The sequence below is a fragment of the Prunus persica genome, chromosome G4 (assembly GCF_000346465.2).
Source record: "Prunus persica cultivar Lovell chromosome G4, Prunus_persica_NCBIv2, whole genome shotgun sequence".
NCBI lineage: Eukaryota > Viridiplantae > Streptophyta > Magnoliopsida > Rosales > Rosaceae > Prunus > Prunus persica.
In genome coordinates this window covers 25,024,680-25,082,938 of record NC_034012.1, presented here as the reverse complement: position 1 = coordinate 25,082,938, position 58,259 = coordinate 25,024,680, and the positions used below count along the sequence as shown (strand labels likewise).

The following is a 58,259-nucleotide window of genomic DNA, read 5'->3' as shown; positions in this document are numbered from 1 at the left end:
GCATTGAGTCATAAACGGCCTGCATTGAGTCAATTATGTGTTAGGAATAGAAAGAAGAAAAAAAAAAACAACTAGATAAAGAAAACAACAAATTTTTTTTTTTTGGTTTTTTTTTTTGTTTTGAAAATAAAAGAAGTAAAGAGTTTAGAAAAATTGGGTTGCCTCCCAATAAGCGCGCTATTTTAAGTCTGTAGCTAGACTTTGCAGAAGCCTGGTGGTCAATTCACTGGTTCCTTCAGAGTCAAAGACTCGGCTGCAATGTCAAAGGGTGTCTCCACGTAGGGTTTCAGCCTATGACCATTCACCTTGAACGTGTTGCCTTTATCTTCATTAGTGATTTGAACTGCTCCATGAGGAAAAACTTGAGTCACTAGGTAGGGTCCAGTCCAGCGAGATTTTAATTTCCCTGGAAACAACTTGAGCCTTGAACTAAATAACAGAACCTTTTGCCCTGGCTGAAATTCCTTTCGTAAAATTTGACTGTCATGAAATGCCTTAGTTCTTTCCTTGTAGATGCGAGAACTATCATAAGCACCTTGACGAATTTCCTCTAGCTCATTTAACTGCAATTTCCGCTTTTTCCCAGCTGAGTCATATGCAAAATTTAACTCTTTAATGGCCCAGTAAGCTTTATGCTCCAGCTCCATAGGTAGATGACAGGCTTTCCCATAAACAAGTCGGAATGGTGACATCCCAATAGGAGTTTTATAAGCTGTCCTGTATGCCCACAAAGCATCATTTAGTTTGAAACTCCAATCCTTACTTGTAGAGCTCACTGTTTTCTCCAAAATACGCTTTATTTCTCTGTTTGAAACTTCAACTTGACCAGATGTCTGTGGGTGGTATGGTGTAGCCACGCGATGATTAATCTCGTATTTTGCCAGTAGGTTAGCAAATGGTTTATTAATAAAATGCTTCCCCCCATCACTAAGAATAACACGCGGTATTCCATAACGTGGAAATATAACCCCCTGGAGGAACTTCAGGACCACTGATCCTTGATTAGTTGGTGCTGCAATGGCCTCGACCCATTTTGAAACATATTCCACAGCCACTAAAATATATTGGTGCCCATTAGAAGATGGGAATGGTCCCATGAAATCAATACCCCAAACATCAAATAGTTCAACAATTAGGATACTTTGCTGGGGCATCTCATTCCTTCTGGATTGATTGCCGACCCTTTGACACCTATCACATGCCTTGCACCAATTCTGTGAATCTCTAAAAAGTGTTGGCCAAAATAACCCACTCTGTAGGATTTTCTCTGCTGTCCTTTTCTGCCCAAAATGTCCTCCACAAGCGTAGTGATGAGCAAACTTTAAAACACTTTCCTGTTCAACCTCCGGAATACACCTGCGAATAATCTGGTCTGCACAATACTTGTATAAGTACGGTTCATCCCAGAAATAGTGCTTTACATCAGATAAAAACTTCTTTTTCTGCTGGTAGGAAAAATCTGGATGCACCACACCCTTAGCCAAATAATTGACAATATCTGCAAACCAAGGTGTGTCAATTATGACAGCAAATAGCTGTTCATCTGGGAAACTTTCACTCAACAGTAGAGAATCTGCCTCTGTAGCTGCTGGAATAATTAATCTAGATAAATGATCAGCCACAACATTCTCACTGCCCTTCTTGTCTTTAATCTCTAAGTCAACTGCCAACAATTCCTTCTCTGTAGTTGCATAGTTAAGCTGTGCATCATTTAGAGTACGACTTGCATAATAGATGACATGGGGAAGCTTATCTTTTCGCTGCCCTAAAACTGCCCCGACAGCATAATCTGACGCATCACACATTAGTTCAAATGGTAAATCCCAATTTGGTGCAGCAATGATGGGTGCCGAAGTTAGGAGTGCTTTCAACTTGTTGAATGCTTCTAAACAGGCCTTATCAAAATTAAATGGTGCATCCTTAGCCAATAAAGTGCATAAGGGTCGACTAATCTTGGAGAAATCCTTGATGAACCGACGATAAAAACCTGCGTGTCCTAAGAAGGATCTCACACCTTTTACTGATGTAGGAGGTGGCAGCTTTGCAATAACTTCAATCTTTGCTTTGTCAACCTCGATGCCTTTGATAGAAATTGAATGACCCAAGACAATTCCCTGTTCAACCATGAAATGACACTTTTCCCAGTTTAGCACTAAATTCGTCGCTTGACATCTCTGAAGAACTAATGATAAATTCTGTAAGCACTGATCATATGAATCCCCAAAAACAGAAAAATCATCCATAAAAACTTCCACAATATTTTCAACCAAGCCAGAAAAAATACTCATCATACAACGTTGAAACGTAGCAGGTGCATTGCATAATCCGAATGGCATCCTCCGATAAGCATAAGTACCGAATGGACAAGTGAAAGTAGTCTTCTCTTGATCCTCTGGTGCGATTGGAATCTGATTATACCCAGAATACCCATCAAGAAAACAGTAAAAAGCCCGCCCAACCAACCTTTCTAACATCCGGTCAATAAAAGGCAATGGAAAATGGTCTTTTCTTGTCCCTGTGTTAAGCTTCCGGTAATCTACACACATTCTCCAACCCGTAGTCAATCGTGTAGGAACTAACTCATTATTATCATTTTTCACCACTGTAATACCGGTTCGTTTAGGCACAACTTGAGTCGGGCTAACCCATTTACTGTCAGAAATAGGATAAATCATACCTGCATCAAGTAATTTCATAACCTCTGTTCTGACCACCTCTTTCATAATTGGGTTAAGGCGGCGTTGAGCATCAACTGTTGGCTTTACGTCGTCTTCCATTAATATTCTGTGCATACATAGTGCTGGGTTGATTCCCTTGATGTCCGCAATTGTCCATCCCAATGCATCTTGATATTTTCTCAACACACGAAGCAATTTATCCTCCTTTGTCGGTGTTAAATCTGCTGCAATTATAACTGGCAGCATCTCTGCAGTTCCTAAATATGCATATTTAAGATGTTGTGGTAAAGGCTTCAGCTCCAATTTTGGCCGCTGTTGTCTGGATGGTTTAAGGGGCTGTTTGGGCTCCCCTAAACTCTCATACACATTCCTAAATTTTGGCAACACTGTGGGCAGACTGTTCAATGCGTGTATGTACTCATGAACACCTTCATCTTCAGAATCTGTCTCAAATGCCCCCTGTAAAACATGCAGCAACTGATCTGTTTTTGAATTAGCATAAAATCTGTCCTGCACCATACTGTCTACCATGTCAATACGCATACAATCTAGCTGTTCAGCAGGACGTTTTGCTGCCTCAAACAAATTAAACACCATAGATTGGTCCTGAACCCGTAAAGTCAATGTTCCAGCTTCCACATCAATTAAGGTCCTAGCTGTTGCCATAAACGGCCTCCCCAAAATAATAGGTGTTTGAAGGTCTTCATCCATGTCTAAAACCACAAAATCTGCCGGTAGATAAAGATTATCAACCTTAATAATTAGATCTTCAATAACACCTCTTGGATAAGTGATTGAACGGTCAGCTAGTTGAAGTATAATTGATGTAGGCTTTAAATCTCCTTGCCCCAATCGCTGAAAAACAAAAAAAGGCATCAAATTAATACTTGCACCCAAATCAATTAAAGCACTTTTAAAATTAGAATTTCCAATAGTGCAAGAAATATTAAAACTCCCTGGATCTTTTTTCTTAGGTGGTAGTTTGTGTAGCAAAACTGCGCTGCATTGTTCTGTCAAAATAACTTTGTCCAAATCTGAAAGCTTCTTTTTGCTGCTGCAAACTTCCTTCAAAAATTTGGCATATGATGGAATTTTCTTAATTGCATCCAGTAAGGGAATGTTGATTTGAACCTTGGATAATGTCTGCATAAAGTCCTTGAGTTGCTGATCTTTTGCTTTAGGCTTCAAACGTTCTGGATATGGAATTGGGGCCTCATAAACACGCTCAGGAACTTGTTTTGGAACAGTTTCTAGATCTGCCAAATTATGTTTTTCTGCAGGTTTGGCAGGTTCTGCTGCTGCAAAATTTTCTGTATTATCTTCCACTATTTGCTGCTCCTTTTCAATGCTATTTTCACGATTGTCATAGCTTTTTCCACATCGTAAAGTCCGAACAACTTTGCAATCTTCACGTCCATTTGGATTAGGAATTGTTTGACTAGGAAATTTGCCCTTTTCTCTGTCTGAAATCCGTGTAGCTAGCTGTCCAAATTGTTGCTCCAAACTTTTAATTGATGCTTCAACATTTTGAAATCTTTGATTGTTGCCCTCGATGAATGATTGAGTTGTTGCTGCCAGTTTAGCAAGTTGATCTTCCAGAGATGGTTTGGAGGGAACAAAAGGTTCTTGTGCATGCTGGAATGGTTTGGCATTAGTCTGATTGTCACCCCATTTGAAATTAGGGTGATCCCTCCATCCAGGATTGTAATGAGTTGCATATGCATCATTCCTAGGCCTTTGATAGCTGTTCATCATATTGACATGTTGATCAACAAGCTCTGGGTAAGAGTCTCTATGTGGGCAGCCCATTATGTCATGTGTAGCCATACTGCATATAGTGCAAACTGTTGATGTAGGTGGCTGCTGTGTAGAACTTGCTATATGTTGTAGAAGCATATCAAACTTTGCATCAATTTTCTTATCCATTTTTTCCATTTGTGCAGACATGTTGGGAGAACCTACTGATAACTCAAAAATGCCCCTTTTCTGTGAATGTTCTGCTGCCCATTGCTGAGATTCTGTAGCCATCATATCAAACAGTTCAAATGCCTCTCTTGCAGATTTATTTGATAATGATCCTCCAGCTGATGCATTCACATGGCTCTTAGATGTAGGATTAAGCCCATCAAAGAAAATATTCATTTGTGTATCTGAATCAATTTTAACATGTGGACACTTTATGTACATCTCTGTATATCTCTCCCACGCTTCATGAAACTCTTCATTGGGCTTCTGTGTGAATGTCAAAATCTCCCTCTTGTAATTCAATGTCTTGGATGCTAGATAATATTTGTTCAGGAATTTTGTGTGTAACTGCTGCCAAGTAGTAATGCTATTAGCTGGTAGAGTGAATAACCAAGTTTCTGCCTTGTCCTTCAAAGTGAAAGGGAAAAGACGTAACTTAATAGCCTCAGCAGAAAAACCCCTAATCAAAATATTCTTGCAACCCACAATAAATTTTGCAATATGTATGTTTGCATCTTCATTAGGCAACCCCTGAAAAGTAGGTAGAATTTCAAGCATATGGTGCCTGATCTCGAACGAATCACCCTCTTCTTGTTCAGGATACACAATGCAATTGGGAACATCAGTGGCACGGGCTTCCAATGACTCCCTGAGTGGTCTACCTGCCGCAGGTAATTCTAACGCCATGTTACTCTCGTTTGCAAACAGATTCTGCAGCAAAGTGCCCTGCAGTGAACAGTCCCAAGCCCAAGTAACTTTTCTCCGCTGTCTATGCAGTGTGCGCTCTAGTTCTGGATCAAATTGTACAATCTGTGCAGTTCCTGATCTGGTCTGGACCATGCAGTCTGCAAAATCTGCAACAGAAACAAAATTGTTCAATTTCAAATTTTTTTTTTGGACGAAAATTAAAAATAAAATAAAATGAAATAAATCAGAAAAAGGTTAAACAAAAATTGTCTAAAATAGTCCCCGGCAACGGCGCCAATTTCTTGATAGGATTTTTAGTACTTGTGCAAACAGTGTTAAAATCACATAAAATACTTGCAAGAATACAAGGCTATTGTAGTATAGATGCTCATGCAAGGTCGTTTTCCTCAAGGACTAATTAGCAATTTATGTAAAAACAAATTCCAATTACTACTTAAAATAAAAAGTCAAGAAAGATGATTATAAATTTGGTTGATTCTAAAAAACAAATATTAAACAAAAACAAATACGATTGAAAGAAAGAGTTTTGAATATCAATTTATAAAAACACTAGGGTTTCACCATCACCTAGCAATCCTATGAACTTTTACCAATTACTTATGATTTGCACATGCCAATTTGAAGGTTAGGTTTTCCTAATGTATATTCTACTTGGAACCTCCAACACAGAACGTATATCTAACATGCAACCCGTCCGGACGTTCGGATCAAATCTGAACATGAAAGACTCATTAAGTTTTGTGAAAACCCTTTGAAAAACCATGCAACCCTTAAGACGTGGTGTTCATCTTAAGTGAAATTACAATTATTAATCACAAGAAGCTAGCATCAATTTCAGGGAACCTTCCGACCAAAATTGCATCCAATTACTTTTCTAAAGATCCTAATGGTGATCAGGCATTAAGACAATTAGATAGTTTAAAACAGTGATTAACAATTCAAGTAGGCATGCACTCATCATAAGCAAATAAATAAAAATCACATATTCATGCTAAGGTTCAAGGCTTCACCCTAGCAAAAGAAATTTAGTTACGCATACTCATAATTGAAATCCAAGAAAATATCATTAAGAAGAAAAGAACGAAAACACCTGAAAGTTGTGAAAACCCAAAACCCTAGCAATTGCTCTCCACAATACCAAGTTCAAAAGTGAAAAAGGGAGTCCTCAATTCCCTGTGAGAAAGAGCTTAAATATCCCTTAAAACCTAGCTGCCAATGTACAGCTTTTCTATCCCCACAAGGAAACTAATTAAAATAAAATAATACTAGGAAATAAAGTCCAAATTGGAATAGGAGAATCTGCCCAAAATCTGCCCAGCCACGTTTTGGCTCCAAACCTCCTCCAAATCTGGCCCAAGATAGCTTGTTTTAAAGATAAAAATGTTTCGAACACTTCTCTAGAAGGTCACGAACCCATCCGAGGTCATCTTGGACTCCAAAAACGCAATAAAAGCCCAACACGTCACTATTCCAGCACCGCGCACTGCTCCTTTATTTTGTTGCCAGAAAATAACCGCTTGGAAGAAAAATCTGAAATTTTGGTACGATCAAGCTAAGTGACTCAAGAACGTCCTCCAACTGGAATTACTCCAAAATTCCTCAATTTGATTATGTTTTGCTCTAGAGAGAATCGAAAGTCCTATATTGGAAATATAATTCAAAGTATCAAAATTCTTCCAAAATATTAACCAAATTATACTAAGAATGAGGTTAAATATATAATATAAAATATGTCCATCACTACTCTAGCATGTAATGATGATCAAGATTCAAGACATCTAAGCCAAAACTAACTATAAAAGATTATATACAACGACCATCTGTAACATATATGCTTTGAATTGTTGTGACTTCATAATGTGTCTTCATCTGTATATGAGAAAACACGAAAATCGGCCCAGTTAAAAAAATTAATAAAAAATTGTTCATACAATCATAATGTACAATACATAAATAATGTCGTTTATAATCAAGTTTAATAACAAATCTATGTAGAAAAAAAAAAACAACAAATTAATCTGCTCAATCAGGATGGACATGCAGATGCATATTGGTGCTTTAGTGTTGGCCACAATGAGATCACAAATGGACAAGCAAGTCTCCCAAAACACTTACTGCCCTCATATGATGCGAATGTAACATTCTTGAAGGTTTTAGTACGAATGTTGTACCTGAATAAGTGTTGACACAATTCTATATACAAGACATCCTCCTTATTTGGATCAAAACCTTGCACGCTAATATTACGTTTCCAATAGCTCTCCCAATCAGTGATCACCCGATTTTTCTCGATTCCATTTGGTCAGTGTAAAATCTGTCTACCAAACACCGTTCACCGTCAACCTCATGATCGTTATCTTTGTACTCCCAGGTACTAACACCATAGTAGGTTTGACCATTCGGAACTGGATAGGGGAACAGTTGGCATATCTGCAGGCACCCTTGGCACTTACCTAGATAATCAATTCTCCGATTCACTTCAGCCGGTTTATTGATGAAACGACAACTGTATATATTATCGTTGGAGGAGTAGGGATTCAAGCCAATAATAAAGTCAACCCCACGCCAATACAACATCCCATTGTGAACAACACCAGCATCATTACACAAATTCAAAGCAAAGCTTCGTGGGCTTGATGCAACTGCCTGTTCATTTACCACTCTCAGAACAGAACATCTGCAAGCAAAATTGTAAGGTATTAGCCCCTGGAATATCATCAGGGATTATTATTTGCACAATCTTGTACTTATTCTTCTTTCATCATCTTCCTTGAGACTGCATAAGAATCTCACTAGTACTTCCTTGTGACATTTGGGGGTGGGAGGAAGAGCAACCCACTGCTTGATGTAGGGATTGCAGATGTAGTAGTGACGTTGATTGAAGCAAGTGGTAGATCCTTATTGAAGAAACTGATTTTCCATTATATTATTCATATGATCATTATACAATATATATAAAGTCTGTAGAGAATAATCTACAGTTACAACAAGTCATTATCACAAACATAAATATGGAGTTATGGCCTAATAACAACGTAACTGACAACTGACCATTTCCTATCATTAGTAGGATTAACTATTGTAACTGAAATACTATTGTAACTCCATAACACTCCCCCGCAAATCGAGCGCGCACAGCATAGCAAGATTTGAATGAAGAAACTGTATGGTGATGGACATGGCAGTAGCAGTTATCTGTAGTAGTCTAGTAAGGGAAACAAAAAAGAAGAACTCCAATCTCCAGAGTTGCAACATCGGCATGAGAGAAACAAAGTAAACATAATGCCCATTGAAAGGCAGCAAGTGAAGGAGAGCATGGGCTCATGGAAGGAAGGAATAAAATGACGGGCCGACATACAAATCAAATGTACCTAGGAAACAACTCTAGGCACCTGAGAAACATAATGCTACCTAGGAATCACCCTCTAGGTAGGATAAAGAGAAATAGACAATGTTGTAAAGAGGAATGAGAAAGAAAAATAATTCAGACAAGTGCATTTTTTTATTTATAAAAATAATAAAGATGAGGAATGGAAACAAAAGAAAATTCATCACATGGAAAGCAGAAAGGGATGCGTGCAGAGAGAAAAGAAGGACTATTTGAAGGGAATAAAGGGGTTAAGAGAGGATGTAGCACAATAGTAGAGGATAGGAGGTGAAACCAACCTGGGACATAGAGAAAAGAAAACGAGAGCATGAGTAAGTTTGAATTTCAAGGCACCATAGAAACAATAAGGTATGGGGAAGAAAACTACGGGGGTACAGAGAAGTAATAAAGAAAATATTATCACAAGAGGATAGAGGCCCATATAGATTAAAATATAGAAGGATGATTGACCCAAAATATATACAATATATATAAAGTCTGTAGAGAATAATCTACAGTTACAACAAGTCATTATCATAAACATAAATATGGAGTTATGGCTTAATAACAACGTAACTGACAACTGACCATTTCCTATCATTAGTAGGATTAACTATTGTAAATGAAATACTATTGTAACTCCATAAGAGGTCCCAACCATAAGTGGTTCTGTTCTTGTGGAACCATAACAAGGGAGGAAACTCAAAGAGAACCTTCTTCTGCTGTGTAGTTTGGATAACGGGTGCTTGTTTATAGAAAAATATTCTCTCTTCCGCTCAATATTATTTGAGAATATCATGGTACGGGTAATGCGTTTTTCGTCCTCAAATTGAATACATAGAAAACGGCGAACAAAATATGGATTAGAGATGAGAATATACCAACTTTTCGACACACGCTTGCATTGAAACGTGGATTTTCATGGGACAAGGGTAAGTAGCCCATTTAACTCCTAGCCCTCTATAAATTAACTATAGCTAAATTCATCGACATGTGTAAACTTTTGAAAATTGGTGAGTATACACCTTGGATTAAAGCGGTGATTCCCACCGGAAAAAAAAAACAAAACCTAAGAGACCGTTCAGGTTTCAAGACTTATTTTTTAGGGATAAGATTTTGTTTAGTATTGTTAGGTTGCAGTTAGAATTATATTGTTAGTGTGTTACTGCTTGGTTAATAAATCCCTATTGTTTAGGGAGTATCTATTTGTTTTGACTTAGTCTGTTACCACGTAATAGGTTTGTTAAACGTGGTCTGTTTTTCATTCTTAGGTTACTCTTTGTAAGGCTATTTAAACAGCCGCCACTGTTATTATCTATCTATCACTTTTTCTTCTAAATACTTGTCATCAGAAAAGCTCTTATTTCCAACAATTGGTATCAGAGCTTCCTTCCAGGGAGCCTGATTTGAAATCAGAAGAAGCAGCAGTCTTCTAGGTGTGAATATGACATCAGAAAATAGATATGTGCAGCCAGCAATTCCGAAGTTTGATGGAAACTACGATCACTGGTCTATGTTCATGGAAAACTTCTTGCGATCAAAGGAATATTGGGGTCTGGTGGAGAATGGGATCCCTTCAGCAGCAGGAGAAGCAGATCTCACAGAAGGACAGAGGAAAGCCGTTGAAGATCAGAAGCTGAAGGATCTGAAAGCCAAGAACTATCTGTTGGAATAAAAAAAATAAATAAAAATCACAAAAATCACAAAAAATATTGGAACGTGGGATTGGATTGGTGGGGGGGAAGTTTGGAAAAAGGTGGGGGTCTAAACCAATGAAAACGTTTAAGAGAGTTTAGTGGCTCCTATTTTTGGGGGAGCTGATTATTCAGTTTTTAGTATAAGTATTCTGTAAAAAAAAAGGAAAGGGACAGAAGAAGAAAACTGCTGCAGGAGAAAAATTGGAGGAGCACAAATACAAGAGAAGACATTTTCACAGGTATATGGATTCTGTCAATTAATTCTTGTTGGGTGGCAACCCTCAAATCATTTTTCTTGGATGATGACTCCATATTGGGTGGCAACCCTCAAATAAAACTCCTGGATGATAAATACATAATGGGTGGCAACCCTTAAATCATGAACAACAAATCCATGAGATGATTCCTGTTTAACAAAGCTCTGCCGAGCAAAAGGAAATCCTTTGAAATGGAAATGGTGTTTGAAGGGTTAATTCCAAAAATGCACAGAAAAAAGAGAGCGTGAATTACCTCTTGGGCTCTCTCACCACTCCTCTCCATCTCTGCTTAAGAAGGCCTTTATTTTTTTCTCTCTGAGCAAACTACATCAAAAAAAAATGTAAAGGATGTTAGTCATGAAGAAAAGAATAGGCAGAGGAAAAAAATGGAGATCTGTAAAAAAAAAAAAGGGGAAAGAAAATAGAGGCCATGTTTTTCTGTCACAGCCCCTCTCCCTCTCTCTCTTAGATGATCCTCTTGTTGGGCACACAGTCACAACAGACAGGAAAAAATTAAAGCAGGAAAACAGCCCCGTTTCGGGAGGAGGGCTTGGTGTTGTATATAGCAATAACAAACAAAACAAGACAGCCACTGAAAAAAAAAGAAAAAGACATCAAATTCCTGAATGGTATATCCATTTTTGGGCATCAAACTCATTCAGTGAGTTCTCAAGAGCACAAATCCAATTTGGGTACAAAACCCACAAACAAAATCACTGAGGGTTTAATCTCACAGCAAATAAAAAATAAACTGTGCTTGAAAAGGAAGACAACCATGTTGGCTGTGGCTCGGCCCGATGCTGCAGATAGCAGCATCAAATAACAAAGAAGAAGGAAGACTCCTGTCGAAAGAAAAAAGGGGAGAAAGCTTCGGGGGTACTGTTGGCCACAACAAACAAAACTTAAAACTAGTTGGGCTCTGTGTGTGTGAAAGAAATTTTAAAAAAAAAAGAGTGGCCATGTTTTTGTTGGCAGTTCCATATGGCAGCTTTGAAAAAAAAAAAAAAAAAGGAAAGAAGGTGGTTGTACCCCACTTCGCTGGGTTAAAAGGAGCAGAACTTGGGAAGGGCTACGTTGGGGCAGCCCATCATTGAATCCCCCATCTGTTGGTTTCTTAGCAAACAACCAAAATACATATTATGATGTATGACAATAAAAAAAGAGGTTTGCTACAGTCATAAAAAAGAAGGAGAAAAGTCAAAGCAAAAAAAAGAAGAAGAAGGAGGTGGCTGACGCCACTTTGTTGGAGATTGGAAGAAAAGAAAAAAACAAGGACACAAGAAACTTGGTGTTGCAGAGAAAAAAAGAGGAAAAACACAAAAAAAGTCTGAAACCTCTTGATGTGTTGCAGCAGTTTTTTTTTTCTTCTTCTGGTTTTCTCTCGTTGTTTGCAATACCGATTGGGACTTCGTGAACTTTTATTTAAAGACTGAACAGTAACAATGTTTGCTTTTAATTCGGGCTGATCACAAGTATTCCAGATAAAGATGGGACTGCAAGGTCTGATTTTACTTAGAAACAAACTCTATAAAGAGTTGGATAGCTATCAGGTTGTTTTAATCGCCTGCTGGATCAAAGTTTTCTGGGCTCTTTGCTCATGGGCTGTCAGGGAATAATTATCCATTGACTCTCAGAAGCCCATACAATTAATGGGTAACCCAAATAATTACCCATTAAATTTCCTAAGGCCCAAATTTCCTATCATATGGTTAATGGATTAGTTATAAAAAAATCCTTGTAGCCATATTTGGGTCCAAGTGCAAATGTCAACTTTAGAAAATTAGTGGGTTAATCAAAATTGCTCATTAATTTTCTGGGACATTGACAAAAAGAAAAAGTGGTACAAAACCATCCAAATTTTTCCCATGGGTCATCTACCCTTGAAAATTCCAATGAGATTAAATTCAAATATCTCAAACACAAATTCTCAATTAATGGGCCACACTTACCCATTAATTTCAAAATTTTCCCATAGGTCACATGCCTATGAAAATCCCCAAATTATCTCAAAGATACAAATTCTAAATTATTGGGTCATACATACCCATTAATTTCCAATTCTTCCCATAGGTCATTTACCTATGAAAATCTTCAAATCGTCTCAAAGACACCAACTCTAAATTATTGGGCCACACTTACCCATTAATTTCTGAATTTTCGAACTACGTTGGTTTGATCCCTTTAAAAGGGTACGTAGGCAATCTAGAGATTCAATCTAGATGCAACTATCCCAAACACATTTCCATATCGAATCCCTGGTTTATTCAGCTGAATTCACTCAAACTCCCCTCAATCAAACTTATTCAAATTCTTCGTTTTACGATGAGTCATTTATTCATCATGAATCTTTGAACTACGAGTGGCTTGATTCCCGCAAGGGGTACGTAGGCATCCTGAGGTTGGACTTGGGAGCAGCTGCAAAATCGAACACACACGTTCTGTTTCTTTATGATAGAATCAATGGGTTTTCCCTTGAAGCAAGGGATTGTAATTAAGAGACTTGCGTCTCGAATGGGTCGAACCTAAAATAATAAAACCCCAGTATTTAATTAGTGGTGGTGAAATTATAATAGGAAGATCACAATTTTCCTTCAACATAATTTTTGGCACGCCCAGTGGGACCCATTTACCTTTTCATCTCCAATCATAAAGTGACTAATGTTTGTTTTATTTATTTGACATTTTCACAGGTTAACAAAACCAAATACGATGGCTCCACAAGTAACGATTTTCTTCCACAAAATTGAAACTACCAAGAATGCGTGCACCAAACGAGTAGGGTTCAAAAAGACTTTCATTGTTGGTGAGAGCCTCATCAAGTGCACTGTGCCAAAGCCCATTCAGAGGGCCAGACCTCAGGTCACTCCTAAGGTCGTCAAGACTCAATTGAAGAAAACTCTGTCCAAGAACGCTCTCCGAAATGGAAGAAAGAGGGCTGCGCGTGCTTTAAGAAAGAAAGAAGCAAAAAAGGAGTCTATTGAGGCAATCTTATCCCAGCTTTCTGGGACAAGCCCAATAATGACTGAGGGCAAGAACACCTTAACCACCCTAGCTGTGCCGACTCCCAAGAGAACAAATACTTCCCGATTTGTCCAAATCATGATTGGATCAATTCCAGTCAATCTATATCCTACAGATTCTGTTCTGATGACTTCCACCAACGAAGCTAGAGGTGAAGGTCAAAAGGACGACTTCGTGAAAAATGTCGAGGTCCAAGGGGCCGAACCTCCATCAAGCCTTAGAGCCCATGTGGTGGAATCCACATTACAAGAGGTTTACCCATGTTCTCCTAAGGGTAAAAGCAGAGCCATCGTCATGAAAAAGAAGGTGGTGAACATACCTCATCCACAAAGGAAACGCGTGAAAAAGGTGAAGATAATTGATGTTTCAAGGGATCAAATTCCCGTATCACAAGGGGGAGTCCCAAAACCTCAAGATCAGTCGAGGACCTACGTGGGTCCATTGACTGGTTCTAAATCCCGAAACATGGTTGGGACGATTATTCCCGAGTTATCCAGTCTAAGCTCAACCTTGGATGATTATTTGCAATGGAATCCTCTATATGATGATCCTGTATCTCAAACTCAAGAGAATGATTGTATATCATCCCAAGGGGCCAAACTTCATGAGGGAGTGGAAAGCATGCAAGTCATGATGACTGGTACTTCTAATACTGAGGACCAGTTACCTTTAATCCAAGAAATGATGCAAGACCTGCGAAGGGAAATGCAGCAGAAGTTGGCAGAAAAAGACGCGGAAATAGCGTTACTATCCGCTTGGCTGAAAGGAAAAAACATCATAGGTGAGCAAGACATGAGCAAAACAAATGAATCGACCGCCCAAGAACAACAAACAAAAGAGGAAAAAGTAGAAAGCTCTACGAGCACAATTTCCCCAAATGACATAAAGGTGTTAATTGATGAAGGAATTCGTGAGTTCCAATTGTCTATAGCACCTCCTGTTCAAGGGTATCGAAAACCTTTCCCTTCTCACTATGACGCCATACCATTCCCGAAGGGTTATCAACGGCCTATATTTGATAAATTTGATGGCATAAGTAGCTCACCCCATGAACATTTGGCACATTTTTTACTCAGCATGTGGCGAGACATCTCAGTCAGACGCTCTTCTAGTGCGTCAATTTGTCCAATCCCTAAAAGGGTCAGCTTTCACTTGGTATACACAACTGCCGCCAGGTTCCATCCTGACATGGGATGACATGCAAAAAGCATTTTTGGCACAGTTTGTCAGTTCAAAGAAGAAGGTCTCGATCATGGACCTAGCTCAAACTACCCAAAAGCCAGGGGAAAGTGCTAATGACTTCATAATGAGATGGAGGAGCCTCAATCTTCAATGCCCGGAGAAAATTACCGAGCAATCAGCCGTGCAAATGTGCTACAACAACCTCATACCAGATATTGCGACTTTTGTTGCCACTGCTGAACCCCAATCATTTGATGCCTTGGTGTCAAAGGCGAGCAATGTTGAAAGACAAATTGCTCGTCAAAAGTCCGCGACCCAAAAAATTCCATTTGGGGAGAAGAAAAATGACAAGAAGTCTGCAAAAGGAGAGTCATTGGCCACTTTTGTCAAAACAGAAAAGAGAAATGACAAAGGCCAAAGCAAAGACCCACCCAAAAGGCTCACTCTCAAAGAGCGCAAATAGGTTAAATATTCTTTCGACGATGAGGATGTAGAAGAAATCTTTGACCAACTCTTGGCCTCCAATGGTATTGCTTTGCCAGAATCAAAGCGTCCTGCTGAGGCTAACAAGACAAATGACCCTAGGTATTGTCGGTATCATCGCCTCATCAGTCATACGCTCAAGGATTGTTATATCCTGAAAGACAAAATTCAAGAGCTCCTCAACAATGGTGGCTTGGTGATAGACTCTTCTCCCCAACATCATTCAGCTGCGGCAAATATGATAGAGGAAAAGCTCACACCTACCACTACACCACTAGACGGAGTGAAACTTGCAGGTATTAATACTGACAATGGGGGTACAATTGTACATGCCTATCCAAATGCACCGTGGTCTAGTGATCTTCAAATTTCCGCTCTTCATGAGCTTATGACTGCACCCAGTCTAGAGGTATGGGAAGATTCTTCGGCCGACGAATCTGCTGAGGGGTGGAAGACATTTGTTAAAAGAGCCAAGCACATGGCCAAACATTTCCCACCCAATCACAAATCTGTTTCTCGTCCTGGTGTCAAGATTCGAGGAATGCCAGCCTTGAAAAATAAAAGGAAAAAGAAGAAGGTGCAAAAGAAGGTTCATATCCCTCAAGAGGATGAATATGAGCAACCCACAAGTGTCCCTGTCACACTCATTGAATTCTTTCCAGTTGAGTTCTTCTCGAGTGAATCCGAGGTTGAGGAAGAAATTATCCAATGCAATATGGTTTCTGAGGGAGAATATGAGGTTGATGCAGAGGTTGATGAGATTAACCTTCGCTCCGGTCGGAGCATCCCATCTGCCAATAAACAACAAGAAAATGAGCAAGTTGATCCCTTTAAAATAGAGAAGAAGTCAAAGGCGAAAGAGATTAAGGTCTCCTTGCCGGAAAAAGCTTTTGCAAGGGAAGTTCCACCGTCCTCTTCAAAAGCAAAAGACCTTGAGCCCGACACTAGTAAAACAAAAGAGCCTTCACAATCACATGCACTTAAGTATGATATCTTGGCTCATCTTAAGCGCATCCCCGCTCCTTTAAGTGTTTATGACGCTTTACAAATATCGAGAGAGCTTAGAGAAGCACTTGTAATGGCTTTAAAGAGCCCGGATTTGTACAAATCATGTTTCAAATCAGTAGATGTCCACACAACTGAAACCTCGAAGTTTTGTGCATCGTGTCTGGCAGCAATTACCTTCGGTGAAGATGACTTCTTACTTGGATCCAAATTCCATAATCGACCTCTTTATGTCACTGGCGAAGTTGGAGGCACGATCATCAATCGAATCTTGTTAGATTGTGATTCGGCTGTGAATCTTATCCTTGTAAAGACACTCCATGCTATAGGGATGAGTGCCCGACAATTATCTCCATCTATGCTGACTATTCAAGGGTTCAATCAACTTGGGCAAAAAGCCATGGGTTCTATCGCACTGCAAATGGAAATAGGGGAACTATATTCAGATGCCCTATTCCATGTGATCGATGCTGACACTTCATACAATGTTCTCCTAGGACGCCCATGGCTCCATACATATGGAGTAGTCCCTTCCACACTTCACCAGTGCTTCAAATACTCGATGGATGGGGAAGTCAAGAGCGTTTCAGCTGACATGGACCCGTTCAGAGGCGAAGAGGTAAATTACTCAGATGTGAAATTTTACAGTCCACCAGGTATCTCATTCACACAGCCATCAAAGGTTGATAAAGAGGAAAGAGTGACTGTTGAAACAGGAAAGGCACAAAAGGTAGAAGTACCCAAACCTTCAAACGTAATTCGAGTGAAGCTAAAACCTCGTGGTACGTCATTCTCAAAAGTGGAAGAAATCCCGACTGCAAAGGCTCCCAAGCCAAAGATAATTGTCAAGACTTCAAAAAAGAAGCCTAGTGAAAAGGAAACAAGCTCCTCGAAACAAACAATGGAGTCACTGATGACGGCAAGCTACATTCGTCCTCTTCGTAAGATCAATCAATCTATCCCAGGGGGCGATTTGGTCATTTCGACTACTTTTGGCAAAAACAAGGGCCTGAGTAAACGTATAGTTCTTCACAAAAAAGAATCATTGCCAGAAACAACATTTACTCCATTAAAGATAAAACTTACAGGCCGTAAAACAAAGAAAAGCAATGCTGGCCTCACAGTTCAAAACGAGAGTGGTGTGCTCAAAGTGTTTCTTCGAAGGCCACAGCTGGAAGTTTCCGAGTCTAAGATACTCACTAATATGGAACAAGCTATGTTTAGAGAAGATGAGGTGAATATAAGGCCGCTCCGCGTCTCTGTGTTCAAACGCTTAGGGAGCAGACAGCCATCCCGCATCTCAGTCTTTCACCGCTTGGAAAACCCTTCCAATTCTCAACAAGGGAAAGTCCATAATAAAAGGAAATGGAAGGTTAGGAGTCAAGAGAAAGCCGTGATCGAGAAGGTCAAAAGGGTGAAAATAAAGGATGACCTTGTCCAAGTCAATTGCACCTCTTTCAAAGAAGCAGTGGGCCAAGATGATGATCCTCAAGATATCGAGGGATTCATTGACATAGTCCAACCAGCTCCACCCCAAATGGAGGAGGGTGGTCAAGCCACAATTGATGATCTGCAAGAAATTAATCTTGGTACAGTTGACGACCCAAAACCTATCTTTGTCAGCGCTTCGTTAACGCCGCAAGAGTTAGAAGAATTCACACAACTGTTGCAAGAGTACCGAGACGTATTTGCATGGAGTTATCTAGACATTCCAGGGTTAGACCCAAACGTTGCAGTTCACAAACTTGGGATAACTAACGAGGTTCGATGGGTGAAGCAAGCGCCACGCCGTTTTCGGCCAGAGTTAACAATCCAAATAGAAATTGAGATTGACAAGCTTATTGCTGCCGGTTTTATTCGAGAAGTCCACTATCCCACTTGGTTGTCCAATATTGTTCCAGTCCTTAAAAAAAAAAAACTGGGGCACTGCGTATATGCGTGGACTATAGAGATGTCAATGACGCATGCCCAAAAGATGAGTTTCCGCTCCCAATCACAAAATTATTGGTAGATGCAACAACCGGTTTTGGTGCTCTATCGTTCATGGATGGATTCTCAGGTTACAACCAAATAAAAATGGCTCCGGAGGATCAAGAAAAAACTGCCTTCCGCACTCCAAAAGGAATATATTGCTACACTGTGATGCCTTTTGGGTTGAAAAATGCTGGGGCAACTTACCAAAGAGCTATGACAACAATTTTCAATGACATGCTTCACAATACTATTGAGTGTTACATTGATGATTTGGTGGTTAAAACCAGGAAAAGGGAACATCATTTGAGTGACTTAAAACGAGTTTTTGATAGACTCCGAAAGCACCAGTTGAAAATGAACCCCTTGAAGTGTGCATTTGGGGTAACTTCAGGCAAATTCCTTGGCTTCGTTGTCCGACATCGAGGAATTGAAATTGATCCCTCAAAAATCAAGGCAATCCGTGAAATGCCTCCCCCTCAAAATTTAAGGGAGTTGCGAGGGTTGCAAGGGAGACTAGCCTATATACGACGGTTCATCTCAAATCTCTCTGGAAGGTGCCAACCATTCTCGAAGCTCATGAAGAAGGATGTTCCATTTGTATGGGATCAAGCATGTCAAAATGCCTTAGAAAGCATTAAACAATACCTATTAAATCCGCCAGTTCTTATGGCGCCAATTAAAGGGAAGCCCTTAATCTTGTATATTGCAGCGCTAGAACGCTCGTTGGGGGCATTGCTCGCTCAACACAATGATGATGGAAAGGAAAATGCACTCTACTACTTGAGTAGAACACTCGTAGGGGCAGAACAAAATTACACCCCTATCGAAAAGGTCTGCCTTGCATTAGTGTTTGCTGTCCAGAAACTACGACACTACATCCTCTCTCATAGAGTCATCTTGATTTCCAAGGCAGATCCGCTCCGATATTTAATGTCCAAGCCTGTGCTCTCTGGGCGAATAGCCAAGTGGTCACTCCTCCTCTCTGAGTTTGAGATAAAATTTATGCCACAAAAGGCGATCAAAGGGCAAGCTCTTGCCGATTTCTTGGCTGCTCATCCTACTCCCGACAACATGGAGTTACTTGCTGATTTGCTTGATGAGGAGGTGTTCACAATAGAAGCACTTACATGGCAACTATATTTTGATGGGGCAGCAAGAAGAAACGGAGCTGGGGCAGGATTAGTATTCATCATGCCGTCTGGGGGCTTAATCCCATACTCATTCTCCTTACTAACTTTATGTTCAAATAATGTGGCAGAATACGAGGCACTCATCATTGGCCTTGAAATTGCCCTCGAGATGCATATTGATTGTTTGCAAGCATATGGTGATTCATAGTTGGCCGTCAGACAGTTGAATGGTCAATATGCAGTCAGAAATGCTACTCTCGTCCCATACCATGAAAGGGCGAAGTATCTCATGTCACAGTTTCAAGACATTCATGTTAGTCACATCCCGAGGTCGAAAAATGATAAAGCTGATGCACTAGCTAATTTGGCTGCATCGTTAACACTACCTAGCGAAAAGGATATCCAAGTCACCGTTGGGGAACGTTATTTACTACCCCCAGCTATAGAGAGAATTGAAGAAGTTGTGGATTCAAATGTTATTACGTCCTCCGAATATGAGGAGGAACCGGATGATCTTGATTGGCGCCATCCCATAATCGAGTATCTACTACTTGGCAAGTTGCCAAATGACTCAAGGAAAAAGGCTGAAGTCCGACGCAGAGCCACTCGATTTCTGCACTTAAATGATACCTTGTACAAAAGATCATTTGATGGTATGTTGTTAAGGTGTCTGTCGAAACAAGATGCAACTATGGCCCTTCATGATACTCATGCTGGCACTTGTGGTGCTCATCAAGCTGGTCCAAAACTTTCGAACCAACTGAAGAGATTGGGTTATTACTGGCCAACAATGGTCCGAGACTCAATAAAATTTGCAACCACATGTAAAGATTGCCAATTACATGGAGATTTTATTCACCAACCTCCCCAACAATTGCATCCGACAACTTTGTCTTGGCCATTTGAAGCTTGGGGTTTAGATGTTATTGGTATGATAAAGCCTAAGTCATCACGTCAACATCAATACATCTTGGCCGCGACTAATTACTTCTCTAAATGGGCTGAAGCAATTCCTTTAAAGGAGGTACGAGCAGACGATGTTACAAACTTCATAAGGAACCACATCATCTACCGTTATGGGGTTCCATCGAAGATTATATCTGACAATGCATTGTATTTCAAATGCAAGTCCATGACCAAGTTGTGCGAGAAGTATAAGTTTCAACACTCGTTCTCCGCGAGTTACAATCTGTCGTCAAATGGTCAAGCTGAAGCTTTCAATAAAGTATTGTGCAATATCCTAAAGAAGGTGGTCTTAGGAAACAAAAGAGATTGGCATGAACGCCTCCCTGAAGCATTATGGGCTTACAGGATGACCATACGCAACTCAACAGGATGTACACCGTACAATTTGGTGTTTGGTTCTGAGGCGGTTCTACCGTTAGAAGTCCAATTGCCATCGTTAAGGGTAGCATTACAGCTAACAAACCCCGACGAGAATGCAAATGTGAGACTGGCAGAATTGGAAGCTCTCGATGAGAAAAGATTGGCGGCTCAACAAAGGCTCGAAATATATCAGGCTCAGGTGGCAGGGGCATTCAACAGAAAAGTTAAGTTCAGATCTTTCTCAATTGGAGACTTGGTTTTAACTGTCCGAAGACCCTTCGTCATTACTAGGAAAATGCATGGTAAGTTTGAACCCAAGTGGGAGGGGCCCTACGTCGTTACTAAGGTCTTCTCCAAGGGTGCCTACGAGTTGTCAAACTCCGAAGGCAAGTGCATATATCCTTGTGTGAACGAGAAATTCGTCAAGAAGTTTTACGCTTGATGTTTGGAAAAAAATTATATAAAAAAAAAAAAAACAAAGACCCGTTGGACTGAAAACCCAAAAGGGCTGTTCAAGCAAAAGTTAGGGTAAATTAAAAAATGCTCGTTGGGCTGAAAACCCGAAAGGGCGGCCCAAGCAAAAATTAGAGCACCAAAAAAAAAATATATATTTGGCTTTGTGGGTTGAAAACCTGAAAGGGCAGCCCAAGCAAAGAACTACGGTTGACTTGATCCCTAAAAAAGGGGTACGTAGGCAGTCTAGTCTCTAAAAAGCTAGATTCAGTCACAAGACCCAAAATCCCCCTTCATTACCTCAATTCAAGGAGGGTGAACTGCGTTCGGCTTGATCCTTTCACAAGGTACGTAGGCAAGCTAGCCCAAAAGCTAGATGCAGCCGTAAACTATCATGAATTCATTCTTGTCCACCGATGGTGTTAGCACGTGGTTAAACTGTTGTATACTACGCAAAAACTCCAACTTCGCACGAGTATAAACTGTGAAATAGAAAAGCAAAATCCGACAAAATCTTTATTCTGAAAATTGTTCTTGGTGGAAAAACTACATTACAAGAGCAAAAGAATACTGAAGCAAAGGCCTACCTACAAATTCTTGGTGGATAAACCATACCACAAGAATATTTATTGAAGGGAAAAATCATGCTAAACAAAAAAAAAAAATAATGATAGTAGGGTCATCACTTAGAGCTCACTACAAGAAGAAAACAGGGCATTGATTAGGCGGTGGATCTCTTGCTCTTGAGCCTTCATTGACAGTCGAGTGCTCCCGATATGGGGAAGTAGATCTTCTTTAGCATCAATTCTGGATTGTTGAAGCTGTATTGCTTGTTCATTCTGATGCTCCAAAGAAATCTCCAAGTTCATCTTTTGCATATTAAGGGAAGTTTTCTTAGCTTCATGCTCTTCCCGCATCTGGCGAACTCTCTCTTCTGCTTCCCTGATGGTAACTTCCTTGACATCCAAGTCTTCAATCTCTTTAGCAACCTCTGTAAGTTCTCCCTCAAGAGCCAGCTTGGTGTTTAAACATTCCTCGTGTTGGCGGATCAAATCATGAATCACATCAATATTCACATCTCCTAGGGCTTCAATATAGGCACTGCTCTTGGAATGTCGCCTGGCAAGCTCAAAAATCCAATCCACAAGCTGGGCAAACTGCTTAAATGCAGTTTCACCACACCCAAGAATGTCTACGGTTGACCCCAAAAGCCGAAGGGCCTTGATGATCTCATAATGGTGCATATGAAGTTGAGCAGGTGTCTCTGAGGAGTAAAGTATGCTAAAGATACCTTCAATTTCTCTACTGATAAACTCCCGCCTATTCTGGTTTACCCCATTCCCAAAAATCTGATGAACAAAGTTCTCGACTGATACCAAATTTTGGAGGGGTCGCACAACTGCTATAGGCCCAACACTTTCAGGAAACTGATCATCAGCTGGGCTATTCTGAACTTGTTGAAATTCAGACACTTCAGCCAGGAAGTCTGACCCACTACCACCCATGCTGGAGTTAGCACTCTCATGATGAATATTTTCCTCTTCACCTGAAGAAATGACTTCAAAGGTTGGGTTATCCACGTCAATAGGCTCCATTTCGCGAGGAAAAAGGATGTCGTCAAATCTCATTTCCCCCTGCACCGGATTAGAACTCTCTTCGTCAAGAACATGGCTAGAGCTTCCATCCTCAACCTTGTTGTGATCTGCATGTCGCGCCCGTTTGTGGTGTGAGTCTCGATTAATCCTTTGGGATTGGTACATCACGTGATTAACCCCTGAGAAATGTTCCCCTTTAGCATTGGGAATTCTCTTCTTGTGTCCTCTGCTCGAAGAAGCACCACGAGGAAGTGAAGATGAATTAAAGCCGCTTTTGCTCATGCCGGTCGAAATACTTTTCAAATTATCAGTCACAAAGACGTGGTCCCTCCTTGGGACATGCCTGTCTACCACTGAGAAAATCTTTGACACAGAAAAGCCCATATAAGGTGCACATGCAGTCATCCACCATCTACAATACCACCAAGAGCATTCCCCAATGCGGGTGGAGCGCGGAATATAGAAACGCGCTATGGTATCTTTGCGTAGAAGGACTACTTGGGCTCTCGCCAACTTCTCAATCCCGCATCGCTGCCTCTCACATACACTAAATAAAAGTTTGTTCTCCGGAACTCCTTGATCAAAGCCAAACTGGCGAGCAAATCTATTTGGGTAGTAAAGCTCCAACCAAAGATCGCCACCTAACCTTACAGGAAGCAGTGCAGAGCGCATACAAACCAAGAATTCAAAGGCATCGTCCCCAAGGCTCTCTGTGTCTAAAAGAATGCAATCTTCTTGTGCAAGGAAGATACTGGGACGATAAACCATAAACTCACTCCTGAAGATGATTCTATCTTGATTAGAGCTGACATATTTGGCTTCAATCTGACTATACCTCGCTAGAAGAGGGTAATGTGCTGGAAAATCATTGTCACTCCGACGATCGATCAGATCAGGAAAGTGCTCCCCTAACCATCCAATCACATAATGAATGGGAAGATATGCATTTGCTAAACCAGGACCCTTACGATGAGTAGCAACTGTACCGAGGGCATGATAAATAAGTCCCAACACTGCTGGAGCAAGAGAAACTCTAAACCCTCTCGCCATCAAACTTGCCATATAGAAACATTCTGGCCTTATAGCATTATCAAGGGGCAAAACAAAATGGCTAAGCCAAAAGGCTAAAAAAGCAGCCAATTGTCCTTCACGTGAAATGTTCAAGGGAAATTTGAGGTCTTTGGCCTTATGTTTGGGAACTATGTTATTTTTATTCCCCGCAGCACCATATATGGCTTCCCCTCGAAAGAAATGCTCAATCCATTGATCGTGGAAAACTTGCCCTGTCTTATGGAAAACACATAGTTGAGCATGGATTTTCAAAAGTTCACCAATGGTTGAAGGATACAGGTCTTCACGGCATAATTCTCTGTTTAAAGGGATAAATTCATCATAGGGGAGACCCAAAATTGGTAACCCGCCAATAACTTTTAGGTCGTATAAGCAAATGCCCATTTCACCGTTCCCATGATGAAATGTGTTGGATAAAGGCCCCCATAACTCGCAGAATGCTCTCCAAACATTAGGGCAAAAATCATAGGAGTACCGAGAAATGGCCACAGCCCCATATATATCAGCTTGACGAAGGACATCACCAAAGTCATTCAAAATAGACTCCGTCCACTCCAGTACAAAGGATCGAAAGTTAGCCCGACCGAAAAATCTGAAATTGCTTCCCCATGAAATTTTGTTACGAAGCATCCTGTGCATAGCCGGATAAAATTCATCTCTAGGAAGACACTGTTTATCTCCTTCAATCTCATTGTCTACTTTCATCAAAGAGTGGGCTAGAAAACATGGGCCCTTTGCTTGAGAAATTTGAATAACTCGGTCTTCTTCATGGGGGTTGAATTTGAGATGTCCACTACTCACGTGATCTGTGGTGAACCATGTTGTCCGACTCTCAGGTGGCACCATAAGCCTGATCGAAATCAGAGGACAAGATCTCATGTACTGGGGGCCAAAGGCGATGGCCCTACCATATTCATCGGAAGCATGTTCCTTGTGAAGATTTCCATAAGCATCCATCACCTGAAATCAAAGGTCAAAAAAATATATACATATGTTAGCTTATAATGCTAGTTAAAGGCATCTCAAGCTTTGCACGCGTAAAAGTGTCACACGCACAAAGCTTGAGGGGGCATCTGTTGGAATAAAAAAAAAAATCACAAAAATCACAAAAAATATTGGAACGTGGGATTGGATTGGTGGGGGGGAAGTTTGGAAAAAGGTGGGGGTCTAAACCAATGAAAACGTTTAAGAGAGTTTAGTGGCTCCTATTTTTGGGGGAGCTGATTGTTCAGTTTTCAGTATAAGTATTCTGTAAAAAAAAGGAAAGGGACAGAAGAAGAAAACTGCTGCAGGAGAAAAATTGGAGGAGCACAAATACAAGAGAAGACATTTTCACAGGTATATGGATTCTGTCAATTAATTCTTGTTGGGTGGCAACCCTCAAATCATTTTTCTTGGATGATGAATCCATATTGGGTGGCAACCCTCAAATAAAACTCCTGGATGATAAATCCATAATGGGTGGCAACCCTTAAATCATGAACAACAAATCCATGAGAGGATTCCTGTTTAACAAAGCTCTGCCGAGCAAAAGGAAATCCTTTGAAATGGAAATGGTGTTTGAAGGGTTAATTCCAAAAATGCACAGAAAAAAGAGAGCGTGAATTACCTCTTGGGCTCTCTCACCACTCCTCTCCATCTCTGCTTAAGAAGGCCTTTATTTTTCTCTCTGAGCAAACTACATCAAAAAAAAAATGTAAAGGATGTTAGTCATGAAGAAAAGAATAGGCAGAGGAAAAAAATGGAGATCTGTAAAAAAAAAGGGGAAAGAAAATAGAGGCCATGTTTTTCTGTCACAGCCCCTCTCCCTCTCTCTCTTAGATGATCCTCTTGTTGGGCACACAATCACAACAGACAGGAAAAAATTAAAGCAGGAAAACAGCCCCGTTTTGGGAGGAGGGCTTGGTGTTGTATATAGCAATAACAAACAAAAAAAGACAGCCACTGAAAAAAAAAAAAAAAAAGACATCAAATTCCCTGAATGGTATATCCATTTTTGGGCATCAAACTCATTCAGTGAGTTCTCAAGAGCACAAATCCAATTTGGGTACAAAACCCACAAACAAAATCACTGAGGGTTTAATCTCACAGCAAATAAAAAATAAACTGTGCTTGAAAAGGAAGACAACCATGTTGGCTGTGGCTCGACCCGATGCTGCAGATAGCAGCAGCAAATAACAAAGAAGAAGGAAGACTCCTGTCGAAAGAAAAAAGGGGAGAAAGCTTCGGGGGTACTGTTGGCCACAACAAACAAAACTTAAAACTAGTTGGGCTCTGGGTGTGTGAAAGAAATTTAAAAAAAAAAAGAGTGGCCATTTTTTTGTTGGCAGTTCCATATGGCAGCTTTGAAAAAAAAAAAGAAAAGGAAAGAAGGTGGTTGTACGCCACTTCGCTGGGTTAAAAGGAGCAGAACTTGGGAAGGGCCACGTTGGGGCAGCCCATCATTGAATCCCCCATCTGTTGGTTTCTTAGCAAACAACCAAAATACAGATCATGATGTATGACAATAAAAAAAAGAGGTTTGCTACAGTCATAAAAAAGAAGGAGAAAAGTCAAAGCAAAAAAAAAAAAAAAAGAAGGAGGTGGCTGACGCCACTTTGTTGGAGATTGGAAGAAAAGAAAAAAACAAGGACACAAGAAACTTGGTGTTGCAGAGAAAAAAAGAGGAAAAAGACAAAAAAAGTCTGAAACCTCTTGATGTGTTGCAGCAGTTTGTTTTTTCTTCTTCTGGTTTTCTCTCGTTGTTTGCAATACCGATTGGGACTTCGTGAACTTTTATTTAAAGACTGAACAGTAACAATGTTTGCTTTTAATTCGGGCTGATCACAAGTATTCCAGATAAAGATGGGACTGCAAGGTCTGATTTTACTTAGAAACAAACTCTATAAAGAGTTGGATAGCTATCAGGTTGTTTTAATCGCCTGCTGGATCAAAGTTTTCTGGGCTCTTTGCTCATGGGCTGTCAGGGAATAATTATCCATTGACTCTCAGAAGCCCATACAATTAATGGGTAACCCAAATAATTACCCATTAAATTTCCTAAGGCCCAAATTTCCTATCATATGGTTAATGGATTAGTTATAAAAAAAATCCTTGTAGCCATATTTGGGTCCAAGTGCAAATGTCAACTTTAGAAAATTAGTGGGTTAATCAAAATTGCTCATTAATTTTCTGGGACATTGACAAAAAGAAAAAGTGGTACAAAACCATCCAAATTTTTCCCATGGGTCATCTACCCATGAAAATTCCAATGAGATTAAATTCAAATATCTCAAACACAAATTCTCAATTAATGGGCCACACTTACCCATTAATTTCAAAATTTTCCTATAGGTCACCTGCCTATGAAAATCCCCAAATTATCTCAAAGATACAAATTCTAAATTATTGGGTCATACATACCCATTAATTTCCAATTTTTCCCATAGGTCATCTACCTATGAAAATCTTCAAATCGTCTCAAAGACACCAACTCTAAATTATTGGGCCACACTTACCCATTAATTTCTGAATTTTCGAACTACGTTGGTTTGATCCCTTTAAAAGGGTACGTAGGCAATCTAGAGATTCAATCTAGATGCAACCATCCCAAACACATTTCCATATCGAATCCCTGGTTTATTCAGCTGAATTCACTCAAACTCCCCTCAATCAAACTTATTCAAATTCTTCGTTTTACGATGAGTCATTTATTCATCATGAATCTTTGAACTACGAGTGGCTTGATTCCCGCAAGGGGTACGTAGGCATCCTGAGGTTGGACTTGGGAGCAGCTGCAAAATCGAACACACACGTTCTGTTTCTTTATGATGGAATCAATGGGTTTTCCCTTGAAGCAAGGGATTGTAATTAAGAGACTTGCGTCTCGAATGGGTCGAACCTAAAATAATAAAATCCCATTATTTAATTAGTGGTGGTGAAATTATATTAGGAAGATCACAATTTTCCTTCAACACTATCTGTTTCAAGGAATTGACCGTTCAATACTAGAGACAATTCTGAACAAAGACACATCAAAGAATATATGGGATTCTTTGAAACAGAAGTATCAAGGCACTACATGGTTCAAGCGAGCACAACTACAAGCTCTTCGTAAAGAGTTTGAGATTCTCCACATAAAGGCAGGAGAATCCATGAATGAATACTTTGCCAGGAGTCTCACCATAGTTAAATACATGAGGCTTCCCACAATTTGTTTGTAGATGGTGCTGTCTACTTTTACTCCATCTTCATCTCTCAAAAGTTTGCAACCTGGGACAATGGGATTAAGAACCGGATTGCTTTTATTCATTCCAAACTTTTCAAGCACCTCCACAGCATATTTCTTTTGGCTAATGAATATTCCATAAGTTCTTTGCATAACTTCTATACCAAGAAAATACCTCATCTTCCCAAGATCAGTCATGTCAAACTCAAGCATCATTGATCTCTTAAACTCAGCAAACATAGATTCATCATTGCCAGTAAATATGAGATCATCAACATAAAGACTCACAATTAGAATTTTACATTCCTTTGCTGTCTTTGTGAACAAAGTGTGTTCATAATGACATCTTTCAAATCCTCTGTTCATGAAATAAGCCTCTATACGACTATACCAAGCTCGTGGAGCTTGTTTAAGTCCGTGTAAAGCCTTTTTGAGCCTATAGACTTTCTGTTCATTGCCTTTGCGCACATAACCTTAAGGGTGCTCAACAAACACTTCCTCATTTAATTCCCCATGCAGAAAGGCAGACTTCACATCCAGCTAGTAGATTGTCCATTGTCTTTGAGCTGCAAGTGCTATTACAAGATGGATCGTATCTAACCGTGCCACAGGTGCAAACACTTCTGTATAGTCTATTCCATGTTGTTGAGAATATCTTTTTGCTACGAGCCTTGCCTTATACTTGTCTACTTCTCCATTCTCATTAAGCTTCGTTTTATATACCCACTTCACTCCAATCTTCTTTCCTCCAGTAGGTAACTCCTTCAATTCCCATGTATCATTCTTTTCTATTGCTTTGATTTCTGAATCCATGGCTTTTCTCCATTTTTCACTTTTCACTGCATCTTCGAAATGAACTGGATCAGCTGCTGCAATCATGACAAAATGCGCCAAATCATCTTCTTTAGAGAGACCCTCTCCTGTTTCATAATCTTCCATCTAGGCTGGTGGTCTTCTATTTCTCCCTTCATTGAAATTGGGAGGATTTTCTTCAACTGGTTCATCTGAAGAAGAATTTCCCATTTCTTCTATTGTGGCATTATTAAAGTCAGCAGCACCTTCTTCTTCATTTCCAGCGACTATGGTTGCTCCTTTTTCATTGTCACCCCACTCCAAATAAGCTAATATTACTTCTTCATGTCTTTTGTCCCAATCCCAACTTTTATCCTCTTCAAACACAACATCTCTACTTACAAGTATTTTTTGAGAGACTGGATCATACAATCTGTATGCTTTAGACTCCTCACTGACGCCAAACAAGACTCACCTTAAGCTTTTATCATCCAACTTTGTTCTTTTGCTATCAAGTACATGTACATGAGAGACACACCCAAAAACCTTGAAATACTCCACTGTCGGTTTAACTCCACTCCATGCTTCTTCAGGAGTTTGATTTTTGATAGCAAAAGTTGGGCTTCTATTCAACACATGTACAGTCCAGTTAACTGCTTTCGCCCAGAAAATTTTGGGAATTTTCTTCTCCGAGAGCATGCTACGAACCATATTCATTATGGTTCTATTTTTCCTCTCTGCAACTCCTTTCTGTTGTGGAGTATATGATGCCGTCAATTGTCTGCGTATCCCACTGTCATTACAAAAATTGTTGAACTCTTGTGATGTAAATTCACCACCTCTATCTGTTCGCAGCCCCCTTATACTTGAACTTGTTTCCTTTTCTACAAGATTTTTATAGCATTTGAAAAGTAATAAAAGCTTCTGATTTTTCTCCCAGAAAATAAATCCATGTCTTGTGATTGAAATCATCAATAAAACTGATCATGTACCTTTTCTTGCTATTTGAGATTGGCGTGATTGGCCCACAGATATCAGCATGAATGAGTTGAAGTATTTGAGAGGCCCTCCAAGTGCTCATTGTTGGGAATGTATCCCTGTGCTGTTTGCCCACCAAACAATCTTTACATACTTTGGAAGGAGTCTTGAGTTGGGGTAATCCTTTCACCATTTGCTTATGCTGGAGAGTTTTCAAGCCTTGGAAATTCAAGTGCCCATACCTACAATGCCAAAGATGTGTTTGGTCCTCTGTGACTGTATTGAAACACGTAGACTCTCTTGGCTGAGATTTAGCAAGTAGAACAAACATCCTGTTGGATGACATTTCGGACTCCATAAGCAAGCCTCTTTCAGGATGAAAGATCTTGCACTTTCCACGTTGAAATACAATTGTAAGTCCCTTCTGTAGAAGTTGTCCAATACTCAGCAAATTATTCTTTAGCTTCGGCACATAAAACACTCCAGTGATGATTTGATCAACCCTATTTACTCGTAGCCTTATGTTGCCTTTCCCATATACTGCCATGCTTGAGTTATTTCCAAGCTTTACTGAGTCTCTGAAGCTCGCATCCAAATCTGAGAAACATTCCTCCTTCCCGCACATATGATTACTGCAACCCAAGTCAAGATACCATAAATCTTCCATGTTCTTCTTTTTATCATCTACATAAGCCATTAGCAATATCTCTTCCTTAGCCTCTACAAAATTTGCTCATTTCTCCTTGCTTGGGCATTCATATTGAAAATGCCCTAGTTTATGGCAGTGGTAACATTCCACTGTGGATTTGTCAAAGCTCCTGCCTCTCCCTCGACCTCTTCCTCTAAAACTTCCATGTCCACGACCTCTTCCTCCAGAGGACTCATCATATGTTACCTTCAATGCTTGTTCTTCTGTGACGTGATCATTCATACGTTGCTCATGCACGAGTAGACTACTCTGTAACTCATCGATGGACATAGAGTTTAAATCATGTGACTCTTCAATGGAGCAAACAACATAATCAAACTTAGAAATCATTGACCTCAAAATCTTTTCAATGACTAACACATCTCCCAAATTTTCACCATGAAGCCTCATTTTGTTAGCTATGGTGAGAGTCCTGGCAAAGTATTCATTCACGGATTCTTCTGCCTTCATGTGAAGAATCTCAAACTCTTTACGAAGAGCTTGTAGATGTGCTCGCTTGACTCGTGTGGTGCCTTGATACTTCTGTTTCAAAGAATCCCAGATATTCTTTGATGTGTCTTTGTTCAGAATTGTCTCTAGGATTGAACGGTCAATTCCTTGAAACAGATAGCTCTTGGCTTTCAGATCCTTCAGCTTCTGATCTTCAAAGGCTTTCCTTTGTCCTTCTGTGAGATCTGCTTCTCCTGCTGCTGCAGGGATCCCATTCTCCACCAGACCCCAATATTCCTTTGATCACAAGAAGTTTTCCATAAGCATAGACCAGTGATCGTAGTGACCATCAAACTTATGAATCGCTGGCTACACATAGCTATTTTCTAACGTCATATTCACACCTAGAAGACTGCTGCTTCTTCTGATTTCAAATCAGGCACCCTGGAAGGAAGCTCTGATACCAATTGTTGTAAAACTGATAAGGCACAACACGAGTTAAACATCCACAGTTGCAAGCTCTTTGCAAAGAGTTTGAGATGCTTCACATGAAGGATGGAGAATCGGTGAATGAGTATTTTGGAAGAACTCTCATCATAGCCACCAAGATGAGAAAGAATGGAGAAAGAATGGAAGACGTGATAATCATTGAAAAGATCCTGCGATCCATGACTCCGAAGTATGATTATGTTGTGTGCTCCATTGAGGAGTTGAATGATTTGGATTCTTTGTCCATCGATGAACTTCAAAGCAGTCTTTTGGTGCATGAACAACGGATAAGCTTACATACTGTGGATGAACAAGCATTGCAAGTCACTCACGAAAGAGGTGGAGGTTGCAATGCTTACAGTGGAAGAGGTAGAGGAAGGGGCAGGTTTGGTTAGGATAAATCTACCATAGAATGTTACAACTGTCATGAGCTTGGGCACTTTCAGTGGGAGTGCCCCAAGAAGGAAAAGATTCTAGAGCAAACTTTGCAGAGACAAGTGAAGAGATGTTGTTGATGGCATATGTGGATGTCGACAAGTCTGATAAAGATCATATTTGGTTCCTGGATTCGGGTTGCAGCAACCATATGTGCTGCAAAAGGGAAATATTTTCTGATTTAGATAGCAACTTTAGGGAATCCGTGAAGCTGGGGAATGATTCAAGTCTCACTGTGCTAGGGAAGGGTAATATTCGAATGGAGGTAAATGGGATTGTGCAAATAATCACTGGAGTTTTCTATGTAATAGAGTTAAAGAATAACCTACTGAGCATTGGCCAGCTACAAGAAAAGGGCCTTGCTGTGCTCATGCAACAAGGAAAATGCAAGATCTTTCATCATGAGAAAGGCCTAATCATGGAGACTGAGATGTCATGTAATCGAATGTTCACTATTGTTGCGCCTATTCTTAACAACTAAAATGAGTTATTAAAAACAGCAACTTTAATTCTCGCAAGTGCACGAACCGTTTATAGTATAGCTTATGTAAATACGAGGTCGATCCCACGGAGAATGGTAACTTGGTTCCAAGTTAAATTACTTAGAATGCTAGAAAAACATAGAACAAAGAAAATGACTAACTAGCTAAAGGCAAGGTCAAATTCAACAATGCCTCTTGCTAATTACTCAAGGTCTAGGACAGAATCCTAGCACCACACACGCACTCGAAATGGGGGGTTTTGTTGTTGAAATGAAAACAAGAAAGTGAAATGAAAGTGCTCGAAAGTAAACACTAGCAGCAATGAACAAGTTGTAAAACAATGATGGAGAGGTGTTAGAGCCTTGGAATCTGCCACTAGTCTTCCTATCCAAGTTATGAATGCACAGAAATTGACTCAAGCTTCATCAACAATAGATTATCGCATACAAGCCTATGGTATCTAGGTGCAGGATGCATCATTCTCCTAAGGCATGTGATTGTGCATGGTATCTACACAGCACGTGATCTCTAATATGCAACCTAAGCATGGTATCTACTTAGAATAAAGCATACAAGAGTCATTAAGCTCCTTGAGAATATGATAATCACACAAGTCCTAGAACATGGTATTTGTCCTAGTCAACCTATGGTTGTTAACCCCTTGAATGATTCTTAGGCCATTCATGTGTTGCTTGTGAAAGGAGAGTAGAATTGGTGAATCTAAACCCCTTCCCAACCTGTGCTAGATGCATAAAATCCTAGTTAGCTACTCCAAGAAAACATACATCAAGCACATAATAAACTGGAGATTAACAACTTGATAATAAAAGCAAGGAAATCAATTAACTATAAAATCATCCATACCATTGAATATTCATGACTAGGGCTTCATCCTAAGCCCTAACTAAATGGATTAGTTAGACATAACTATGAATACAGAAAATAAGAAATACATAGATAGGATAAAGAGAGGAGAAGAACTAGATGGTGGCAGCAAGGTAGTTCCCAGGACAGCTCCAAGCTCCCTTCTCTCTTTGTGGTGAATCTGAATGTGTATGAGAGTAATGGATGAAGTGAATGTGTGTGTCTGCCCTCTCTCTTTTGAATGAGTGTGCAACTCTCTATTTATAGAGTGCAATTTCGTGCTCCCCTTTGGCTGGTGAAACACACCTCTCTTAGCTGCTCCCAATTGCCTAAGCTGCCCAATAAATGCCAACTTTTCCAACTGCCCAATAAATGCTTTGGTGGACTTTTCTTGGTTTCTTTATGGAAAGCTTGACTTTTGTTCATCTTTTTGACTTCCCATACTGATTTGTCTCCCATGTGTAGCCTACCAGAATTCCTGGAAAATGGTCCTTGATTTGTGCAGACAAGATCCATAATTAAGCATGCCATGTTTTGCTCCTTTTTGACTTCCATAACTGAAATGCCTCCCTAATTTGCTCAACATGTCAGGTCCAAAGTCAAACAATGATGAAGTGAGGCACATGGCTCAAGGGAGGTGTGGAGCACAAGGCTCACCAGCTGGCAGCTACATATTAAAATCCTCCTAGAGCATGGTTCAGTGTTTGACAGGCCAAGGACTCTAGCTATCATTAATTGGGCTGAAATTTGGATATGTTATACTAGACACCCATTGGAACAACTTCTGTGAAGCATGTCTCCTCATCCAAGTAGTGTAGGTTGCTGAAATGAGGCCTGCAAGATGACCCACGAATTTGGACTGACAAGGAGTGTGGCCCAAATTGGTTCTGTCATTAAGCTCATATTCCTCTTGTGCCAATCAACCCTTAACATGCATGAATTGTATCAAATGTGATCCCCTTGCTGTCCTAACCTACAAAACACACAAACATAGGTAAGAGACTCAAAATAAAGAGAAACTAAACAAAATTACTAAGCAAAGAAGGCATGCAAATGTGTGAAATTATGACCTTATCAAATACCCCCAAACTTAGATTTTGCTAGTCCTCGAGCAAAACAAAATAAAACTACAACTTAGGAAACGGGAAATAAGCAACTAGCCTTCCAAACAATATCCTCAAAGAATCATCAGTGTATATGGTTCCAAAGAAACACAACAATCACAATCTAAGTTCCACACATGATTCACGAGAAAGCAAAGCTAGCATTGACACCCTTAAGTGTAGTGTGTGAATGCCAAATCCGAACAACACCTGCAACTCAAATAAGTACATGCGCACACACTTACAGCAAAATCAAGAATTCCGAACCCCATAAGCTCATTATCCAATCTGCTCTCCACAGTAATACCATGCAACACCAAGGATCAAAAGGACTTTACAAGGGTAGTAATGAGGTTTAGGGTAGTGGTTGAATGAAAGAAGGGATATGAGATATACAATATTTTGAGCACACTTAAAGCACAGGTAAGAGCATAAGAGAGTACTGAACTTTGTAACAAGCAAGGAACACATACATGAGAAGATTTTCAACATAATTTCAGCACCTTGAAATGTGTTTATTTGGCCTAATTTTGTGGCTCTTTACCCTAGATCACCATGATGTTCTCCTTATAACACCCTAGGGCCGTGACTACATTGGTCACACTTCATTACCTCTTTTGATTAGTTACCAATACCCCCAAACTTATTTCTTTTCAACACTTGGGTTACGGCACCAATTATTCACTTTTGCTCTATAAACCTTGCATTCTTTATGACTCTCTTTTGAAGATAGCTTTAATTGCTCATACAATAAGTAAGGATAAGAAAACAGAGGCTCATTATGGTAGGATTCGTTTACACAAAGAAAGGCTTAACGTAGGCTCAAATGGGATGACTAGGGATGAATACATGTAAAGGGATGGTTGGAAAGGCTCAAACGGTTCAAACATGGCCTAAATCACTTCCTAAGCATTGTATGGCAACAAAATGTCTCAAGAAATATTCAAATAAGTTCTAGAGTACGAAACCAAGATCATGAGATAAGTAGAATTGCATAACGTCTCTAAGTAGCAAGACGTTGGACTAACTTGGCAAAGTGCTCAATAAGTGCAAGGATGGCATGCAAGACAGAGTTAACTCAGAACCACACAAAGTCCTTAAACAATGACTATCAATTTCTGAAAAACCATATTAGTATTAAATCCAAGTCTTTATCATAGGTGTTTGGAAGGATAACGAAACAAGACACAAAATCCTGCGTTTTTAGACAGTAGACACACTCAAAAATTTTAAAATTTGACAATTTGAAACAACATAACTAAATCCTTCCCCCCAAACTTAAATGAAACATTGTCCTCAATGTTTAGAGTGTAAGAAAAAGCAATGCCTCATAAATGAAAGGAAAGAAGACAAGGGAAAGACATAACCAAAGGTTAGATTTCAGAAAAACTCCCCTTTGAAGCGATTAGGACGCAAGCAAGCGTCCTCGCATATTCTATCTTCTCCTCGTCACCTTGGATTGCCTCCCAAGAAGCGCTAAGTTTCACGTCTTCAGCCAGACGTCCAAACTTTCTATAGTGAATGGGGGGGTTTGGGCTCAATTGACACCTCATGCAATGCAAGAGAGTTCACCAAGTTTGTTTTCCTTTTCCATTGCTTCCTTGCTGCTTTTCTTTTCCTTTTCTGTTGATGAATAGAGTCACAATGAATTGTAGGAATGATTGGAATATTCACATCTCCAAATTTGGGCAGCCCCTTCTTGTGTGTGGGAATTGGAGCATTGAACATGTGGGCTGCCCCCTACTCCTCCTTGTCTCCTCTTTTCAGCAAGCATGATTCTACTGGATAAGGAAGGCCATCAAATCTCTCTTTCCCTGGATTACCAAATACTTCAATTTGAAAACAATCTTGTACAACATTTGGCTTTAGGGCATCAAACACTTTGAAGGCAACAGTTTCTCCATTAACGGTCATGGTGAGAGTGCCTTGCTCTACATCAATCTTGGTCTTAGCAGTAGCCATGAAGGGTCGGCCAAAGATAAGGGGCAATTCATTGTCAGGAATTGGTGCTTCTTCCATCTCCATGACTAAGAAATCAGCTGGCAAGATTAAACCTTCTACGTTCACCAAAACGTCTTCTAGAATGCCCTTGGGATACCGAATAGTTCTATCTGCCAATTGAATGCTCACAGTTGTGGCTTGCAACTCACCAAGGTTAAGTTTCTCATAAACATGATATGGCATAAGGTTAATGGATGCACCGAGATCAAGCAAAGCTTTTGGAATCTTGAAATCACCAACAATGCAAGGTATAGAAAACGAACCTGGATCCTTTAGCTTTGGAGGTAGCTTTCTTTGTAAAACTGCACTTACCTCTTCACTCAATGCAACTTGTTCATGCTCTTTGAATCTCCTCTTGTTAGTGCATAGATCCTTCAAAAATTTTGCATACTTTGGAATCTGAGCAATAGCATTGAGCAATGGGATGTTGATTTGCACCTTCTTGAATGTTTCCATTATCTCATCCATGCCTTGATCTTTCTTTGACTTTGATAACATGCTGGGAAAGGGTGCAATAGGCCTAAAAGCATTAGTTGAAATTGGAACTTGATTAGCATTACATGATACCTTAGGGCCTGTGCTCTTTCCAGAAAGATTGAGGGACTGTTTGTTGGAAGCTGTGGGCTGCCCTTGTGGTGGCTGAATGATCTCCACGTTTTCTCCATCTTCTTGCTCTCCATTGGCATCTCCAACCTTATTATCAACTTGTTTACCACTTCTCAAGATGTGCACTACTTTAACTTGCTCATGATGCCTTGGATTCACCTCTGTTTGGCTCGGAAAAGTTCCGGATGCTCTATGGCTCATGGAGGATGCAATCTGCCCAACTTGCACTTCTAGTTTGTTCACTGCATTTTGAAGATTCTGATTGGTTTGCATCTGTTGCCCCATGAACTTCTTGAACATGTCTTGCAATTCTCCCATTTGATCACCCCTTTGCTCTTGCACTTGTTGGGGAGCTTGCTGGAATTGCCTTTGTTGTGTTTGGAATCCTGGGGGAGGTCCTTGAGATTGTTGCACATTCGAATTATTGCTCCACCTGAAATTAGGATGATTTCTCCACCCCGGATTGTATGTGTTTGAGTAAGGATCATTATTAGGATTCCTTGCTTGAAGGGCATTTGCTTGTTCTAGCATGTGCTCTGCAAAAGATTGGCCTTGAACTTCCACTTTGTTTCCTAGAGGGCCAGTCACTGCCTGTTGGAGCAAAGAACACATAACATCAAGTTTTGCAGCAATCTCATTATTAGTACTTACCTCAGAGACCACAGCTTTCATAGGAGCTCCTCTTCCTTTATTGTGGCTCCATTGTTGAGAGTTAGCACTCAAGGATTCAAAGAGAGTAAAAGCCTCATCTGCTGTTTTGTTCATCAGTCCTTCTCCACTTGTTGCATCTACCATCATCCTTTCGGAATCAAGCAAACCTTCATAGAAAGATTGCATTTGCATCCAACTCTCTATGTTGTGGTGTGGGCAAGAACTTATCATCTCCTTGTACCTCTCCCAACATTCATGAAAAGCTTCTCCTTCTCTTTGTGTGAAACCAAGAATTTCCTTTCTAATCTTGTTAGTCTTTTGAGCTGGAAAGAATTTCTGCAAAAACTTATTAGAAAGCTCATCCCAAGTATGAATTGAAGCATTAGGCAAAGAGTACAACCAAGACTTAGCCTTATCTTTTAAACTGAATGGGAATAGCCTCATCTTAATCTGCTCATCATCAAGGTTTTGAATTTTGATCGTAGCACATATTTCAAAGAATTGCTTAATATGCATGTAAGGATCCTCAGTGGTATTACCATAATAAGTTGGAAGAAGATGAATCATACCACTTTTAAGCTCAAACCTGTCAACTGTGAGTTGAGGATAGACGATGCATGAAGGTTGATCGGTGACTTTGGGAATGGAAAACTCACGCAGGGGTTTTCTTGGTTGGACAACAAGCACACCACCTCCTTCATCATTGTTGTTGTTCGGAATCTCTGCCATGTTGCTTGAACCTTCAGATTCGTAACTTTTAGATTCAACGCTTGAAGAACTATAATTCCTCCTCAAACCAGCACGCACAGCAGCGGTTCTTGGTGAAAGTGGCTCAGGTCAACTTTGCTCCTGCTCAGATTCGGACATGCACACACCAAGGAAGTCAATTCAGTGCTTTCAATGGAGATAACAACAAAATACAAAAGCTGAATACTAAAAGAAAAACCAACGAAAAGAAACAAATGAAACAAACAAAAACAAAACAATCAAAGTAATCTAACTATAGCACCATCATTACCGGTTCCCCGGCAACGGCGCCAAAAACTTGTTGCGCCTATTCTTAACAACTAAAATGAGTTATTAAAAACAGCAACTTTAATTCTCGCAAGTGCACGAACCGTTTATAGTATAGCTTATGTAAATACGAGGTCGATCCCACGGAGAATGGTAACTTGGTTCCAAGTTAAATTACTTAGAATGCTAGAAAAACATAGAACAAAGAAAATGACTAACTAGCTAAAGGCAAGGTCAAATTCAACAATGCCTCTTGCTAATTACTCAAGGTCTAGGACAGAATCCTAGCACCACACACGCACTCGAAATGGGGGGTTTTGTTGTTGAAATGAAAACAAGAAAGTGAAATGAAAGTGCTCGAAAGTAAACACTAGCAGCAATGAACAAGTTGTAAAACAATGATGGAGAGGTGTTAGAGCCTTGGAATCTGCCACTAGTCTTCCTATCCAAGTTATGAATGCACAGAAATTGACTCAAGCTTCATCAACAATAGATTATCGCATACAAGCCTATGGTATCTAGGTGCAGGATGCATCATTCTCCTAAGGCATGTGATTGTGCATGGTATCTACACAGCACGTGATCTCTAATATGCAACCTAAGCATGGTATCTACTTAGAATAAAGCATACAAGAGTCATTAAGCTCCTTGAGAATATGATAATCACACAAGTCCTAGAACATGGTATTTGTCCTAGTCAACCTATGGTTGTTAACCCCTTGAATGATTCTTAGGCCATTCATGTGTTGCTTGTGAAAGGAGAGTAGAATTGGTGAATCTAAACCCCTTCCCAACCTGTGCTAGATGCATAAAATCCTAGTTAGCTACTCCAAGAAAACATACATCAAGCACATAATAAACTGGAGATTAACAACTTGATAATAAAAGCAAGGAAATCAATTAACTATAAAATCATCCATACCATTGAATATTCATGACTAGGGCTTCATCCTAAGCCCTAACTAAATGGATTAGTTAGACATAACTATGAATACAGAAAATAAGAAATACATAGATAGGATAAAGAGAGGAGAAGAACTAGATGGTGGCAGCAAGGTAGTTCCCAGGACAGCTCCAAGCTCCCTTCTCTCTTTGTGGTGAATCTGAATGTGTATGAGAGTAATGGATGAAGTGAATGTGTGTGTCTGCCCTCTCTCTTTTGAATGAGTGTGCAACTCTCTATTTATAGAGTGCAATTTCGTGCTCCCCTTTGGCTGGTGAAACACACCTCTCTTAGCTGCTCCCAATTGCCTAAGCTGCCCAATAAATGCCAACTTTTCCAACTGCCCAATAAATGCTTTGGTGGACTTTTCTTGGTTTCTTTATGGAAAGCTTGACTTTTGTTCATCTTTTTGACTTCCCATACTGATTTGTCTCCCATGTGTAGCCTACCAGAATTCCTGAAAAATGGTCCTTGATTTGTGCAGACAAGATCCATAATTAAGCATGCCATGTTTTGCTCCTTTTTGACTTCCATAACTGAAATGCCTCCCTAATTTGCTCAACATGTCAGGTCCAAAGTCAAACAATGATGAAGTGAGGCACATGGCTCAAGGGAGGTGTGGAGTACAAGGCTCACCAGCTGGCAGCTACATATTAAAATCCTCCTAGAGCATGGTTCAGTGTTTGACAGGCCAAGGACTCTAGCTATCATTAATTGGGCTGAAATTTGGATATGTTATACTAGACACCCATTGGAACAACGTCTGTGAAGCATGTCTCCTCATCCAAGTAGTGTAGGTTGCTGAAATGAGGCCTGCAAGATGACCCACGAATTTGGACTGACAAGGAGTGTGGCCCAAATTGGTTCTGTCATTAAGCTCATATTCCTCTTGTGCTAATCAACCCTTAACATGCATGAATTGTATCAAATGTGATCCCCTTGCTGTCCTAACCTACAAAACACACAAACATAGGTAAGAGACTCAAAATAAAGAGAAACTAAACAAAATTACTAAGCAAAGAAGGCATGCAAATGTGTGAAATTATGACCTTATCAACTATACTCGCACGATGTTCACCAAATGAGCAAAGGTGTTTTTCGTCTATAACTATTGACCAATCTCAACTGTGGCATTGTCGATACGGATATCTCAGTTGGAATGGTCTCAAAGTTTTCCAAGAAAAAAAGATGGTTAAGGGGCTGCCTCAGTTCAAAGCTCTAGAAAATGTATGTGAAAACTGCTTGTAGGAAGACAAGCTCGAGACCTGTTTCCAAAAGAAAGCACATGGAGGGCTTCTGCGACTCTTCAATTGGTGCATGCAAACATATATGGACCAATAAATCCCATCTCATCCAGCAAGAAAAGGTATTTCATCACCTTCATCGATGATTTTAGTAGAAAAACTTGGGTATATTTTTTGATTGAAAAGTCAGAAGCATTCGTTTCCTTTAAGAACTATAACGCTAGGGTTGAACAGGAAACTGAGATGTTCATTAGAAGTCTTCGCACTGATCATGGAGGTGAATTTACATCACAAGAGTTTATTAATTTCTGTACAGTCAATGGGATTCAAAGACAATTGACGGCTGCGTACACTCCCCAACAAAATGGGGTGGTGGAAAGGAAAAACCGAGCTATTATGAACATGGTTTGAAGCATGCTTGCTAAGAAGAAAATTCCAAAACTTTTCTGGCCCGAGGCAGTAAATTGGACTGTGCATGTTCTAAATAGAAGTCCGACATTTGCCGTGAAGAACAGAACTCCTGAAGAAGCTTGGAATGGATATAAACCATATGTAGATCACTTCAGAATTTTTGGATGCATATCTCATGTGCATGTACCTGACAGCAGGAGAATCAAACTTGATGACAAGAGCCTCAAATGTATATTTTTTGGGGTAAGTGAAGAGTCTAAAGCTTATAGGCTATTTGATCCTGTTTCTCAGAAGGTTATCGTGAGCCGAGATGTGGTTTTTAACGAGAATCAAAGCTGGAATTGGGATGAAAGTCATGAGGCGGCAATCTTGGCTGATCTTGAATGGAAACCAGAAGAGAAAGAAGGTACAGAAAAGAGTAACAGTGAAGATGAATCTACAGTGAGCGTTGTTGAAGAAACTCTTGGGGATGAAGGAGTAATTGAAGGTGATGTGGCAGACATTGTTCCTTCTACTATGTTGGCAAGTGGAAGCCCACCCTATGAAGCTCGAATAAAAAGACCACCAAGATGGATGAGGGATTATGTGAGTGGTGAAGGACTCTCGAAGGAGGACGACGTGGACGTAAACTTGGCTCACTTGTTTCATAGATGCTGATCCTATTTCCTATAAAGAGGCTGCAAAAAGTAAAATATAGAGGCAAGCAATGGATGCAGAAATTCAAGCAATTGAAAGGAATGATACATGGGAACTGACCGAGCTACCACCTGGAGGCAAAACAATTGGCGTGAAATGGGTTTTTAGAACAAAACTCAATGAGAATGGCAAAGCGGATAAGTACAAGGCTCGGGTAGTCGCAAAAGGGTACAGCCAACAGTACGGAGTCTACTATGCTGAAGTGTTTGCACCTGTGGCTCGCTTGGACACCATACGAGTTGTGCTTTCACTTGCTACATTGAAAACTTGGATGGTCTATCAATTAGATGTCAAATCTGCCTTTCTACTTAACAGCAAGGTCACGAGCAAAAGGTGTATAGGTTTAAAAAGGCTTTATATGGTCTTAAGCAAGCTCCTCGAGCTTGGTATAGTCGTATAGAGTCGTATTTCGTACGAGAAGGGTTGAAGAAGTGTCCATATGAGCATACTTTGTTCACCAAAACAAAGAATGGAGGTATGTTAATTGTTTGTTGATGATCTTATATTCACTAGGAATGATGAAAGTATGTTCAAAGAGTTCAAACAATCTATGATGATCAAATTTGATATGACTGATCTTGGGAAAATGAGCTATTTTCTTGGCATTGAAGTATTGCAAAAGATATATGGTATTTTCATTAGCCAACGAAAATATGCTCAGGAAGTGTTGAAAAGATTTAATATGGATGAGTGCAATCTGGTGCAAAATCCAGTGGTTTCTGGTTTCAAGCTCATGAAGGATGAAGATGGAGTGAGAATTGTTTATCGAGGAAGATTGTTTGGAATCAAAGGGATGTCCATGGAGGTCTTTAGTTTAATTTGTTGACACTTGTTTTTTTTAAGTAACTTGACCTCCATGATAGGGATGTGGAAATCCTACGCAGAAAACACGCAATATCTTTGGAAGTGAAACATCTCTAAATATGACTTTCACCTTCACCTCATTTTCTTTTCGGTGTTTAATACGAAATATCTTTCTAATGGTTAGACTATAAAGAAAAAGGTGAACCCTAGCTTTCCTCTACATCATAATCCATGGTGCTTTTCTGGACATTTCTTTTGGTTTCTCACATCATCATTTATTTGGTTTCTCACATCATCACATGCCATTTCAGTTTGTATACACACCTACACATGGGTTTCTTGTTCTTGAATGTTTTTGCTTCACATATTATAGTTATGCAATTTATTTGAAGCATCATGCATATATCTATGGAGAGAAGGAATCAAACTTGGGTAGAGACACATGCACACTGTCTTGACCCAACTTCTCTAATCCGCATTTACTTCTCCTTTATTTTTTTTTAATTTTCATATTTTGGTTGAGGATCAATGGTTGGATTGAATTATTTTCTTGTTGGATGGTTTAATTGAACTTTAAACAGAATTATTAGGCTTGTGTCACATCTTTTGGATGCATCAAGCAAACCATCTGTCCTTCCTCCCCACGAAACTGAAAGCACCCAAAAAAAAAAAACAATTAAAAATCGATGCGTTGAGAGAAATTGACTGGAAAGTAGACCATAAAAAGCCAACGTAGTGAATGAATCGAAAGAAGCACTAAAGCAAAGCATGGCACCTTTTTCTGATTAGTTGTTTTGGTTTTAGTGCGTACCTTACCTGATTACCATTTGGCTACCATTTTCATTCCCTAATATGCTTAGATTTGCAATATTTGTTTTGATATTTCCTCTCATTTGTTTGGAATACCAGCCACCTCCATCTTACATTTACCCCAACCAAAAATATGAGAGAGGTGGAATGGAATACAATTTCTAAGTAATTAATAACTTTCATTCAACAATATATATACAGTCCCCTTCTATTGAGGGATCCCTCAAATAAATTTCTAAGTAATTAATAACTTTCATTCAACAATATATATACAGTCCCCTTCTATTGAGGGATCCCTCAAATAAAATTATTTGAGGGACGCCCTTTAGGGTACCCTACCATTTTTTTCCCAATGATCCAAATCATCTATTTTTTATTCATAGATCATCCTTACAAAAATTTAGACAAATCGGAAACCATTTCGACGTCCAATTGTGTCTTACAAAATCAATGAACACAGTGCTTCAAGAAAATGCTAAAATTTCAATAACTTAATTGAGTGGTCAAATGATATCGGATTCAAGTGATTTTTTGTAGAGATGATCTTTGAATGAATATCTACAAAATAGACTGTTTGGATTAGTGAAATACAATCCGGAGTGGGGCCTACAAGGGGTGTCCCTCAAATAAGTTTGAGGGATCCCTCAATGGAAGCTCTCTCTCTATATATATATATATAATATTTAATTATCTTTCTCAATTATTTAATATTAATATTAAATAATTGGGAGAACCATTTCAATGGCATTCCTCCATGTAAGGAATCATCCAAGGCTCATGTGGGGACTATGATGACTAACAGATACTAAATATAAAAAGATATTTTGAGTTCAATTTCTTTTTGAGAAAGGCATTTTTGTTTACTCTATGTTGTCAAATTAGGATATCAAAATATTTACCAATCAATTAAATTCTTATAATATAGACTAATTCTAAAATATCTTACCTATTCACGTATGAAAAGTGTTAAGAATTCACGACTTTTTTGAGAACACATAAATTCTCAATATCGATATGTACAATTTAAAATTAACAGTTTGACAATATAGTGTGTGCTAGATTAAATGCATTCGATACAAATATATCTTGAATTTGATCCATTTGAGCTTAAAATAGTTGTTGACAGGACCTGTGCTGCAATGTGATTGAAGAAGGAAAAGCACATCCCCCATATTTTTGCAAAAACAATAAGTGACGTTAGGGTGCAGCATAATTTGAAGATGGAAGACGAGTCAGAATTGGAAATTGGAATGTGCATGCAGCAGTACACCGGATAGATTCATCCGACCAAATAACAATACAGACAGGGCTTGGTTGGTTGCTCAACTCAAATGGCCATTTACTTATTTTAAGCTTTGCAACCCTTTTTCCTTTTCACCACCACTTTTCTTTTTACCACCATAAGTCTTTTGCTTGAAAATAATAATAATGCATTTTCATTGATGATCAAGTATAAGGTTAGATTAAGTGAGAGAAGGAGACATACGCAAGGTTGGTGTGCATTCTTAAAACTCTTTTGCTTCTCCAACAAAGATATTGGATGCTTTTTTTTTTAAGACCTCAAGTTAAGTGAAGTTGTATTTCTGAGACGTGCAATGAGGAGGAGTAAAAAACCCATTGCATTTCATTTGTCCAATTCTAATTCCATGAATGAAAAGTAAAGAGGTGCACATCAATTATAACTAGAAATGAATTTTCACAGAGACGCTTAATTCATAACAAGAAAGCAACTTCTGGGGATTTGAGGGCCATGGTGTTGTGCCTGACATTGTAACAATGGCCTCTGGTGACCGTTGCTTACCCAGTTATTGGGGATGTGAGGGGAAGGGGATTAATGCTTGGAGTTGAACTAGTCACTGATCGTGAGCTGAAGACACCTGCAAAGGCTGAAACTGTACATGTAATGGAAAAGATGAAAGGTCAACAATTCACTGTGATCCTGGAAAACGAAGGGTCAACAACTCAGCAGATACGCTTGCTATGTTTACTTCTTATGATCTTATAAATATTTTATGGGTGTCTCTCTGTGTTTAAATATTATGCATATGTTACAATTTTAGCTTATGTAAATTGCTGTGGGGGTCTTTTTCTTCCAGCAGCTGCAAATGGGCTGGGCTGCCGTAAAAGGGAAATTACTGAAATTGCCCCCTGTGCCTGAGTTCGAAAATTAAGCCCCAAAAGCACTTCGAAAGGGCAGTAAAGCCTTAGGAAGTGTTCTGGTTACCTTCACCAACGAAAATGATGGCTGCTTACAGGTGATTTATGCTTGCTTACAGATAAAGTTTTAGCTTAGCATGAGGAGATTGTGGCATGGGAGCAAGGTCAGCATGAGTTGAGCACCAAAGAGGAAAATAAGGCTTCCTAGGGAGAAATGGGAGTGTTTAAGATGAGGGAGACAAGGTTTGCAGGATGATCTTGGCTAAAAAGGGGTAAAGGAAGGGCATTACTTCTTCCGGCAGCTTGACAGACTCTGAAAATAGTCTGTTAACAGAGAAGAACGAAGAAGAAGAGTGAATAGGGCTACTGGATTTTGCTAGTAAGAGAGGAAGCTTGCTCTCTCAGCCTGGGTTGGTTTTTGCTAGGTGGAAGGGACCTCCTTTTATAGCTGAGGGAAACCTTCATTCCCCAAGAAAACCTAATGGTTTCTTCCCCAACTTAGCAAGTTTTTTCCTTCCCTTTTCCTTTCTTATCTTGACTTTTCCCTATTTTAGTGAGATTTTTCTCTATCTATTTGCACAAAATCAGGGATTTTGGAGCTCAAGGCCTCATTTCCTGCGGCTACTTCAGTAGAAGATTTCTACTTCCAGCCATTTTCTTCCTTTCTTTCTCACTCTTTCCTATAACCAGTTTTGATAGGGAAGGAGTTGGGATATGTATGTTGGTTTGAAGAGTGTCTCTCTTCCTGGTAGCTTGCATGTTAACATCCCTTGGTTTCTCTGGTGTTTTATTTTGGAACTTGATCCATTCCCATGTGCTGGCACTTCCCAATAACTCTGTTCAGTGAACCTGCAGACCTCTTCTACGTGGCTTCTAATTTTCTAGCAAAGGGCTGAGGCTTTTGTGGCTTATTGTGGAATTTTGTATGGGCTAAGGTACTTCATTTAAATAAGTGGGCTATTTAAACATTGGGCTTTTGGTTGGGCTATCCTTTGACTGGGCTAATTTTGGTTGGGTTATTTTGATTGAGTTATTTTCCCTTTTGTGCTCACCCACATGTTTGGGCCTAAGAAATGGGCTTGGGTTTCGAGGCTCCCAAGCAACCCGGAACCTCCATTTCTTGACCCATCAATGGGCCTCATGACGACCTATTACCATCCATACCACAACCCACTCAAGCAAGCCCCGGGCATCTTGCGTGGCTTGGGCCCACTTAAGCTTGTAGCATGGCATGTTGTTTATTTGCTTGGCGTGGCATGTGTATAAGCGCATATGGCAAACTTTCGCGTGCCCCAAATTGGGTTTCTTCTCGGTAAGATATCGCATTGGGCTGAGAATTTCTTTGGGCCGAAGCGTGGATTTTTTGGGCCTCAACATTAGCCCCCTTGATTATTGGGGCCATGAATGTGTGTTGAAATGGTCCAAATAATCAATTTCCAGCCCAAAATAAATTGCAGTGGCATGGCATGGGTTCAGGAGCAACTCAAGGATGACCAGTTAAGTGTCTCTGAAATTACAGCCAGGTCTTTTCCGGGAAGGTTGGAGGGGTCGCAATGGTCCCGCTTAAAACCCAATCCTTCTTAAACACCGAGGGTGTTGCCTTGAAGAATTTTCCTAGACACTGTAATTTTGGAGGTCACTTACTAGAGTTACCAAGAGTTGGCCTATTTTGTGGCATGATATAGGAGAAAATGCTTGGTGGATTAGCTCAAAATAACTTAGCTTGCATGATTTATTTGCTTGAGTGACTAGAGAGACTTGATTTTGCATGGTTGTGATTTGCAAGAGTTGCATTGATTTGCACGCTTGATGTTGGCATGTATTCTTGGTATCTGGCTTGATGCTTGGCATTGGCATGTATGCTTGATTTGTACATGTATGCTTGGTACTGCTTGGCTTTGGCTTGTATTGAGTTTACAGCACCAGCCCCAAAACACTTGAATTTGGCAGACAAAACCTTAGTGAATGTGATAGTGTGCGACATGATGGCTAGATATTGGAAGAATGCTTGAAGTAGGGCATGTGCTGGGAGGGCATTTGGAATAGGGCATGTGCTGGAAGGATATTTGAAACAGGGCAGGTGCTGAAAAAATATTTTAAATAGGGCATGTGCTGGAAGGATGTTTGAAGTAGAGCAGGTACTGAAAAATGTTTTGTTTGAAATGGGATAGGGCATGTGCCTGAAGCACGTGACTTGTCTTGACATGATTTACTTCTGGTTTTCCCTCATTCTCTTCTTTCTTCTTCTTCTTCAAGACCCAAACCCGTGGGTATTGTGCATTAGTACATAAGTCATATTTTGGAAGCTCGGATCAGAAAACTTCTTTGACGAAAGTTGCTCATCTGCTCGAGTACTATAGCCTGTAAAATTTTCTGAATTCTTTGAATTTTTCTGATGCCTCAAAGCTGGTCTGCAACTTCTGTGTTCATCCATGGCTGGTGAGGTTCTGCAGATTCTGCTTCTGCATGTATCTTTAACTTCTGATACTCGGATGACTGTGCTTACTTCACAAAATTTGCTCGAAATCATGTTGTTTATAGCATATCCGAAATTGAGGATCATCCACCCATTGTAGTGATCACTGCCTCCATTGTTCTGAAGCATGTTCAGGAGTTGATGTTGATGCCTTTGTTGCATGCTTGTTTTCTATGCTTGAATGCTTGAGTTCCTCTGTACTTCCCAACATTTGTGGACTAGAAATCAAATTCTGATGTTGAACTTCTGGTTTAGGATTCTGGCTTGGTGATAAACAAGAGTCACACGAGTTCACTTGGGTATGCATGCCAAGTGTTTGTCAAAATATCTCAAAGTAGCTTGCTGGTTGTTTTTTGAACTTTTGAAATGTTTCTTTTCGAATCTGAGTTGGATCTTTATAAAAAATGGACTTCTCAATAGCTATGTTGGAATTGGTCATGCGTCACTTGAAGAAAAAATGAATTTTTGGTGGAATTTCAAAGTAAGGGCTAAGCTACTGGAGCTGTGCAGTTCCTGTGGCATGGGCTGTTTTAGGAATCTGTTTGACATGCTTCCCTAGCTTGAAATGCAACGAAATTTTGGGCAAATGAATCTTGATATGTCTAGTTCTAATATGGAAAGTCTGGGATTTTTTGGTTGTAAGCTTGATTTATAGTGATTTTCTAAAGGTGGGATGTTCTAGCTGGAATGGTTGGAAAGTTTGTGTATAAGTTTTGCTTGGCATGTTGCTTTTTCTTGGGAATTTAGCATGTCCTTTCTGTTGGCATTGAGTGCTGATCTGAATATTGCTAGAGCATGTTCTTGAGCAATATTGTTGTGAGAGCATGATGTTGAAAGGTATTGTCGTAAGAGCATGAGTTCTTCAAATTGCTTGAAATGCTTGAATGAAATGAAATTTTTTAGCATGTGGATTGGTATCACGCCTTTTGAATTTTGTCAGATGCTTGATAGATGAGTTTGCTTGCACTTTGAGAAAATTATGCTTCCAGCGCCTCCCTTTGCGTATGAGTACCTTTCCGGCGTCTGATTTTGGCTAACATATTCTCTTGTTTAGAATCTCCAAAGCATGAGAAAGCATGAGAAGTCTAATTTTCTAGGATTTTGATAGCATGAAAGTGAGTTTTGGTCTCTTGCAACTTGTCTTTGGAAATTATGCTTCAATAGCGATTATGCTTTCAGCATCCCCTTTTATCATGTGGTGGCCCTTTTTTGAGCTGGTGAAAAGGCTGAACTTTGCATGATGCGTTTTTTTCTATGTAGGTGTATACGTCTCTGGCACAGGCAGGGGAGGGTGCCGAAAGCCTGCGTTGTATCCATTGTCGCTGGAAGCTTCGAGTTTACCAATTTCGCAACTTGGCAATTTGGATTTCTATCTCGATTTCTCAGTAAGTAGTTCTGCTCCTTCACTGGAATCTTGAGTCTTTCTTTTGGCTTTGTAGGCATAGACATAGACTGGTGTTTAGCCTAGGCTTGTTTTTCTTGTGAACACACGCTTGATTAAATCTGGACTTTTCTCCGATCTTGTGGAAATAGAAATTGACAGAATGCATGCTCTGCAATGCTTGAATCTTTTGTATTTTGAGGGAGAATTTGCTTGTCATGGGAATTACTTGAGAATTTTGCTTGCCATGGATAAATTGCATGCTGCTTTGATATTTGCTTAAGCCTTTTCTTTGGCGTGAGCTTGACTTGCATGCTTGGCGTATACTTTGCGTGTGCTACGTTCTTGACCACCTTCTTTGATTGAACTATATGCATTACGAGCGTATGCTTGTAATTTGTGAAAGGGTCTGCTGGAATGACTGATTGAGCATGGAGAGGGAACTTTGCTTGTCATAAGCTCGAGTAATAGATTGCATGATGCTTCAAATTTTTTTGTTTATGCATTTCGCTTGGCATGAGATAACTTGCTTTGCTTGGCCCGTGAAGTTCATATAGCTTGTATGCTAGTGTGGAGATTTCTTGGCTTTAACACAGAGAACCTGCTTCATACTTAGCCCTTTTACAGCATATTCCTCATTGGTAATTCTTGCAGGGACTCACATAATAAGTCCCGATGACCTTTGTGATGAGTGATGGCCTATTTCCCCTTGCATGATGGGTTGAAGAATGGACAACTACCTTCATAGCTTAGAAACACTTGCCAAGATTCGATCATAGGCACTGAGTAAGCTTAGGAAGCTACTCGCATTTCCAGGTGTTGAATAGAAGAAAGGCATGTTTCCGGCGGCCACCTTATTTTTTTTTAATACCCTTGCAGCATCACTAATGGCTGGCCACAGTGGTTCGATCGCGAGTTGACAGCCCCAACTACCAAAGATGTTTTGTGAATGATTGAAGGTTGGCAAGGAAACATCCTTTTTTGACCTTACAGCAGCGTGCTGAAAGGGCTTAAGCGTGTGTCTTATTAGGATTTTGCATGGACTTCCCGCTGAATGCTTAGAAGAAGTTATAGCACACACTATTTTTAGAGCACGAGCTGCTTGTAGCATGAAGATGTATGCATGATCCCCTTAAGCAAGAGTTGTCGTTAATGCGTCAAGCCCTCAGGAACCCGAATTGGAGAGCCAGTGCCGTAAGCTACGAGACCTTCTCCTTGACAAATGAGCGACTGAGAATGGCGCTTGGTGCATGGTAGAAACATCGAAAGGATCATCTCATAGCGCTTCTTCTATTCCGTTTTAGTCATGCACCGTGATCTAGTTGAGATGTCCGATTCTCCTTCTTTGCACCGTAATATATATATATATATTCTTTTAATAGAAAGGGCATATCTTCCAGCACCATCTTTCTCTAACACTTGTCCTTATTTCGCTTTGCAGGCTGCATTTCTTTGTTGTAGGGGCTGGCTGGCTCAGTGTGTAGTAGCTTTTCCTTTTGAAACTGCAGGGTGTATCGATCTTTAGCATAGTTGACTGCATTTGGGCCCGAGTTGTACCCCCCCCCCCCCTTTTTTTTTGAGAGCCTAAAGCTCATGTTGTCGGGAACTTGGAACACAACATTGTTGCATACTTTCTATCAGAACTTTTGATGTAGAATGCTTGAGATATTGAGCTTCGGCCTGTTTTGTACGCTTTGCTCGGTTGGAAACAATGAAATGCATGAATTGTTGCAATTTGGAATGCATTGAGATAAAGATTTCCAGCTTGTTCTGTACACTCTGCCTGGCTGAAATGCATGAGTTGCTTGAGATTTCAACAGGTCAGGTTGTGGTAGGTGCAAGGTACATGCTGCCAATTTTTCTTTTTTTCAGGTTGAGAGCATCTCACAAGTCGCGGAGGATACACTTCCTACTCCTCCTCTTGGGACGTCCAGCGTAGCTGCTGACACTGCCCTGCGTCTTCCAGCAGCGCAACCTCCTGCTCATCCTTTCCTAAGCACATCTGACACAACTGCTGGCACCTCTCCACAGCTTCCAGCAGTGCTGCCTCCTACTCCTCTTTTCCTAAGCACATCCGACATAACTTCCGGCACCTCTCCACAGCTTCCAGCAGTGCTGCCTCGTGGTGAGATTATTGATGACAGCCATAAGGAGGATGATGTTTCCATTTCCATGGGGCATTTATCGGAGGAAAGCATGTCTTGGCAAGATTGGGAGAATTCCTTCATGGCGTTCAAAGCCTTTTTTGATGGTGGTGCTAAGATATGTGAGGCCATAACTCTGGGCTTTCATGTGGACTTCCCCATCAATCTCGTGAGGAACCTAGCATGTGCTGTCTTTGGAGTGCGGGCCATTCATAGCATGAAATTATCACATGGTTCTAGTGAGGTGAAAGCTGATGCCGACACTTTGAACATTAAGCAACAGGAATTGGATAGCCAGCGCAGGGAAGTGCATGCCTTTTCCCTTGCTAAGTGCGTGACGGAGACAACAACCAGATCATCTCCTAGGGCTTCTTTCGTTCTTTTTGGGCATTCTTCATAGCTTTAAGGTATATAATTCCTCTTTTTTTTATTTTTTTTATTTTATCGGGCTACTCCTTCCAGCATCACTTGATCTTGACACACGTCTTCTTCTTGCAGGTTGTCTCCTCTTGGCTTGGTGACTGATTATCTTGGCGCGTGGTTCTGTTCCCTTGAAGACCATAGGCTGCATGGGTCTTTAGCATGTGTAGTTTTATCTTGCTTTGACTGTAGTTTTTTTTTTTCGTTTTCTTTTGGACACTCTAACGACCCTGTCGTTATGAATTCGTAATGCAGTGTTGAATCACTGGAGCTTGTATTAACTTCCGAATGCTTGAGGCATGTTGTAATTTGCATGTCTTATATATAAATATTGCTTGGTTGGCAAAATTTATTTTTATGAGCTGCTGGAGATTCTCTGACAGGTTGGATATCCTTAAAAACAAGGTATATGCTGCCAAAATTTTGTCTGACCACTAGGCCTGAAAAACACCCTCTTGTCATACTTAAAAAGGGTCTGACTAGTATATGCATGTTCTTTGTAAAATTCCTAGATGTTTTGCATATTCTGGTTGCTTATCAAAAGGGGACAATGGTTTCGTTGTTCCAGCAGCTCAAGAATGCATGCCCCATATTATTTTGCTTTGGCGTGCTGCTTGTTGATGGCCCCGGACCCCATCCAAGTGACTTTGCTTGGCATGTCTTACTGCTAAGTGGCGTGCTTTTTTTTTTTTTTTTGGGTGTAAAAGCAACTCAACAATAGTAAGGCTTTGAGCCATTTTGCATTGATGAATACTCCAATCAAATTAAGCCCCCAAGTATGAAAGGGCCAAGGAGTGTGCATGTCTTGCAATAGCATGAAAGGTTGTGGCTTAGATTGGCATGTATTTGGCATGTGTTGCAGTAGGCTGTCATGCTCTGCAGAGATATTTAACAGAGCCACAGCTGCTGCTTTACATTATACAGATCATAACCCAACTAATCAAAGAGTGATTTGCAGCTCATAACCCATTGCACTTTCTTCAACTTTTGTGCGGTTATGAGAGGTTACGGCAGCTGTCTCTTGATAATCTTGCTAACCAAATGAAGCCCCCAAGTGGCGTTCTTCCGGCATGTCCAATGTGAATACTTTGCTGCTGGAACCATTCTCCCATCCATCAGTAAGTGGCCATGGGGTGCTATAACTTGAAGGTTTTGAATATTTACACTCGTAAGCTTTTTCCATGTTTCCACAAGGCTCCCAAATAGCCTTCGATGGCTTTGGGTCATTGCATGGCGTGATGAACTTAGGATATCCCTCTATTGCAATGTTGACAATTTGGCATGATAGCATGGCTTCTTCTCTGCGCTTCCGGCAGCTAGAAACACCAAGTTCTCATTTTTATGTTGATTGTGTTGCTTGAAAAGCTTGATCTTGTGATATCTGATTTTGCTTGAAATGATTGCATCAAGTGAAATGTTTGAGTTGCATGATTTTGGAGTTGGATTGTTTCTTCTTGGCATGATTCCTCTTTAGACCATCTCCTATGGCACAATTTTGTTGTTGGCATGGCTTGGTGCCACTGAGCGTGTTGAGATGCTGATCGGTGCAGGAACATAGGGTCCCATGCTCCTTGAGGCTTGAGGTGTAGAGAAGTGTACTCATCGTCTTTAAAAGGACAAAGTGCTTGACAGATATATAATTTCTGCATGACCAAAGCAGATGGTGGTTAAAATAATACATGTGTTGCAGCTTGTAAATGAATATAATTGATATTTGTCGATTTCAAATGAATGTCATCCAACATCATTAACTAACGAATGAATCACGCATCAATATTAAACCAACATAGGTTGCTTTCAGTAATATGCAAGCATGTGATGCTTTGGAAATTATTAAAGCACGTGATGATACTCGTGCTTTGAGTAGTGTGTAAATGCCTAGTGTTTGTATTCCTTTCAAAGTGAAAGACAAGAAATAAAGGAAGCTGAATAGCCCAACTTCACTCTGTTGGTATTGGCCTAAAACATGATTTATATATATATATATATATATAAGAAGAAAAAAAATTTATCATTACATGTTTATATTTGAATAGATGACATGCTTGTGCTGCTTTTACAAGTATGGCATATGGCATGATAATATATATTTTATTGTGAAATCTTAAAAAGGTAGGAAAGAAAAAGAAAGATTTTCTTATCTTTGGCCTCCAATAGAGAGCATGTGGAGTGTGGAACCGAGATTGGCATAGAAAGTCAGGGCATTCTGTGGGCAGTGCTAAAGATGGAGGTGATGCAAGCAGCGTTCCGAAGAGGACTTGTTCAATCTTGAGTTGCATGGATAAATTGAGCTTTGGGGGTTAAGGGGCATATATACTAGTATGATGTTTGAAATAGGGCAGGGGTTAAGAAGATTTGAAATGAGGTAAGTGCCATAAATTCTTTGCTTGTAGAGTAGGAGCTGGAAGAATGTAACTTGGCTTGGAATGATATAGTTGGACTTGCTGAATAATGTTCACACAACTCTTGGAACCAAGGCATAGCTTAGTTTAGCATGAGAAACTTTGAAGTGCTTGTGCTTGACCTTTTTTTTTTAATTGGCGGGAAGCCCCCAAGTCATTTGGAATTGAATTTTGACTCCTCTCTTTTTTTTTTTTACAGATTTGCTTGGCACGAAACCCCCAAGTATTTTGGAGTTTGCATGTGTAGTTCGCTCAAAGGCATGAATGATGAATTTGCCAAAGCCCCCAGCCCTCTTACAAGATCTTGTTTTACTTAAGAATGGAGATCTAAGGCATAAACAAAGGGAGCATGTGAGCAATCGATATCATGTTTGTTCTGCAAAGCAGATAGCCAAAAAAAAAGAAAAGGAAAGAAGGAATGCTCTTATCTCTTTATTTTCTTTGGTTTATTGCATCTAGCAACAGCTCTTCCAACGATGGTGTTTGAATGACAAGCTTGGCTCTGTCCTTCTTCCTTGGTGGTATTGATGAAGATAATGGCTTAATCCCCAGCAGAGTCGCCAATTTATGTGGGGGTCTTTTTCTTCCAGCAGCTGCAAATGGGCTGGGCTGCCGTAAAAGGAAAATTACTGAAATTGCCCCCTGTGCCTGAGTTCGAAAATTAAGCCCCAAAAGCACTTCGAAAGGGCAGTAAAGCCTTAGGAAGTGTTCTGGTTACCTTCACCAACGAAAATGATGGCTGCTTACAGGTGATTTATGCTTGCTTACAGATAAAGTTTTAGCTTAGCATGAGGAGATTGTGGCATGGGAGCAAGGTCAGCATGAGTTGAGCACCAAAGAGGAAAATAAGGCTTCCTAGGGAGAAATGGGAGTGTTTAAGATGAGGGAGACAAGGTTTGCAGGATGATCTTGGCTAAAAAGGGGTAAAGGAAGGGCATTACTTCTTCCGGCAGCTTGACAGACTCTGAAAATAGTCTGTTAACAGAGAAGAACGAAGAAGAAGAGTGAATAGGGCTACTGGATTTTGCTAGTAAGAGAGGAAGCTTGCTCTCTCAGCCTGGGTTGGTTTTTGCTAGGTGGAAGGGACCTCCTTTTATAGCTGAGGGAAACCTTCATTCCCCAAGAAAACCTAATGGTTTCTTCCCCAACTTAGCAAGTTTTTTCCTTCCCTTTTCCTTTCTTATCTTGACTTTTCCCTATTTTAGTGAGATTTTTCTCTATCTATTTGCACAAAATCAGGGATTTTGGAGCTCAAGGCCTCATTTCCTGCGGCTACTTCAGTAGAAGATTTCTACTTCCAGCCATTTTCTTCCTTTCTTTCTCACTCTTTCCTATAACCAGTTTTGATAGGGAAGGAGTTGGGATATGTATGTTGGTTTGAAGAGTGTCTCTCTTCCTGGTAGCTTGCATGTTAACATCCCTTGGTTTCTCTGGTGTTTTATTTTGGAACTTGATCCATTCCCATGTGCTGGCACTTCCCAATAACTCTGTTCAGTGAACCTGCAGACCTCTTCTACGTGGCTTCTACTTTTCTAGCAAAGGGCTGAGGCTTTTGTGGCTTATTGTGGAATTTTGTATGGGCTAAGGTACTTCATTTAAATAAGTGGGCTATTTAAACATTGGGCTTTTGGTTGGGCTATCCTTTGACTGGGCTAATTTTGGTTGGGTTATTTTGATTGAGTTATTTTCCCTTTTGTGCTCACCCACATGTTTGGGCCTAAGAAATGGGCTTGGGTTCCGAGGCTCCCAAGCAACCCGGAACCTCCATTTCTTGACCCATCAATGGGCCTCATGACGACCTATTACCATCCATACCACAACCCACTCAAGCAAGCCCCGGGCATCTTGCGTGGCTTGGGCCCACTTAAGCTTGTAGCATGGCATGTTGTTTATTTGCTTGGCGTGGCATGTGTATAAGCGCATATGGCAAACTTTCGCGTGCCCCAAATTGGGTTTCTTCTCGGTAAGATATCGCATTGGGCTGAGAATTTATTTGGGCCGAAGCGTGGATTTTTTGGGCCTCAACAATTGCGTGACCAATTTTCGAAGTTTTGAGATTTGTATTTACTATCAAATTAAAATGTTTAAATTTTTTTTAAAAAAACAAAGAAATTATTAAAAAAAACTTGTGATTGAAACTTTTACACTCTGATGCAAGCTTTGCACATTCAGGTTTCCAAAATGAATAATGTTAGTGAATGACTCTCTTTAGAGATGCGGTCAAGAGAATAGTATTTTCAAATCCAATTTCAATTATGCAAATACAAGCTTAGATAACTATGTTGATATTGAAATTAAAGACAATTGCCTGACCCTTTCCGTCGGCCAAGGGGCAACCATGGTGCATCAACGCCGAAGTTTCGGTAGAGCTTAACTTTGCTGTTAATCATTATCAGAAGAAGAAGAAACAAAACTGATATGAGCTTGGGACTAAAATATATTCATCTTCCCGCTGTACTTGAAAATGAAATGGAAACTCCAAAAACAATTAGACAAAATTGTGTGAAGGCTGGCTCTCCAAGGGGAACCGTTGAAATCAACAACCAAAGCGTTGACATCATATTTTATTTTGGATTTGTGATCCTTCATGATCTTTATCCATAGCTGACTTGTATAAGGTGGTGCAATGACTAATTTGCCTTGTATATAACGGTAGTTTTTTCCTAAAGTTTCCGTTGCAAACAAGGAGCAAGTAGCTGACTATGGTATGCTATAAAAGTCCATTGCCGTAATTTTGTTCAATTCCTGTTTTGTGCAACCATGGCATGCACTTCATTATCAATTCCTACCTCTCCGGCTAACTCAACCAAAAGAACAAACCCCATCTTCAAAGACCACGTTCGTATCCGCAGGTCTTGTTCAGATCATAACCATCTTTGTTCATGCACCAATCGTATTCGTGCATCATCATCAACACAACCAAACAATAGCCGTTCCATAGGAATTTTCCCTTTTAAAATTTCAAGTTCCATTCTCCCAAATTGTCCTGGCTCATTTTTATTTGGTCCGTATAAGCCTATGGACATGGTGGAAAAGAACATGAACATGAATATGGTGGATAAGTCTGGGGAGAGTACGGGTAATGAAGGAGGGGAGATAAAGAGAGCTAATTGGATGGAGAGGCTTGTGGAACTCAGAAGTAAGTGGAGGAATATATGGCAGCAAAAACAGGTTGAGGATGAGGAGGAAGACAACAATAATGGAGAGGAGGGTTGTTGTGTAGAGGGTTGTAGTTTAGAAGAAAAGAATGGAGAAATGGGATACAAATCATATGATCCTGAATCTTTCTCAAGATTTTTGGTTAGAGTTCCATGGTCTGAAACCAAGCTATTTTCTAAACTAGCTTTCTTGTGCAACATGGTTTATGTGATACCAGAGATCAAGGTATGTTTGACTATTTTTAGCATGTATAGATTTACAGTTATAGTTTATAGCCAGACAAAAGTTTAGGTATTTCTAGCATGAGAAGTAAATTCACACTACAATGCGCAGGGCGAGGTTTTGAAGAGATACTATGACCTACAATTTGTAACATCTTCATTCGAAAAGAAAGCCGAGGCAGCTGCTTACATGACAGCTTCAACAATGACAGTAGAAGATATTTGTTTGTGATGACTCTAGTACTTTTACTCGCTGCTCTATGGTTCAGGTAACTGATCTGCCTTTGTAGAATTCACATGGCACATTAATCTCGTTTGT

The 58,259-nt window shown here is 40.0% G+C and overlaps 3 protein-coding genes across 5 annotated transcripts; 2 read left to right on the top strand and 1 right to left on the bottom strand.

The window, feature by feature from the left end:
* Positions 31,576–32,432, top strand: LOC109948762. Its single transcript, XM_020562477.1, has 2 exons — positions 31,576–31,885; positions 31,963–32,432. Exons 1-2 carry the CDS (start codon positions 31,576–31,578, stop codon positions 32,430–32,432), a joined length of 780 nt encoding a protein of 259 aa, XP_020418066.1.
* On the bottom strand, positions 36,141–38,387 carry LOC109948761. Its single transcript, XM_020562476.1, has one exon. It carries the CDS (start codon positions 38,385–38,387, stop codon positions 36,141–36,143), a length of 2,247 nt encoding a protein of 748 aa, XP_020418065.1.
* LOC109948906 lies at positions 47,779–52,519 on the top strand. Of its 3 annotated transcripts, XM_020562768.1 has the most exons (4): positions 47,779–48,176; positions 49,474–49,598; positions 51,467–52,145; positions 52,237–52,519. In XM_020562768.1, the coding sequence occupies exons 1-3, from the start codon at positions 48,170–48,172 to the stop codon at positions 52,136–52,138; spliced, it is 804 nt and encodes a 267-aa protein (XP_020418357.1). In that variant the 5' UTR covers positions 47,779–48,169; the 3' UTR covers positions 52,139–52,145; positions 52,237–52,519. The 3 variants fall into 3 exon arrangements, 2 of the variants coding, with proteins under 2 accessions (XP_020418357.1, XP_020418356.1); XR_002271352.1 differs by having other exon boundaries at positions 51,036–52,519; XM_020562767.1 differs by having other exon boundaries at positions 51,467–52,519.

Bases quoted from the DNA above. Each gene is read 5' to 3' on its own strand.
- LOC109948762 (XM_020562477.1), top strand. From the start codon at position 31,576: ATGAAGGATGGAGAATCGGTGAATGAGTATTTTGGAAGAACTCTCATC. The intron at 31,886-31,962 runs GTAGAGGAAGGG...GGGCACTTTCAG, and splicing joins CAATGCTTACAGTGGAAGAG to TGGGAGTGCCCCAAGAAGGA.
- LOC109948906 (XM_020562768.1), top strand. The intron at 49,599-51,466 runs GTAAGTAGTTCT...TCTTTTTTTCAG, and splicing joins ATTTCTATCTCGATTTCTCA to GTTGAGAGCATCTCACAAGT.
- LOC109948761 (XM_020562476.1), bottom strand. From the start codon at position 38,387: ATGGCAGAGATTCCGAACAACAACAATGATGAAGGAGGTGGTGTGCTT.